At 40.9% G+C, this 70,687-nt stretch overlaps 3 protein-coding genes and 1 long non-coding RNA gene across 6 annotated transcripts in view; 3 read left to right on the top strand and 1 right to left on the bottom strand.

Moving 5' to 3' along the window:
* BMPR1A (bone morphogenetic protein receptor type 1A) overlaps positions 1-22,139 on the top strand; it is a 38,329-nt gene extending 16,190 nt beyond the window's left edge. Inside the window, exons 3-12 of the mRNA XM_057371406.1 lie at positions 7,887-8,049; positions 9,374-9,476; positions 9,963-10,062; positions 10,891-10,990; positions 11,808-11,952; positions 13,033-13,225; positions 13,598-13,895; positions 14,372-14,547; positions 15,040-15,170; positions 16,261-22,139. Of these exons, the coding sequence (XP_057227389.1) occupies positions 7,887-8,049; positions 9,374-9,476; positions 9,963-10,062; positions 10,891-10,990; positions 11,808-11,952; positions 13,033-13,225; positions 13,598-13,895; positions 14,372-14,547; positions 15,040-15,170; positions 16,261-16,386 (1,535 nt within the window). The 3' untranslated portion in view covers positions 16,387-22,139. The remainder of the gene's footprint in view (positions 1-7,886; positions 8,050-9,373; positions 9,477-9,962; positions 10,063-10,890; positions 10,991-11,807; positions 11,953-13,032; positions 13,226-13,597; positions 13,896-14,371; positions 14,548-15,039; positions 15,171-16,260) is intronic.
* Positions 22,140-24,519: 2,380 nt separating this feature from the next.
* MMRN2 (multimerin 2) lies at positions 24,520-42,821 on the bottom strand. Of its 2 annotated transcripts, XM_057371404.1 has the most exons (7): positions 42,210-42,821; positions 32,597-32,719; positions 32,215-32,321; positions 31,263-31,328; positions 29,995-30,168; positions 27,057-28,952; positions 24,520-26,092 (listed from the first exon to the last, which is right to left on the bottom strand). In XM_057371404.1, exons 1-7 carry the CDS (start codon positions 42,494-42,496, stop codon positions 25,704-25,706), a joined length of 3,042 nt encoding a protein of 1,013 aa, XP_057227387.1. In that variant the 5' UTR covers positions 42,497-42,821; the 3' UTR covers positions 24,520-25,703. The 2 variants fall into 2 exon arrangements, with proteins under 2 accessions (XP_057227387.1, XP_057227388.1); XM_057371405.1 differs by lacking the exon at positions 29,995-30,168.
* Positions 32,667-36,362, top strand: LOC130576615 (uncharacterized). Its single transcript, XR_008965679.1, has 3 exons — positions 32,667-32,753; positions 35,543-35,639; positions 36,112-36,362. It is a non-coding gene; the product is annotated as an uncharacterized LOC130576615 (long non-coding RNA).
* Positions 38,865-66,071, top strand: SNCG (synuclein gamma). 2 transcript variants are annotated; one of them, XM_057371407.1, is made up of 8 exons: positions 38,865-39,079; positions 40,290-40,396; positions 47,972-48,165; positions 48,976-50,091; positions 54,936-54,977; positions 55,851-55,978; positions 64,240-64,317; positions 65,470-66,071. In XM_057371407.1, exons 4-8 carry the CDS (start codon positions 49,971-49,973, stop codon positions 65,497-65,499), a joined length of 399 nt encoding a protein of 132 aa, XP_057227390.1. In that variant the 5' UTR covers positions 38,865-39,079; positions 40,290-40,396; positions 47,972-48,165; positions 48,976-49,970; the 3' UTR covers positions 65,500-66,071. The 2 variants fall into 2 exon arrangements, with proteins under 2 accessions (XP_057227390.1, XP_057227391.1); XM_057371408.1 differs by lacking the exons at positions 38,865-39,079; positions 40,290-40,396 and adding an exon at positions 42,821-43,050 and having other exon boundaries at positions 47,972-50,091.
* The last annotated feature ends 4,616 nt before the right edge of the window (positions 66,072-70,687 follow it).

Here is a 70,687-nt window from a genome sequence, read left to right as displayed (position 1 = left end):
CACAGAGTTTTCCAGGTATTTTCAGGATAATAGAGAAAACGAATTTGGTCCTGACATCTGAACACTTGAGTATAAAAGGTTTTATATTCTCATTCTGTATTTAGATCAGTTACTGCTTATACTTCAATTTGAGATATTATATGAGATACTTTCAAGAGTAACAATTCAGTGAACCTGTTAAAAATGGGGAGAGGAGGAAGCCTGGTAAGTACTCAAATGCCAGTCTTTTTGTTCTGTTTCTGGTGTCAATCTGCAAATTAGATTGAAGAATGTAGCAGAGCTGTCTCTTTCAAGACTGTGCTTGRTACAACTATTTGGACAGAAATAGCCCAGTTTTGGGTATAGTTGAGGTTTGTAGTACAGATTTACAAATATTTGCATATTGCTGCAAGGTGCTTAGATTGGTAGTGAGCATAAAATAAAGGAAATTTTGCTGAGAAATTAGGAAAGAAATTTTCACTGAATGTRGTTAAGTATTAGAACAGGCTGYCTGGGGAGGTTGTGCAAGATACATCCTTAGCAGATAGTCAGAACTTTGCTGCACAACCTGGTGTAATGTGAACTTGGTCCTGCTTTTACCAGGTGGTGATAACTTCCAGATCAATACTGAGGGAGTTCTGAAAGCCATGGAAAAGCTGAGCTTATTGAAATGTTGTTAGTTCTTTGCAAATTACTTAGGGGCTTTTCTTCAAACATACAAAATATGTTTGGTTCCAGGGACGGTGAGGAAAAAAACAGTCACGTCTCTGCTTTTCCCTAGATTTGTGGGGGAGGAATGAATTAAGTTGATWGTCATAAAACATTTGAAATTTTTATAGGAAAGGGACAATTTAAAGTGAGAAGTTTAAACAATTGAAAAAGTAGTTTCAACAGATGTTACAAAACTGCATCATAAAGCAGTCAAGAGAGGTGAAGAAGATTCTTTATAAAGAATTGAAAAGAATTTGTGTGATTTACAGAAAGTAGGGGGAAAAAAGTAGAGAAAGTAGAAACCAGTGTGTGTACTTTCAGTGTGTGGTATCCAGCTTAATGGTTCGCTTTCTGCGTTGTTGTTTTTTTTTTTTTTTGGAGGCTTCTTCAGCATGTTAGGAATTTCAGAGCTTACCAAGAGCTGAGAGAATGATAAAAGCAAGTGTATCTGTGTTCCTGCGTGTATATATACATACCAGATTCCTTAACAGCTAACTTGAAAAAGCAAGTGGCTGCATGTGTTGATTAATGTGAAAATATTCTTACAATAACAACAGAAACCATAGGCAGTTCCATGACGTTTCTGGTGAAAGGCATAAATTTCTCAGGTTGGTACTATGCAGCAGGGGGACTCAGTGGTTACTCTTTGGATTGTAACTTTATAGCTTATGGGACTTCTTCACGTTGAGAAATAGTCAAGAATAAGCCTGTGTTGCAGATGGACAGATTTAATAGCAACCTCTTCAAAATGTTTTTGTATTTCCTTTCTTGGCAATAGAAGTCTTTTACAGTCTTTCAAGGCCTTTGCAATACCTTTAAACCTCAGACTTGCTCTGCATCTTCATCCATCTCCTTTTCTGATTTAMGGTGAGAGGGTATTGGCTTCACCTGCAGTTGTGACTGCACTAAACAGGCTTTGTCTTCGCAGTAGTGCAGTGTTTTCCTTCAGAGAACCTGTTTTAATTCAGAGTGGAGTTCTTTCTTTCTTGTTACAGTGTATTGATGAGCACATCTGATCAATATATGTAACTGGGTAGCTTTTWAAACCCTTATASGGTTKTCTTGRTTTGAGACAATGTTTTCAGAGAGAAATGTTACAGGATAAATGTTTCCTCTGAAGTGAAAARGTTTGATAAWTTTTTCCCACCAATATGAAACGGGAGTTTGGGCCAATGTGAARAGAAAAATAGTTTATTAACAAAACAAGGTGCCCACAGGACGCTGATTTAAAAAAAAAACTGAGTAACTGTTGGATATTTGTGTTGCAATGCACGCGGCCCCCTCTCCTCCACAGCCGCTCGGCAGGTGGTGCAGAGAAAAGATGGCAGCTCCTGTCTCTGGGAAAAAGAAACAAAAGGAAAGGTCTRCATGGCCACTCAGGCAACAGTGGCAACCTGGTGGTAGTACTGTCCTCACTGTGCATGAAACAGAGGGCTCGGTGTGCTTTCCTCTGGCCACTTGGCTTCTCTGGAGTCCCTGCCGGCTCCYGGCTGTTCAGCGTTTGCCTCCTGGTTCTCGGACCGCAGCGCCGCCAATCTGTTCCAGAAAATCCCAGGAGTCACAGAAGGGGTGGCAGTCCAGGGAGAGCTGTTTGTCCAAGCTAACAAACCCGAGCTAGCTCAGCAGCAACAACGTAACTCCCCTGTACACAGGAAGCAGAACTCCCGCAGCAGTACTGAGCTGAGCTCCAAAAGCCCCCGGCAGCGTGGCAGCCCCGGCTTTTAACCACCCGCGCTGCCTTTCCAGCCACCCCTGGCCCTTCTTCTGGGTCACATTTAAAGGCACAGACACCTCTTGGGCATAAAAGCTGACGGAATTATAGGAATATAGGATTGGCACAAAATCAACCCAAGACAACAGTTTCTCAATTTCAGGTGAAATAGTTACTGAATTTGAATGTATAAACTAATCTGAAACAAAATTCTAAAAGCTATAGAAGGAACCTACCATTGTCCGTAGCTGATTAATTACTTGAAACACTAGTTGTGTTTACTGATGATTTCTCCAATTAYTCATTGTATCATACTTTAAAATGTGGGCAGCAAACATGTTCTTATGAATTTGATTAAAGTTCTTACAAGGGATTATTAAAAGTTGATCTATTTATGTATTAGAATTTTGCATTTAGGTTTAAGTAACTATTCTTTGAAAATCCATTTAATTTAAATTAGAATGCAGTGTGCGTTTTTAAAGTAAAATACACAATTTTCATGCCTCTGGCTTTTATATTTAGTACTTAGAGCAGAGTAGTTTCAGAAGTGACTTGGGAAAGGGAAGTGGGAGCAGAGGCTGAAGACTGCTGATTGGAAAGTAAAGGAGCAAGGGCTGCCTGTCTGTGTTGAACACTGGTGTAGGTCCTGGGAGAGCTGGAAGAGCAGGAGAGAGGTTTTAAACAGTAGTCTGGGAACATGCTATGATTTTTAGGAACCAGTTCTGCTAGATGGAGCTACCTCTAACGTGCCTGGTCTTTGGAGATCACAGCCTTGATACATAAGAAAGCACTATGGGGAGAATTATGGTTGGAATGCCAAACACAGAGTTCATAGAAGCATTTAAGATACTTTCTTTGTACTCATACAGATTTTCTGGTTCAAAAAAAATGTCTTTTTAGAGCAAGTGCTAGTATTGTATTCAAGCTGTGTCAGTTGTACCGAGGTTTAATTCACCTAACAGAACATGTTAAATCATTTTGAAAGTTTGTGATAGGCAGAAAGGTGAGWTGTGCTTACTGGAGTGGGTGATTTTGTAGTATCCTAAAGCAAGTAAAAGTCATTTAAAACCACCACATAAAAATGTCAAGGTATGTTTTTTCATAAGGAAGGCAAATGAAGAGCACTGGTGCAACTTTCATCTTGGACGAAAAGAGCCCGGTGCAAGTGAGCCCAGGACATCAGCGCCAGCAGAGAGGCAGGTGAAGGGGCACTTCTGACAAAGATTCTTTTTACTTAAATGTTGAATTTCTTGGAGTTTACAAGCATGGATCAGACTAGCTACAGAGAAATGCCTCTAGCATTGTAGTTCTGCTAGGACAAATCCCTTATAAGGATAATGTAGTCTGGAATAGAAATGTTTTTATGGGCAGCGTCTACATTACGAATTCAGAAAGTTATCAAATGACTGCTATAGGCYATAGTGGACCTTTATTTGTGGAGGAAGAGCGAATACAATTAAGTAAAAAAACTGTAGACATAATTTGGCTTTTGCATTTGTCTTCTTTCATTTACTGCTGTCTCTGCATTTCATAGAGCTGKTTTTTTATGGGTTGCAGAAATCTTTTCTTAGATCAGAAGACTTAATGAAATTATATCTGTATCCTGGCATTGAGTTGCAAGCAGGTTAACTCGGTTTTTAGTGATTCGTAACACTTCAGTGTCACGCACAGTACATTTTTAAGATTTATCCAYGTTAATATTCGTATTTGAAGCATGCTTTCAAGTAGACTTAGATTTCTAACCTAGTGRGATTTTTAATATCCTGTGCTTCTTTGAAATACATTTTACAGTCTTAAATTATTTTCTGTGATGGGAAGAAGTCGTGCTTTGAATAATTTATATTTTTGATCAARGGCTGGATATGAGATATTGGCAGGTGTTGTTCTGTTTTAACAAATTATTTTATASTAACTTCTGAAATTTTTATTTCATTAAAATAATGTTTAATTTAAAAAAATAATGCCATTTAAGTGTTGTCCTATCTGTAGCGATAGTTCACACTTCTGGAAATCTACAATGAATGTATGATGGGGCCAAGCAAATGACAAAATCAGAACTTGAAATTCTATCAGCTTTTTTGCCACCAGTATCTTACACTGTGTTTAAGTGAGAGGAATCTTCCCTCATGGCTCTGATATGTCATTGAATGCTGTAGCTTTGTAATGCAGTAAAATGCACATTACAGAGYAGTTTGTATGTTTAGAAGTCTATGATACTATTATTCTCAAGGCTGGATAAACAGGGCAGAAGTGATTCAGGATCTTGAACAAGTCCTCCATGTGTGATAGTTCATTTGTTGCTAATGTCTTTTTTTTTTTTTTTTTGCCCTGCCACCTCGGTGCAGTTTACAGGTGGAGGTTAGGAAAGATGGAAAGGAAGCTTTGCTGTGCCTGTAGTCTCTGGATGCTGCATTTCAGTGCACAGTACATGGCATTTACACCTCTGAAGGTTATGTGAGATTTGTGTATGTATGCTTCTTGGCTGTACTGCAGAGTCACAACTGCATATGTTGTGGAAGAGACTAATTACATCATTGGGTAGTGCAGTCCCTAAAACATGATCCTCCCTTTCACAGCTCTCARAGGGAAGATGCAGGAGTGTGAATATCTGAGAGCTGGAGCTCAGAGGGTAGGGGGATAAAGCTTGAAGCAAGATGGCAAGATGTTCTTTAGGCCTGTCCTTAATTCTCTCTTGTTCATTTACTCAGGAGCTATTAACCAGGAAAAACAGCACTGAAGCATCCTGTGAGTTCAGGACCTTCATCTGCCCTCTCACCATCTAAGGTGGATGGAAGCCAAGGCTTTCCACATTGCACTCCCATTCCCATACCTAGCAACTTCAAAATGGAAACTAAGCTGTCTTGAAGTGCTGAGGATGAATTGTAGTACTGCAGTAAAGGATACGGTTCTGGGTGATATCTGGGTGGAGGCAATCAAAAGCTATTTCCTGAAGTGATCCCAAGAATCCTGAAAATTTCCCTGTTCTCTTCCCTGTATGCTCAAACTCCTGTTTGAAAAGAGTTCTCTTTCCAGTCTTGGAAAGCAAAAATTCAAGAGTGAAGTGATTTTATTTTTTCCCCACTCTTTGTGCAGTTCAGGTATTATCTGCTTGAGGAAAGCAGCCTACTATGGAGTTTCACATTGCAAAAATAATGAAACTGTAGTGTGTTTCTGCTTTGAATAAAAATCTTTGCTATAGAAACCGTGCAAAAGGCAAAGATGCAGCTTCTTTGAGAATACAGTTGTCTGTTTTGGATTTTATTTGGTATGTGCTCTTCATAAATCTTGTAATGTTATGATCCATCATAATAAATGAAGAGGGAAAATGTAATTAATCTCACTTTTCATATAAAAAGTTGGTATACCTGTAGTGATGCTTCAGTGTTAGTTTGCAAAGAATTATACTGCTTTAAAAGATGCCAGACCTGCAAAAAAATGCTGTTCATTCTGTTCTGAGCTAGGAGAAGTCATGCTTGAAGGGTTCCTTGGATTTCTCATCTAATAAATTGAAAAAAATATTGCATTCAGTGGTCAAGGTAGGAAAATGGATGTAAGACACTGATCATTACAAGTCTGAATACTTGTAATGTGTGGAATGTTCCTGAAGATAAGGGGAGTTTTGTAACATTAATTGGGAAGGATACCTTAGTCATTCAGGAAAAATAGAAAGACAGACAATATTTGTACATATGCAGTGGATTTTCATCTGAATGTTAAGTAGAACTACCTGTTCTCTGAGCAGGTAAGGATCTCTTAAAAGTGAATACAGAATGTTGCATAATGTCTGTTGCACAGTATTAATTTTATCTTTCAGTTTATGCTGGGAAGAACTATATGGCAAGACACRGGGGGTGGATGGAGAAGCTGTTTCAGTTGTGCAGAATTCCTCTTGGTTTAGATCAGAAATACCTATAACCTACTGTTWTTCTAGCACTGGACCTTGTTTCTTGTTAACAGTCTGTACATATCAGGACTATTTAACTTGGGCATTACTGAAGTACCATTTGAAGACCACATGCTAAATAAAACACTGCTAAGTGATTTCAGTGTTTAGGAACATGGTGTATTTCTCAGGATATGCTCTCARTTGTATCCAAAAGAAGCACAGTTTCATTTGCTGCGTTGGACAGTGCACTGGGTGTGCTGTGTTAACCAGATGAGGAAACTGTAAATTTGCTATTTTCAGAGCAGGAGGATCAAATTTCACAAATACTTTGCTGGGCATTTGTCTGAATGACATAGTGGCTATTACAGTAGAGTGATAGAGACAGAGGGCTGTATCTGCACAGGGTTTTAATCGGTTTTTTCTGCACGAGTTTCAGGCAAGGTACAACAGGATGCTAATGTTGTCATCACTCCACAGCTCTTGTTTGCTAGGTTTGACAGGAAACCACAAGCATCTGTTCCAAGAGACCGTGAGTTTCCTGGTCAGGTTTCTTCTCCTTAAAAAAATWGAAATTTTTATTGTAACCTCCATTTTTTTTACTAATAACCGTATTTGTAAAAGCTTTTTCTGGTCCTGTCTGGCTCATCTTATCACACTGAGCCTCACACAATGCCTTGCTGTGATCTGTATCAGTGCAGGTGATAGTTTGTTCACAACTCTTCTGTCTCTATTTGGTTCATACCTTGAGGATTCAGAGCCAAAGTGGTGAACAGAAAGAGACTTCCTGTTGGTAAAATCGTGTCTGATAAAGCTGTAGGAGATGGGTAAAAATGTTCTCATCTCATGTAGTAATCACATAGCATATATTTTTTCTGGATGTTCTTCACAAAGAAGGAAACAGATGCGTGTTTTCTTCTGAATGCCTACATTCACARAAGCACTTTAATAATCTGAACAAGAACAAATTATGTTTAACTCTGCCACTGTTGAGAAACTGAGGGCTACTTGGAACATGATGTAGCCCTGTTTCTATTCTGTGAAAGATCGTTTGGATGGATGTTCATGTCATTTACCAAAATTTAATTTGCAAACAAGATTCACTTCAGCTGTGTTTTGAAGTACTAATGTATACAAAGATCAAAAAAACCAAGAGATTTTGGAGTTATTACTGCTCTTCCATGTGACTCTGAATCTATAAAAAATTACTTCAGAAAATTAGAAAATTGCATATTAAGTATGTTCAGTCATGCATAAAATTATTCTTGTTGTGGTTATCAAGCCATCAGCATTTTTTTTTTCTAAACCCATGAGTGAGAGAAGCTTTCTTCAGAAAATTCTGRCCAGTTACACCACTACTTTTCTGCCCCACCCCGAAAAGAGAAAATATCTTTCTGTTTACATTGATTATGGTCGAAGATCTGCTTTAAGGTACAAAATACTTCAGATAGGTATTTCTGGAATAAAAGTATCGACTCAGATTTCTACCTTAATCTTGGGAGAGGAGATTGCCTTGTTGTCGTGTTTTGCCTGTAAAACACTTGAACAATTATCGAAGAGATTAAAACATACTTTTTTTTTGTTGTTTTTTTTCATGTCCAGGTCAAAAGCTAGACAGCATGCTTCATGGTACGGGAGTGAAGACAAATTCTGACCAAAAGAAACAAGCGAATGGAGTCACACTTGCTCCAGAGGACACCTTACCTTTCCTTAAGTGCTACTGCTCAGGACATTGCCCAGATGATGCCATTAACAACACATGCATGTAAGTACTGCATTCSGGATGGAGAGGCTCTTTGAAGAGGATCATTTTGGCTCTTGAGAGAGCAGACTACCTCTAGAGGCTGAGCAAGGTTCTCTCAGGTGATCTGACCATAATCGATTAGACATTCACTGGTTCTGAGAGTGCTAAAACTCCTGGTCATCTCTGTGCAAACAGTGCTGTTCTCACCACACCTTAGAACCAACTGGTCATTTTAAGCCCAGCAACTGCTTTGAAGGAGGGAGGTTTTAAGTAACCCTGTGGTTTTTTATAACTGGTATTAAGTGACCCAAATCTAAGCCTTCTGACGCGACCACCTGTTTGCTTATTTCTTCACCTAGCAGTCAAAAAGGTAATGTAAAAAACAACATAGGCATTTACTGAGAATTCTTTCTGATGCGTGTGCAATAGTTACAGACTATGAAGGAAAGGCAGGGGAAAATGAAGAAAAGCCTGTGGACATGTAGAGACAGGAGGGGAGTTTTTTATCTTTTACAGGCAGAAGAATCCTAACAGATTCATGGCAAAGGTTATATATATATGTGCTTGCTTAAGGTGGTTTGTTTCATGTTCTGAAATGTCCTCGCTTTGCCTTTTTTTCTCTTCATTTGCAATTCTGTGTTCAAGGCCCTTCTGTTTTCTTCCTTCAGAATTAATATACACAATTGAAAACATATTACTTGTTTCTGTACTTCATGTCCTCACTTAAACATAGTATTCAGTCTCTCTAAAGGTGTCACTTGGCAGATAAGGCAGTTTTTATAGAACCCAAGGAGGTAGAATAAACACTGCTGTCTTTTTAAATGTAAATACAGGCAGTAACTTATAAACAGTTTTGAACTGAGAACACGTTCCAGTATTTTGTTTTTCAAGCCCTTTGGTATTTATTTATTGGCTTTTATTGCCCTCTAGTGTATGCAGTCAGTATAGGCCTTACTATTTGTCTGACCTAGTGACTGTAATAAGTTATTATGCTGATAATAAAGCTGTTAAAAACACACTGTGTCCATTTGCACGGTATTTTATGGCATTATGCTTTCTGAATTAATTTAAATAGATTTTTTGGTAAACAAAATTATTTCTAGGTTTGTTTTCTTTACTATCTGTGTTGAGAGAATGCATGAATATTTGTGAGAATATTATCCCCATTGTGTTCTATTTGAGAATACTGTGGGGGTCTCTTATTCTCACACTGGATGGTAACCACTGTGTTAARGAATTTTTCCAGAAGTTTTCATTCTACTTTCTTAATGGGTTCTTGGTCAGTTAATGCTGCATATTAAATGACAAACATGCTGGTAAAGCACACATGATATGTTTATTCCAGAACTAATGGGCATTGCTTTGCTATCATTGAGGAAGATGAACATGGAGAACCCACGCTTGCTTCTGGCTGCATGAAGTATGAAGGTTCAGACTTCCAGTGCAAGGTGAAAAAAAAAGAGATTTAAACAAGTGCCTTACTTTGTTTTATTTTCATGCCCCTCCCTCTTTTCTATGGCATTCTGAAGATGTTTTTAAAGCAAACTCTGCTGCTATGATGAATATAAGAGAACAACTTCTAAAGGGATTGTCTTTTTTGTGTTAAGAGCAGTATTTATTTAACATTTGGTTAACTAGTTTTGACAAAGGTCAAGACTTTTCCCATAGTTCCCATATTTCCCCAAGAAATAGCAACTTAAGTAGAAAACTATCTATTTCTGTGAAATACAAAAAAATGCAAGATCAAATGTAGGCACTCAGAGATGAGATGTCTGTCTGCCACGGCAGATTGGTCTCCTGCATCAAATGGTGTGGTTGAAGTGCCTTTTGAATGAAATAGCTTATGCTTTTSTCTGTGCTGTGTTGTAGCTGTCACATCCCCGTCCCCATTTTAGATTCAAAATTGCAATGTTTGTTCAATTCTTCTTCAACAGGATTCGCCTAAAGCACAGCTACGTCGAACGATTGAGTGCTGTCGTACTGATTTCTGCAATCAGGATTTACAGCCAACRTTACCACCTCTTGACAGTACAGGTAAACAACTCCTGTATGTTCATGCTGCTGCTAAGAAATGCTCTGTAGGTTCTGTTCTTCCTGATCAATAGTAGAAATAAGGAGAAAATGTAAATATAATATTGCACAGATCTAGTTTTTTCCTCACTAAGTAATTTCTATATGAAGCTCTGTACTACACTTCATTTTCTGTTTTCAGTTTTCCTTTTTTGCCACTCTCAAGTTAATCTTTTCCTCTRTCAGTCACTCATGGTATTTTTATTCTTGTTCTTAGTGTGCTCATATCTTGATCTGCATGTGATCTTTTYGTCTGTTTTTATTCTGTTTCCACAGTCTGATTCTTTTAAAAATGTTTTTCTTATATTTTACCATTATGAATGCCATCATAAAAAAAGTATTCTGACCTTGTTAACACCTATTTATTGCAAATTCATTCCCTTCTTTCTGACATTCCCAGTGAAAATAGTTTGTTTTCATGTGCTTACTCATTCATTGCTAGGCAAGTCGTACTGGTTTAATTGTTGCTTTATACCTTCTCAGAATCTTACTGCTCTAAATCTTYCATTTCTATTTCTAACAAACTAGCAAGAGTCAAACAAAACCAGCAACTCCAAAATCTCAAGCTAAATCTTTCTTTCTTTTTCTTTTTTTCATTTTTCTTTTTTTTATTTTTTTGGTTGTCATCAAAATGAAATTACCCTTGCTTTTCTGGTAAATATTTACTTCAATACACAGTATATGAAAACATACCTAAATAAACTGTTTACAGTATTTGTTTAATTAATAGACTTTGGAAACTTTCTCTTTTTTTTTTCTTTCTACTTTTTTCTTTCTTTTTTTGTCAAATAGATGGACTTTTTGATGGCAGCATTCGTTGGATGGCACTGTTGATTTCTATGGCAGTCTGCATAATTGTCATGGTCATCTTACTTAGCTGCTTTTGTTACAAGTAAGAAAGCACTTTATTGGCAACATTTTTTATTTTGCATATCGATATAAACAGARCAGTTAGTTTGCAAATGTGCTCAGTTAATCATGTGTAGATTGGGAACAGTTGTAGTTTAATTTCACATTTCTGTGGGTAGCAGTTTCTATCACTATGTAAAATGAAACATTCATGGCAGAGAATTAAGGTGAATTTGATCTTTTCTTCTGGCTATAAAGTRCACTTTTGTGAGCTACACATAAGTGATGCTATAGCAAATGGTAAACAGGAACATGTTCATCTTTTATATGTTTTGGGGTCTTCAGTCACTTGCAATAGTTAAATTTCATCTACTTCTAAGATTTTCCTTTTTCTGCTGTGTTTCCAAAGTAAATAATTGTCCAGCTGAGCTATGGCAATCCATTCAGGTCCTTCTGTCAGCCCCACCCCTGTGCTGGAGGTGGTCACTGTTCTAGCAGTTTCCAAGGAAAGGTGCTTGTGTCAGCCTCAGCTGTCGTAGTTCAAGGTTCTGTCTGCTCATTTAAACCWAAWTCAGCATTGTTGTGCTGGTAAAACYTGCTGAGAGCTGAGTATTTAAAAGTGTTGGGTTTCCACCTGACTGATCATCAGCTGACACACCTGTACATTCATTACAGCAACTTCTTAGCATTATAAAGCTATGGAATTTACCTTTCAGGAAAAGAAAAAAGAAACAGTAAAATCTGATACTCTATTTTTATTTTTGAGGAATTTTCTGTATTTAAATAGCTCTTTTCCTAGATCAATTTGTTGCACTTTGGAAGTGTTTTGGAGCTCAGTTTAACTTACGTTACTTTTGCAGGCATTACTGTAAGTCGATGGCAAAGAGGCACTGTTATAATCGGGACCTGGAACAAGATGAAGCATTTATTCCAGCTGGGGAGTCATTAAAAGACCTTATTGACCAGTCACAGAGTTCTGGGAGTGGATCAGGRCTACCATTATTGGTAAATCATAAACTAAGATTTTTCTTCACTGCATTTCTCTCCATCACATACAAAGTTTGGTTTGTATCTAACACCTTGAACAAAGCAGTTYGTTCATAGAAAATGCTAAGTATTTTATATGCCATTGATATAAAATGATGAAGTATGAAAATAYAAGTTTAAAGTACATGTTTAAAGCCCATCTTCCCATAATTAAAATGAAGTGCAAAATTAGATATGCTGCAAAAAATCTGTTGCCATTAGCAAAATTCAAGAAAACTTAGAGCCTACAGCCATCAAGACAAAAGTGCAAGAAATTACATGTGATCACAAGTATCAAATTGAGTGAACTAAGAGATTCTATGTTCTTAGTATCCAYTGACCATTAAAATAGATTTGCTTTTTTATTAAAAGAGAAGTATTCAGGGAGACTTTMGGGCAACCTTCCAGTACCTAAAGRGGCCTACAAGAAGGYCAGAGAGGGACTTTTTACAARGRCGTGTAGMTATAGTATGAGGGGAAATGGCTTTAAACTGAAAGAGAGARGGTTTAGATGGGATATTATTMGGAAGAAATTCTTTACTGAGGATGGCAAGGCACTGGARCAGGTTTCCTAGAGAAGGTCTGTATGCCCTGTGCCTGGAGGTGTTCAAGAACAGTCTAGATGGGGCTTTRAGCAGCCTGTTCTATTGGAAGGTGTCCCTACCCATGGCAGAGGGGTTGGAAGTGGATGATCTTTAAGGTTCTTTCCAACTCATTTTGTGATAGTTGGTCATCATTTTTTTCATTCACTGTCCTATATAATACTTGAATGAAAATTAGCCAGTAAGACAGATGACTTATAAAATAGAAATAGAATACAAGAGAGTATACCCAAATTCAATCAGAAGTTGAGATTGGAGGTAATAGTAATGAGTCCCAAATTGGAATAGTGAAAAATTTCATGGAACAAATTTTACAATGGGATCAAAATTTAAAGCAGTCCAAGCTTGACAGGCAGCCTGGCCAGGTACTTTTGGTTAACRACTGTTTCYCTYCTCCACATTACAGTTTSTTCTTCCTTTCCTTTCTTTTTAATTTTGGGGCTTTTGTCTTTCTTAGGTTCAGCGCACTATTGCCAAACAAATTCAGATGGTGAGGCAAGTTGGAAAAGGACGATATGGTGAAGTGTGGATGGGCAAATGGAGGGGTGAAAAAGTTGCAGTCAAAGTGTTTTTCACCACAGAAGAAGCCAGCTGGTTCCGAGAAACAGAGATTTACCAAACTGTTCTCATGCGCCACGAAAACATCCTCGGTAAGGCAGCAGAACATTGCTTGGCTGCTGGAGGGCAGGTGTGAGGGTGGAGGAGCTCTCAGTGGGTGGCTTGAGGGATCTAAGKCTGCTTCTGTGGAATAACCAGATGGATTTCCCTTAATGTGTGCTATTAAAATGTAATTGAAAGGGCATAATCTTGTTTGGAAACRTGTCTGCGGTCTCTTTGCTGGAAGACTGGACTGGTATCTCACGTGCAGATGGAATCAGAGCTTCTGCGTGATTAGTTTTCATAAGGGGAACATGTATCTTCTGATTCAGTTCAGAAAACACAGCTTTAGGAATTACCACTGAATCTACTACATAAAAAATGGATGTACAAATAAATAATTACTTGCTTTATGTATTCCATAGGTTTCATAGCAGCAGATATTAAAGGCACTGGCTCGTGGACACAGCTTTACCTGATCACAGATTATCATGAAAACGGATCCTTGTATGATTTTCTGAAGTGCACTACGCTGGACAACAGGGCTCTGCTCAAATTGGCCTATTCTGCTGCGTGTGGCCTGTGCCACCTACACACAGAGATCTACGGGACACAGGGCAAGCCTGCCATTGCACACAGGGACCTGAAGAGTAAAAACATCTTGATAAAGAAAAACGGAACCTGCTGCATCGCAGACTTGGGACTTGCAGTCAAGTTTAACAGGTAGAAGGAMAAATCCTCTGTAATGGGAAGGCTTTCATGTGATTTTTTTATTTAATGCATTAGATACCTAGTTTAAAAGGAAGACAGAATCACTTGGTTGCATGATTGCTCTTTTTTTTTTTCAGTTTTGAGAGTAAAATGTTGTTCTTGAATGCAGGTAGACGTCATGGTGAAAATAATTTGTTAAGAAACCATGAAAATACTCTTCTTATGGAAAATAGAAGTTTTGTAGAGGAAATGAAGAGGGGACTTTTTTTCATTCAAATCTAGCCTTTCATAGTAATTGAAATCACGTAAATTCTTTCATAGAGAAATTGAACAGTGTATAGATGTGATGCTATAGCAGTATTATTAAATACTTTTATTATTTCAGATTTTATGAAGACAGAGAATTGTCTTTTTAGTGATTGTGTCTTACAGGATTTCACACCTTGTAACAGTGTATAATTCACTAACTTTTTAATGTTTTCATGTAGTGACACAAATGAAGTTGATGTTCCCTTGAACACTAGAGTGGGGACAAAACGTTACATGGCTCCAGAAGTCCTGGATGAAAGTCTGAATAAAAACCATTTCCAGCCATACATCATGGCTGACATCTACAGTTTCGGGCTGATCATTTGGGAAATGGCTCGGCGCTGTGTCACAGGAGGTAAACTTAAATATTCTCTATAAAATCTGCCAAGCCCTTCCCTCACTTTAGCAATGCTTCACCTGGAAATAATATAATTAACTTGCTGTATCATGAGGCTTGTTTTCTTTTAAAGAAAACACATRTTTTTGTGTCCTGGCTTTGCTTTTGCTCTTCTTTTGTATCTTTATAGGTCCTCRACCTGTATTCTTCTTCCATCTTACATTTCTCTGTGCTTCTTTGTAGAATGTAGTGGATTAGAAAAAGCCAAATTCAGCATTTGGTATCAAAATCAAAGGCACTACAAGGAATTAGTAACTACTAAAGCCAATAGTCATAATATTTGAGCTTTTATGGTAAATGATTGTTGTAGTGAAATTTTCAGGTTTTTACCATAGTAAAACAGCGTGGCACAAAATKGAGTTAATTTTTGCTCCTGACTAAGGAAATCCAAGAGTAGACATATAGATTTATTCATTTGAATTGATCTTAATGTTTYGCAATTCTCTCCAGGTATTGTTGAAGAATATCAGTTGCCATATTATGACATGGTGCCAAATGATCCATCCTATGAGGACATGAGAGAAGTGGTGTGTGTCAAACGCCTGCGCCCAGTGGTGTCGAACAGGTGGAACAGCGATGAAGTGAGTGTGCTGAGAGGAAAAGCTTCTCCAGTTTGTTCATTAATATGGGAGGGTGTTTTAGTTTAATAAATATTAAAATGTTGTAAAACAGGGACTGCCTTCAGATATTCTGATACTTTGAAAACCTCATAGCAATAGTAGGAGAACAATTCAAAATATTGTATTTTTAATGCATCTATTCAGTGATCCAATGGGAATAAACCCTAACCAGCATCCAAGTGCTTTAATACTGCTCTACTTGAGATAATCTGTTTTAGATAGTGGAATATATTTGGAGTTTTAATTGAAGCTAAAACTCCAGATGAATTTTTAATTGATTTTATTTTATAATATAATAACCAATATAACTTATTAGTTTGTGGCATAAGATATTTCATCAAAGATGAACTAGTTCCTTTGTGGATTTCCTCTTTTTTTTTTTTTCCTTTTTTACTGTTACATCACAGGACAGGCTGTGGTATAATTCAAATAGTTTAATTTAGACATGTTTTTAAAGGGCCACGGCTTGAACACAGTAAATAAGACATAATAATGTAATGATAAGACATAATAATAAGTAATTATTTCACATTGTAAGTCAGATATGCTGTATCTATTCCTCCCCAAGTCCTYGTCTTCTGTGAATTCCCAATTTTCTCTCATTTTGTATTTTGACTGCTAAAAGAACTGTTGTCACATCTTCATTTTCCATGAACAAATTCTCTGTGGTTTTCCAGCCACATATGTGGAGATTTTTCTGCTTGCTGCTGCCATATTTGTAGCACTGTTCTTGAGTTGTACCAAGAAGTTCTGATAATGCACCATGGGGAGGCTAAATCAACGCTTGAGTTAGTTCCAGCTGCTGTAATACTAGGCAGTGAGGGAGAGGGAAAAGAAGGATTGGCATGGGGATTTGGGGTTTGTGGTGGTTTGAGTTTTTGCCCTCAGTAGATCGCTTTGTAATTGTTTTCTGCCAATAATTCTGCAGAAAATATGGAAGTTGCACATTTGGACTTGAAAGTTCTGTGATTTGAGCTTGACAATAAACCAGAATTAGACACCTCAGATGTAGCAGTTGTTGCAACAGCGTTCTTTGTTTTTCCTTTTGCAGTGTTTAAGAGCAATATTGAAGTTGATGTCTGAGTGCTGGGCCCATAATCCTGCCTCAAGGCTCACTGCTTTGAGGATCAAGAAGACACTTGCCAAGATGGTGGAATCACAAGAYGTAAAGATTTGACATAGGAAACTGACTTTGGAGAGCAAAGCTGGACTCCCTAGATCTTCTCACTCCGACGTGGGTGAGGAAGATAGAAATAGGAAAGAGGAAATAACTGAGATTCAGTATATTTTCTCAGCACACTTCTACAGGCTGCTAAYGAAATCTTCCAGTACTTCACAGACCGTGGTGCTGAGAGCTCTGTACACTACATGCCATGGATACGGACAGCCTTGAGAAAATACACGTTTTGTTTTGGTTTGAGCTGCATTGAGACTTCAGTCATACTTAGTGAGTCTCCAGTGAAACTCTGGGTACTGAATTGAATGTTCAGATTACAGTGCTTTCTGTGAAAGCCTAACAAGCTATATGGATACAACAGAGATGGAGAATATAAGCTTTTTTTTTTTTTTTTTGCCTTCTACCTGATAAAACCTAGTCAATCCATACCAAGTTTTTGTGAAACAGCCTGTAGGTTATCAATCTGTTTGTGATACTGCTCAGTTTAACAGTTCTTTATGCCTTTATGTGTGTGCCAGGATTATTTTGCTGTCATTTGGAATATATAAGAAACCATTTAAATGAACAAAGTTTTATGGTCAGGGTTCCATGCGTTTTGTGGTTCCACAATTAGAGATTTGCTACAGAATCTTTTGCCATTAAGTTATCTTCAGAAATCTCAGTTTTAGTCTTGTTTCTGTTTTTGTTTCTGTCACAAGGAGATCTGCAGAAACGTATACCATTAATCAGTTAAGGAATGCCTACCTAAATCTGTAAGGAGCTTGAAACAATCTCTTCTCGAGGTGTAGGCTGTCCTGGTCATCTCACAGTYTGAGAGCTCCATAACTGCATGTCTGAAATTTGTCATATTTTTTCACAGTGCCACATGCAACCAGCATTTTTGCCATAGAATGCTTTACATCTTAGCAGAAACACCGATGGTGATGTGTTTTGCCTTCCTGCTGTATTGGGATTCATTGATAGGTGCCTGTCATGCTCTGGACTACTCCCCACAAAGGAGGGGCTTTGTCATCTGTAGCAGGATGCTCTTTTGTCATTTGACAAAACCAGGCAGAGGGTGAGTTTTGAAAGGCTTGAGAGCAAGTGTGATTCACAGACACAGAAGAGGGAAGGCAGGGAGCTCTGGGTGCTCTGAAGATTAGAAAATGCAGCAAAGGTCAAGACCAGGAGAGCTGAGTRTGTGAACTGTCGAAGATCAGATCCACAGCATGCAGAAGATTTGGGGTGCCCTGCTGTAGACACAGGAGGCCACATCTGTGAGCCACTTAGTGGAAGTGAAGATTTGAGACAAGGTAAATCAGTGGATGTTTTAAGTTCTAGTTAAGCACGTTTGGGAGGAATGGCATTGAAATTAATTCKTGAAGATACAGTGCGTTAGTGCAATTGCAAAACTTGGTTTTGTTGTGCCAACTGTTTGACCTGCACAAGAAACTGAAGTTCCKCCATTTTCACCACTGACCCACACAAGCTGGTTGGAAGCCAGAACCCTCCATGAGGTTACTGTAAGGCAGAAATATGGATTTATAACTCCTTTGGCACTTGTACTTGAAAGTTAGAAAATAGTACCATAACTCAAGCTGAAGCTTCAAAGCATGAATCATCTGAAGAATGATCGCGCAGTATTGGATCCATCGAATCTATCTGATAATTTAAGTGCCTATAACTTTGTACTGTAAATCTTGTTCTAGATAACTTTAAAAAGGGAAGTTATTTATACAGTGTGTTTTGTGCTTTAGTAGGAAAAAAACCCAAGAAAAACCAAGATATACCTAATCCTAAGTACATGTGTACAATTACATATATGCACACACACACATGCCAGATTWAAACTTCAGATTGATCTATGCCAGATTATTTGTTATCTTAAAATATATACATGGGTATTATTTTCATGTGTTTAAATTTCCCTTGAAAATACAACTGATAGAAAGCAATGTAACACAGAACTAATGTGATTTGTGAACCAATACAGCCTTCTAGCATGTTACTTTTTTGTTTTCATCCTATAGTTCCCATAATGTAAATGGTCAGGCAAAAGATTGCAGTATTTTTATTTTCTATTGTGATGTACAGACTTTATTTAACAGTTCTACATATTTTATAGAAAACTAGCTATTTCGAGGGACTTTTTTTTAATAAAGTCATTACTTTTGTTTAGTAATGCCTTTAAGTATTAATATGTATTCTGGCTGAAAAGTTCATAGGTGTGTCAACTTTAACTTATTTGAAAACAGCAAGAGATATACAATATTGTGCCACAATCCTCATGATAAAGGGCTTTTTAAAAAAAAAGTTTCTCCGTCCATTGACAAGAAATATGTGATGATTTTGAAATTGTTAATCATGTCTTCGCACATAATTTTTGCACAGGTAGTTGGAAAATTTTTGGTATAAGCCAAAAAAATGTAAGGGATAAGCTTTTTTATTTCCTTCTCTAGAATTTTTTATCAATAAGAAGGAAAAAATGTTTATGTAGGTACCCTGCTAGCTTAAACTTTCAAAGCATGGAGGTCTGTTTAAATTAACCCCGTCCTATTTAGGATGAATCTGTCATTTGTTTTAGAAGTTGCCACATCGTTACGAGCTGTAAACACGTTTTGAGGATTTTTTTTTTTTTAGTTCATTTTCCCAAGTCTTTAGGACACCCTGCTGAAAGTATAAATTTTAATAGTTTGTTATTTTTCACTTATTTCCTTTTCCATTGTTTAGGTATATGCAAGGCAATAGGATGGTTAGACCCCTTAGGACCTAATTTAATTTACACTTTTACTTTAGCATAGAGTGAACTGACTGCTGCTGCTGATTTTTTGAGAGAAAAAACCATCTTTTTTGCCTTAAATGTAATTTTTCAGCTTTTCAGTTAGTCTGTTCATACTCAAATGTATCATGCATGTGCTGAACAGGAGCTTCCTTGATTCTGATACTCCATGAAATGTTAAGACTAAAGGATGTCTATACTGATACTTTATTTGTATCAGTACAGTAATTGATAACAATTATTTGGGGAAAAGAATGTGTTTAAAGTCAGCCTCCTAATTTTTACATAATTAAACATAATTAATGCAGACTCCAAAGGTAAGTTGTTACTTTATGTGATCCTGTAGAGTTCAGAAACCCTTAAGGACAGGGAGGGTTATAGATTTCTTCTGTTGGACTGTGATTAATCTCATTTTGCTGGTGAAAATTTTAAGCATTTGTCATCCAAAAAAATTTCCTCCAAAACTGCAAATGTATTTTCATTCTTTTTTGTTTGTCTAATACAAAAATCAACTGTGTGAWAAATATCTTGGGGAGTATCAAGACCGCCTTGGAAGTTCTTAAACACTCATAAGGATGGATTTTTTTGTATTTAACCTGTTCCTGAGATTTTAGTTAGATGGAAATAATTGGAGTCACTTGATTCTTATTGTTACGACAACTAAAATGAAAGTTTTTGTGTTCCTGGTTAACTTGTAAATTCCACCAGAAATGTGTTAGTCCTACAGAAAAAAATTGGCTTACATTCTGAGTTTTACTTAATGTATTTTTTCCTCAACAAACAGACAGTTTTCCCAATATCCAACACTTTTTCCCATTTATTTTCTTAATTAGTCTTTTTTGAGGTCTTGAATGAAATGTAAAATTAATATTTTAAGTTACCTCCATAGTAGTCTAGAATCGAATTTCAGATCTTGATCTAAAATGACCATTTGAATGTGTTTATAAAACAAATCATTCGGATACATTTCATCTACTCTCTCTTAACAGACTGTATTTTAATGGTCTAAAGTGTTTGAAGAGCAGAGATATAAAGTTAAAAAAAAACATTCTTTTGCTATTGCAGATATTTTTAAAGGGAAGTTACATGCACATCTTCTGTGAAATATTAAGATGATTAAGCCTTTCCTCATTCTCCTGACAGTGCCTCTGAGTCCRAGTGTTTATCCTGTGCCCACAATCTTTATTCCCAGTAGGGGTGATGTCTAAGAACAGCTGGCAGTGTTGTACAGTACGGTGCTTTATGGAACCATGGCAATCAGCTGTGGTTGTACAGCAGAAGTAGAGGGCACATTACTTCTGATATTTGACAAATCTAATGTAATTGTTGCTTTGTAATATTTTACTGTTTAATGCAATTATAGAAGCCCACATCATGTAGTGACATTTGTGCTCTGACATGACATGCCCAAAATGAAATGTACTATATTGTATACAAGAAGAATAAATAACATTGTAGTTAACCTAGAGAAGATGTAAATAAAATATGAAAGAAGAATGGAACAAGACAAATGGTCACACTCTTGTGTGTTATATGCCAGAAGTGTAGAATACTACTTTAAAAATGTAACACACTAATGTATTTTGTACAGCATCTGCTTTAGAAGGTGCCTTATTGAGTTTACCATTAATTGCTTGTTCTGTACACAGATTATGTCCAATGTATCATTTTTAAGTAAATAACCTTATTTTAGTACACATTAGTAATGTGTTTTGTTACTATAAGATTTTGCCTTAAAAGTGTAATGACTTGGAAATCATAATACTGTAACTAAATAATTCCCTACTTTTTCATACTTCATTTATGGTTTCCCCCTCAGTCTCTGAATAAGTTGTCAGTTATTGCTTTCATTGGTCAGTGGTGTTGAGAATTATTTGGTGCTCTGTAAGTTCAGGCTTTCTTCTTTGCACTAAACTTGTGTGCAACGGTAAAAAACAGTGTTTCCTTCTCCTGATTTTTATCCCTGTGTTGCAGCAAAGCCAGAAGCAAGTCAAAATCAAATAATGCTTCTATTTGAACATATGCAAGCTCCCTACATGTTGGTTTTATCCATATAAATTTGCCTCAAACTTATCAAGTAAAAAGAGAAAAAAATAAAGGGATGGGGAATTTTGTAATTGYTTTTTGTTCCCTCTGTGTACAATGTTCTTTTTGTGTAATGTATCCAAATTAAGAGATTTTAGTTTAATATGAATACGTACTGTTTGCTGGAAGAATATGCAGGTGCCTCTCTGTGTCCTGCTAAATTCACTCTGGTTTTTATGATTCGACCAAATGAAGATCAGCCAAGGGGATATCTCGCTTGTGAGTGCACAATTATATAAATGTCAGAATTTGTTTTCTAATTGCAGAAATGCATTGGCTTCTATTCTTCATAGAGTTCACCTTTCATTTGTAAGGAGGAAGAAGTAAGATCAGTTTCTGTTCTGTTTTGGCCTTTAATCAGGTATAATCTTAGATTTAAATATTTTTTTTTTTTACAGCAGCTAGAAAGGTTTGGTATCTGAACATCATACAAACTGTTACTCGTAAATTACTAAGACAATTATAAACCTTTATTTGTTTCCCCTATACAATCAAGTGTTAAATTCTTGCAGTAGAGTTCTGGAAAGTGCAGTGGAAATATTAGATGATGTAATTTCAAACTTTTCTTTCCTTAATACATAACATCAGGAAATTGGACTACACAAAGTTTTGGTCTCCTTGAATTAGTATCTTGGCAAAGTAAACCTTTTTCCTATGGCTGTGGCCACGATGTTGTTTGTGGGATGTCCTCACTGATTGCAGCGGTCGTGGTTGGATTTAAAAGTGGGATTTCATGTCGGCGTTGCAGGAGGACATAATGAAAACTGGGTAAATGTTTGTGCCCAGCCGTGTGTAATGAGCAGGTTCCTCCCGGTGGTGTTTGGCGAAACGGCCACAGGGTGCTGCTGTATCCTAAAGGAAGAGCTTTCGGCAAAAAACTGGGGAGTTCTGAGAAGTGAAACGCAGTTCAGCTGTTTGCTAATAATAAATATCAAAATGTTCTCCTTTATATRTCACAATGTTCTCCTTGTATATTTGCATACGTTTGACACGTATGTAAAATACGTTACGGATGAGCTTCCATCAGTATTTAAGAACTGAAACAGCTGGATCCAGTGGAATTTGTAAACACAGCTGTGCTAGGATATTTTGGGGGCATCCCAAAAAGCAAATCGACTAGGCAGCAAATTGAATCACAAGCTTTTCAATAGGTAGCAGAAGTATCACTAAATTCAGAAAGGAGCAGATTTAATTCCATTCATTTCCTTAATGCTTTCTGCAGCTTTATCTTCGCCKTTCCCCAAAATACCACTTTGGTCTTTCTCACGGATGTTAATGCAGTRAGTCAGGATCAGCTGTGAATCCAAGCTGTGAGAGCACCATTACTGTGGGCTCACCACCTCCTGAGTCTGCTTCATGAGGATACTCACGGGCTTCAGACTTTGGTTTGATGTGGATATTATCTGCAAAATTCAGGCATTGCTGGATCTATAGAAAGTGAAATTGTTTCTGTACGGTACAATCAGTACTTGGAGTAAGGTAAGGAGATAGTCTTTCTAATGGAAAAGAAAAAAAAACTTTAGGAGACTATCATTTTAAAACATACTATAAAATAATGACATTCATAAAGCAGCAGAAGTTCCAGTAACAAAATAATTCCATGAAGGCACTAAGATGTACAGCTTTCTAATTTGTTATAAAGCTTGGTGGTTTGATCTGGAAATACTTGAAGCATTGACAATGTTTTCTGGGAGGTTTGTAGGAACTACTGGAAGCAGTTGGAAATTTTTATTGTTAAATATGAGTCTCAGATTGACAGTACATGTGTCTATGTCCTGGAGTGAGCACACATTTCTGTGCCTGTTGGTGCCTGGTATTAGTCCAGTCATTCTGCTGTGAGGGAAGCTGAAACTCTTACAGACATCTCTTCCCAGTTCCTATGGTGCGCTTCAGGTGGATTTTCATGTTTGGAAATTCTCCTAAATCCACTGAGTCAACCAATAGCTGTATTTTAAATTATCTCCATTAAATTGATTCCTCTAGTTTGCCTAAAAATGCGGGKCATGGTGATGTGGCTGCATTAATCTCATAAGAAAGTCCAAACAACCATCCCACCAAAAAAATGCAGGAGTGGTTTAGATGGAGGCTTATAAAAAGCTGGTTTATTGCTTTGAACAAACACAACCACAGCCCAGTAGATTAATCATCTTTCTCTTATTGCTTGAGAAGGTTGTCAGTCTTCCTGGTTTATGCTGTCAGTAGAGTGTTTTACCCATTGTCTTTCATTAATTTTTTGCTTCCTAATCTAAAAATGAGTTTTCCAGTCAAGTGTGTCTCCTTTGTATATGCAGGTGGCTAACTTAAGCATGTATTTGAAGACTTCGAATTATGGAAACATCTTTAACGTTTTAATGTTTTTTTCACTCTGGAGTCAATGTTCTCTGAACTCGCTTGGTATATTTTTTGGTRAAAGTAAACTCTGGTAAGCACAAGGAAAGACAGAAAACCTGTAAAGTCCTGAGTGGCTGAACTGCAATGCTCTCCGCTACCTCCCATGGCATTTTCCAAGAGGCTGTATGGTTTTCATTCCAGTTGAAGCTTCTGTCAAAGCTTTAAAAACAACGTGGTTTTAAATATGTATGCATATCATATTCCCCATATGTAGCATATACATATCCCCCTGCAATATTTGTGGAACTTGGCTGGCAGCTGCAGAATTGGTGGGCACTGAACATGGGATGTTCCTTGAACCACCCTGACCTGGGCAGTTTTTGGCTTGGCTCTGCAGAATTCTGCCACCACAGAAGTCAGAGATTGGAGGAACACTGATAAAAAACCATCTGAGTCACCTCAGGATGGTAGCTTTGTACTGAAAGAACTTAATCTTACAATTGGAAGGTTTTCTTCATTTCACCTCTTCCATTTTATTCTTCTCCTCCTTCCCTCAGATATTTGAGCAGTCTGTGGGACAGAAGATGACACTGAGCTTGCAGGCACTTCGGGCTGCTGTAGCAGAGCAGTGTGAGTCTCCATGCTAGAAAAACAGAGACCTGTCCTGGTCAACCCCTGTGGAAATTAGTGTTGGCCAGGAGGAGATAAGGAGCATTTGTAGTTAGTTTTCTTGGATTTTGTAGGATGGAGAAAATCTTCTCAGCAAGTCAGTAGCTGAAACTGCTTTGTGCCTTTATTTCAAAAGATACATGTTTTTTGCTTGTCAAACTGTTGCTTTAAGTGCAGTGTGTGTTGGTACCGATGTGTTGGGGAGTTTTAGCAATAGCTGTTTAATGTTGCTTACAATACAGGTAGGTGGGGAGAGAATTCCTTAACAGCAGAACAGTTAAAAACTGTTAAAAACTGCTTCCTTAAAAGGGTGAAATTTACAAAATAAGGATTTGCATCTTAATCAAAAATATTTCAAAGTGCATTTCATTTTGGCAAATTTGATTGTTATAATACTGCTTTGTAAGATATTAAGGTAGACAAAAATACCACAATACTTTAATTTCTTTAAAGTAGAAATCTTCGGGAAGTTTTATTTGACAGAAGAAAAGTTTAAGACATGACCAGACAAGGTCACCTTGAGGTTTTGGAAATTAAAAAAAAAAAAAAAAAAATCCCTCCACATTTCAAAAGTTGTTCTCTTTGGTTTATTCTAATTACAAATTTATATTCAGCAGTGACAACAGACCAACAAACTTGCTTTTTGGTGTTGGTTTTGTTTGCTTGGATTTAAAACATTTACTAAATAATGAACTCTGGGCTGAATTAGTGGTAATCTTCAGGATTAACTTTAGAAATAAACTTCATTTTCGCTTATACTTTAAAAATATTGTTGACATTTTCCTAACTGTGTCTAACTGTAAATGTAATTAATCTTAACAATGTTTTAAACTTTTGCAGTAGTTGAAATACAACACAGGCCCAGAAACAGACTGTGCCATTTACAAGATCCTTACTTGCCAATACTGGCAGTAGAGTGAATTTTACTGGATTTGACCAATCCTAGTGTTCCTGTTATGCACTGACGGAAACACTGGAGTGAGCTGRAGAAGTTTCCAAGATAGTCTGTGGTCCACAGCGAGGTAAAAGGTAAAATTGCTGTGGCTTCTGGGTTTTAAGGTGCCATTCACATAATATGAGAGTTGCTATACGCAGTCCTTCCTAAAATCTTTTCCTTGCCACTGGTGGGAGTATGTGCCATAGGAGTATATTTAGGGGAAAGGACAAATTTGTGTTCTAAGTGAAGAAGATCCYACAAAATATGTGCAGTTCTCACCTTGGAAGGATTTGGGAATGTGTGTGCTGATGCATTTGGAATTCAAAYGCTTAGTTTTTCACTTGAAAGAAAATCCCATTGCTGCTCACAAGCAACTAATCAAAAGCCAAACAYTCCCAGAAAAGAAGCATGAAGACAAACCTAGGGAATGCTATGTTTAAACACATGYAGTAGCATTGAATACATCACAGATGAAGCAATAGTGAATGCATCCTTTGCATCTATGGAGAGAGATTAATAAAACATAAATATCACGATTCAAGTTTTAGATATTAGGAATCCACCCATAGTTGTCCCAGGTGGGCTTCGTTTCACTACAGAGCCGTGCAGCAATTCAAAGCACACTGTCTCCCCCTTCTCCATTTCTGCTATAGCRAAAGTTGTCATGGTGTTTCCATGGGGTGTTTTCCTCTGACTGCTCGAGAGAGTTCTTTTGTACCCACGGCTGAAGGAGAGTTGTCCCAGTGCTGGTCCTGAGCTGAACTCCACCGAGATGACAAACAGGTAGACACCTTTGTGTGGTGCTTTAAAGTGGCCGTGTTCAGAGAAATAGCTGTTTCCATAATTGAGGTATGTTTCATTAAACCTCACAGTTTTTCCTTTATCCTTTCTTTCTGAGAATCCCACGTGGAATGCCACCAATGAGTCTGAAAAAGAAAGAGGAACAGGATTTTAGCAGTGAGCGAGCGCTCTTCTCTCCCCAGGATCATCAGGATGGAAGATAAGGTGCATCCCTATCAGGCCTGATTTTTGTATGCTTCTTTGCAGAGCTAGAATGTGCACTGGAGTAAATCAAATGATTCCCTGGAGCTCCTGGAAAAGTGTAACACTGAGATCACCCAGGGGAAAAAAATACAGCTTTTGCTGTCCTAAAAAGAAATTAGTTAAGAATATATTCTTGGCTTAGACAGTTTGAACTACAGTTTTGCAGCACAGATGCCCAAAGGGGCTGATTTTTGTTCTGTGTTATTTGTCCATGACAAGGGCTGCAATCATAAAAGCCAATGCTAAAGCTGTGGTGGTTGTAATTACCAGGTGCTTATGGTCACATGTTTACAGGGAAAGGGAGCTGGCCAGTACCAGTGAAGTGTAAGCTGAAAACTTGTCTCTGAAACTGTTTTGAGAGAGTGTGTGCTCTCTGGTCAGTCCTGCCAATTCCATTTGTGCAAATTATAGCGGTTCATTTAATCCATCTCTCTGCCTTGAGAGGGATTTGGTGCTTTGAGTATGCCCCTTCCAGATTCAAGTAAAGTAACAGGGAAAAAGAAGCATTCCACTTCAGCTTCCAACGAGAAAACTGCTTTTGTATTAACATGAGCATCTACAGACAAAATTAGTCTTCTAAACACCTGAGGTTGAATTAGTTCAAGGCCAATTTCCTAGCAGCTATAATGGGTGTAATAAAATTACAGAATACAGCAGCATATCAACTTGGTTCTCACTTTTTTTGGTGTGCAGGGAGGATGTAAGTAATGTCATAATTTCTCCTTCCAGCACACCACAAAGTGTCTGACCAATCTCATAACTAATATGGTCTGTGTGTGGAACTTGCAGCAGGGCCTAGAAAGAAGCTAGACTTGAACATGAGCAAGTGAAAGAAAAAAATCACACCTTTTTCCACAAGTTCTGTCTGAGCTGTATTTCTTCCACTAATCGTTTGTGTATTTTCTCTGTGCTTCTCAGGCCTTTTCTTGTCTCTTTGCTTGTCCTGACCTTTGTGTTGCCTTCTCCCTTTTCTGTTCAGCATTGACTGAATCTTTGTAACATCCAGACTCGTATTTGAGGCAACTAATTCTTCATTACTCCCAAACAGCTTTTTAAAAGTTAGGAGATGTCCCTCCAGATTCCGCTTGATGGTTGCTAAATCTGCAGAGAGAGTTTCTACAGAAATGTTGAGCGGCTCAATTGCATTTGTTATTGTTTGATTGCAGCAGAGATTCACGTCACTTCTGGATTCATGCCTCTGGATTGCCAGGCTCAGGTGTTTGATATCATTCTTCAGAGTCATGATATCATTATAAGCTGAGCTATCCAAGGAGTCATCTTTGGCAGCCTCATAGTTAGGTTCCATGTGTTCTATGATGCTGCGTTGACTGCTGACCTCATGTAGAGTAGAGGATGTTTGTGTTTCCTCCTTGGGGTGCTTAGGAGCGTCGTGCTTGTTCTGTTGGCCTCTCTCCAAGGGATGAAATCTCCTTGTAAGGGATGATAAAGTCATGTTTTGTTCTTGCAGTTGATCTGAGATGTGTTTGAGAGATTCTTGCAGCTCAAATACTGATGGTACTAGGCTACTAAAATCATCTTCATAAAAGAGATCCAGAAGTTTGTGTCTCAGTAAAGCCTCCAGTGCTTCTTCGTGTCGCATTGCATCTTTCAAAAGAGAGCTGAAAGAACTGTTGAGATACTTGATGTGTCGATGAATGTCTTCATCCTTCTTCTTCAACAAGCCTATGTCTTCTGAAAAAGCTGTAACCTGGGACTGAAGCTGTCTGTTCTCTGCTTGACGGAGGCTAAGAGACAGATGGATGGAWGGAATAGCTGAGGAGAGCTCTTCAATTTCACTCTTGAAGAGATCTCTGAGAACTGACTCTAAGTGCTTCATATCCTTGGACTGGGTGTTTTCAAGGGAATAAGTGCTATTCCTTGTGTCTTCCTCCAGTCCATCAGTGTCAGAAGATACTCTTTGGCAATTACATTCCTCCATGTACCTCAGCAGATCTGAGTAGTTTTCACGAAGGTTTGAGAGAGTGTAGTTGACCTCTGCTATCTGCCTTTCCATTGCTGCGTTGTTTTCTTCCATGATAATTGATTTCTCAGCTAAAGTTATTGTAAGATCTTCTGGCCTGAATTTTGAGATGTTTTGCTTTAATTCCTTAAACCACCTCTCTAAAACTACAATATTCTGGAAGGCCACATCTGAYTCCATGTAAAGTTCTTTAAGCTGCTTTGCATGGCCTGACAGAATTTCATTTATTTGTAGGATGGTTAATTGGCTGTTTTCATCTTTGGGACCACGATGTGAAGAGAGTTGTGTTAAATTTCTTTTCAAAGCCTCCAACTTATTTTCAAGAAGGTTTTGTTCATGTTTCATGTTTGCTACGCTGTTGTTCAAAGTTGAGAAATGGGATTGCTGTATCTTTTGAAGCTTCTTGAGTTTTGTGTCGGTATCTGCCTTGATCATGCTGAGATTATAGTGAATATTAGCCTGCTGCATGTGCACWTGGTTCTCTATATCTCTTTTCACCTGATCAACTTTYGCTGTGTTTTCTTGGAYTTTTGATTCAAATTTAGTACCCAGCTCCTGGAATTCCTTCTTGGGCACAGTGCTCTCTTGGAATCTTTCTATGCTTTTTTTGTTGGCTTCCACATCATGTGACAGGTTTCTTACAATGTTGGAGAGGTTCTGTAAGCTTCTGTTGAAGCTTGCCCACACTGGGTTAAAATGTTTCCTTAGAAAATTCTCCACATGAGGGAACAAAACTTGCTGCAGAAGCCTTTCCTGAGGATCTGTTAAGACAGTTGAAAAAAAAGATAATTAAATTTAAATTCTGCTTTTGGAACACAGTCTAGCCAGGATAACTCAAGTATGCATTTTCCTAGTTGCCATCTTACTCCCCGGAATCTGACCTTGTGATAAATTTTGATAATTGCAATAGCCTAGTTTTAAATCAAKGTTACTATAAAGCAYAYGGTGTCTATGAGTTTGCWGACMATAAGGTAGGTATGTATGGACTTCKCCATTTATGTCTTTAAAATGGTGCTTTATGAARCCCCTGGACAGGCAGTTTTGCCAGTGGCCATAACTGTCCATTTTCCCAACAAATCTTAGTTGATGGGCTCTTCCTTTTTTTGGCTTATGTTCTTTTTTCTCATGTTTTCAACTCCACAAAGTTATACAGCATCTTAACGGTTGAATATTCCAGGTCAGGAGGAAATAACTTGAAAAATCTGTGAAGTATCTGTACTATATGGGAATTATACTAAGGCTCAGTTTCTAACTTTAAAGTTCAAGTTTGAGTGCCTTGAAGTTTACTGAGTACCATAGTCTGTATCCTTAGAAGATGTTTCTGCARGCCAGTGATTCACAATGGTAGGTCAAATTCCACAGCTTTTTTTCCCCCTCTCCTGTACRTGGCAGAAATAATGCTCTAGAGATGGGTCAAACATTTCCTTTTTTCACTAACACCAGGCTGCTATTCCACACCTCAGAGTACATTGCAGGAGTATGGAAAAAGAACAAATCTAAATCTGCATCCCTACAGAAGAGAAGAAGCCACAGAAGAAAAATAGTAAGTTTAATAAATTTTAAATGAAAGCAACCTCTTTATTCTGTGGTTAAGGCATTTTCTGAACTCTGCCTTTCCTCTTGTTTCCCATTTCAGGTTACTTTTTATTTATTTGCATTGGGATTGTGCCCTTTTTTTCTCTCTTTAGAAGCAACCAGCAGACCAAGTAATATCAGGATATTTTTGCTTTCACATTTTCTTTTTAATCTGTGTGGTTTCACAAGGCCTATCACAGGCTGATAATTCTGCATCAGACCTCTCACCTGAATTGCTCTGGTTCACTTCTAACACCATGCTTGTACCGTTGTTCTCAAATAGTCTCTGAAAGTCACCTAAGGTGCTGGCTGCTTGATGAATATCACTTTGAAGATCATCCAGTAAAGCCTCATGATTCTGAATGACTTCGAACATTTCTCTTGAATCCACTGATGTTGACACTAGTCACAAGATTAGAAAAACAAAGTCATGCAACAGAGTGCAGCGACCAAGTGACAGGTATTCATGCAAGACCTCTGAGAACACCTGTCTGGTTTTTTACTCTGAAAATTTTGCACTGACATTTAGGGGTCTGTTGATTTATAGCACCTTAAATTGCAATTTATTTGCAAGGAGTCTTTTYGACAGTGATGGAAACCTAATCTATTTAAATATTTGCAGAAAACTTTGTCTACAATAGCTGTGATGGCAATACAATGCTCTTAATTAGAATTCTTCCCATGCCATAAAAATATTTTGGAATACTAAGTCTTTTCAAGACAATGACTGAAAGGATGRCAAGGTTTAACAACCTAGAATAAAAGGAGAGGGTCAAAGAGGCARTTGAGGCATTCCACAAGGAATCAGGAGCACATTCTTTGTCAGAGCTGACTTAGGGATGGGCCCTTTAACTGATTTTTTTCTGAATAAATTCTTGTGAATTTGAGCTGTGGATTTCATAATGTGCAATTCTACCCTGGATTCATTGGATTTCATAATGTGCAATTCTACCCTGGAGCTAATTGCACAAAGACACCTAAAAGCACTGCAAGCCACCATTTCCCAGGAGGTAAGGGGAAGTCCTTCGTGGTACTTAGCTGGAAGGGTGGAGTGCCTGAGATAGAAAACTGTGGTTCCTCMTAACAGTAATCTCAAAGCCACTGGGGGCCTGTTCTAAAATAGCATTTTCAGTGAATTGTTTTTCTGGTAGATTTGTGAGCATGGTGTGCTTTCCTGTGAATCCACATTGCAGAGCAAGACATTAATGTCCTTGACACTGAAARGTGTAAGGCTCTGCACCAGCTGGCATTCACTGACGAGCAGAGAGCTTTGAAACTTTGGGATGCTTTGTAGTGAGCATTCACTTAGTGTTACAGCAAAAGCCCTCATTTATGTCAATAAATGTATCATTTCAGAGCTTTCCTAAAGAATGCTTTCACTAGAGAGATTCTCCATAGCTTAGCAGGTTAAAATTGCAGCTCAAAATACTTTCTTTTTTTCTGATCATTGAATGAGAGGTAAAAGGATGACAAGCAAAGTAACTCCAAGCACATACTGTGGTTTGAGAACTCTTCTTCTTGTCCTTCAGTTTCAGGTCCTGGCACCAGAATAAAATTAGGATCTGCAATTGAGATATAAAAGAGCTGTGAGAATGTTTTAGATGCATAAACTACTACAATTTAGCAAGGCCCCACAGAGGAGTTTCATATATCGTGTAACTGGTGTGCTGACAGGCTTCTTGGGTAAAGAAACACCTCTGGAGAATTTACCTTCCTTACAGTGGTAATTAAATATTGCATACATGGCAGTGCTATGCAGTAGCATGGGGATTTTTAACTCATACCAAGTTATTGCTAATAAGAAATTAGTCTGTTGTGAATAGATGAGGACTTTTTTTTTTCTTTTCCTGGAGGCTCCTTCTAAAGCTTTGCAAATTCCTCTTGCTTGTTCTACAGTTACCTGAACATTCTTGTGGCCAAAAGTGAATGATGCTGTACAAATGAGGTGATAATGATGGAGGAGCTGATTTTGGTCAATGACTGTAATAAAAGAGAGACTAAACTGGTTGCACTRCATTTGGTAATATCTTTCCAACATTGAGGAGTTCACCACCTAGAGATCAAGCTACAAATAAAAGCTATCTGTGAAGAAAAGCTAAACCTACAGAGATTTTTATCTGTGGAGTCTGTACATGAGTTAGACCTAGATTGTGCAAAAATTTTCACACGTTTGCCTTGTTTGTTATGGTTGCCTTAATTGCTAGAGGGAATTACCTTTTATCCATTTAAATTCCCTTAATTCCATTTAAATTCTTAAATCCATTTAAATTCTGCTTTTCAAGTATTTTCTGCTAAATCCTACCAAGGCCATTTTTAAATCACCATTCAGTTTTTAAACCAAGGCATCAATTCTGAAAAGAGGGAAAAAATATTAGGCAGACTTAATTTTTGCCTTTGTGCCTGGCATTTAGTCATTCATTCCTCTAGTTGTTCTCCAGCTTTGCTTACCACGCTGTTCACAGTCCTTGCCAATAAATCCAGGGCAGCATTTCCACTGCAAAGACTTCAGAAGCTTCTGTTTCACTTGGTAGACTGGCTTCAGAGCTGTCCTGTACCTAGGGAGGAAGGGTCTGGGTGTTAGATTTATTGTTACAGAGTCCTTMGCAATCAAGTTTGGTAAGATCTTGAACTTCTGTAGTATTCTGATGAGTTGTAGAGSGAGTTTTATTATTAAACAAATATTMAAAAATGTCACTGATACCAAGGAAGATACAAATTTATTTAGAACTCCCCTAGAAATAATGATGAGTCTTCAATACTGTTGAAAACATCATATAGATACTTCAGAGAAAATTCTGTTTTCTTCACTGGCTTTATTTAGAGCACTTACATGATCTTCTGGCATTCTGGGGCTCCATTTGGACAGGGCTGTTGGGAGTTGACAATGTACTTCTCCTTCATGCAGGCTTCTATGTATGTGACCAGCCGGGACTGCRTGAAGGAACACCAGTTCCTAGGGGAAGAAAGACGTGGGAAAAGAGCTTGAAGTAGGTATTTTTAAGTCTCTGGTTGTAACAGTGCCAAGAAAAAGTGAAATGCAGAAGGGCCTTTATTTTTTTTTTTTCCCAGCTGCATGATGAGGGAAGTGGAAAATGCTTCTTACCTTCTCCCTCCACTCCCAATTCATTTGTTTTCATTTGAGATGTTTATCTGAGTTTGTTACGAAAGGGGTGATTGTCTGAACTTTGATGCATTAGTACCATTTCCAGTCCTTTCATTTAGCAGGAGAAATTTCCAACCCATGATAACCTGCAGGTTAATGTCACTTTAAATGTCAAATTGCCTTTCTAGGCATATTGCCATTTCAGATGCCTGATGACTGACTCATCAGGTTGAGGCAGACTGCTTCTGAACACTTAATCTGACATAAACTCCATTAATAATAACTTCCTATGTATTACTTATTCAAGATAATATAGTAAGTGATTGAATTTTATTAAATAGGCTAGTTTCAAAATAATTTCTCCCATCACCTGCAGGATAATAATATTGGGGGGGAAAAAAGGTTGTTTTCTTGGATTTTAGTTCTATGCTTCTAGCAAGGACAAGTGAGTTTTAATAGTCTGATTAATGTTCCAAGTCAGAATCACATCAACAGCTATTAATCCCACAGTGTAGGTGAACCTCTTCCTTTTCAAGAGTTTAAAGTCAAGACTTGGCAGTGTATTGTTGGCTGAAGTTTGATGGTTAAAATCCAGACAAGGCAGGAAGTGACGAGKAATAACTCTAATGGAAACAGCTGAACTTTAGGCAGTGTATTTTTAAATGGGAATACAGGAACCAAATCTCTGACTCTCAGCATATATGGAAAAARTTTGCCCCTCTGAGGGAGTTGTGGAAACAATGGGGAACTGAGTCGTGCACGAAAGCAGAAGCTGGCACTGCAGCAGSCAGGAGAAGGGGAGGAAGCTGGAAACACCAGGATGAAAGGGCAGCAGATGGCCTGGCCTGGCTGGGAACAGCTCAACAGAATTACTGGGCCATGGCCTGTTCTGCTCCCCTGTTTCTTAAGGAAAATGAGATTGAGATTTCAGCGAGCACTCATGCAAGCAAAACACTTCATCTCTTAGAAGCAAGGGCAGGAATCTGGGAAAGCAGGACAGGAAAGGAGGGTGCTGCCTTTGTTGTGATTTCCAGCCAAAACAACTTGTTAAAGAGTTGTAGCACTGGGGCCTTTGCAAGTGACTGGGGGAAATTTTGGGCCTATGATCAATGGGAGTCTTGGTTCTTGTGGGACTGATCCAAAAGACAAATCCTCAGGTATTTATTGAAATATTACTGTTCCAGAGTCAAACACTCTGCTTGTRTCAGTAAAAGCCCTCAGTAAAAGCCAGCACGGCAGCATATGTGCTCTGGTGGCATTTGCCTCCCAGGTGTGCCTCAGTCTGCCAGGCCTTGTAAGGCCRGGTCACTTTTTGGTGATTGGTGTCAGCTAAATAATCTAAAACAGGGACCTGCAGCGGGCTTGGTTTTGGTCTGTCCTCTCTCATGTGCTTGGCAAGTTGGTGTAGCTGGGAGAGGATTTTCCCCCTCAAGCCCTCCCTTTWTTTTCCTGGGGAATAAAGTGCCTGTGCCCTGTTGGTGGAGCTCGCTGGTGTTGTTCCTTGGTGCAGAATCCCTCACTCTGTCACAGGATGCCTGCCAGATCCAGCCAGGAGTCTGCACTCAGTGTGGAAACCTCCTTTTCAAACAGGATTCTTTGGCTTTAGGGTTTTGTTCTTTCCTAATGAAAACAATCCACACCCAGTGAATCATCATCTGGGCTGATTTTTTTTTCCCACTATATGCAAGTTTTTCCCAAGAAGTCCTTGGAGTCGTGTCAGCCACATAGAGTGAAGCCAAATGTGCACATGCATCAACCTGTGTGGGCAAGAATGAGGCACCATGGGGCTGAGAATGCTTTTGCTGTGTTGCACACGTGGATGTGCACACACATGGAACAGAAAACAATTCMTTTTCAAAACACCTGGTGGTCTTCCCACCTCTAGAAAGGGGTTGTGTTGTATCAGCAATTCGATCAKTGGTTGATTCCAACTTGATGCCTGCCTTGGACAGTTACTAATATTATGCAGAATGAATAAGATGGAAAAAAAAATAAAGGGATAACACCATAGGCTCTCAATGAAAACTTTCTTTAATGCTGATCACAGCTTTTTATGTTCAATTTTCTTTACTATATATTTGCTAGTTCTCTCTCACTTGATATTAAAAGTTTATTTGTGGAGCTGAAGGGCTGCGTAATACCATGTTTTGGTTTTAAAAACAAAAACTTTCAGGGGTTTTGTGTTCCATAAAGCTTACCAAAGTTTATTCTTTCCTCAGATAAGTAGCTAAGGCCTGTAATGAGCTGCAAAATAGATGCATGTGCCCAAAGACAAAACTTCTATTGCAGTATTTTTAATACAACCTGTCAAATGCTTTCTTTAGGGAAACTTTGCTATCTGTAACTAAAAATACTCCTTAGCGGGATTAACCTTGAGGGAAAATACGTCATTCTTTAATGTTAAGTGTAACAATGTAAAAGACTGAGAAAGGCTTGATCTAAAGTTCAATGTGGCAAGCAGGACTTCTCTGGCACCAAAGGCTCTGAATCAGGCTATGAAGTTTCAAAGGGCTTCTCCTTCACAAATAGCACTTTCTTTCCTGAGCTGGTTTCTGGAACACAGCAGCTTTGTGTTCTGTTGCTGCATTTTTTCTCYTCTTTGTAACTGTGTTGCTTCATTCACTGAATATGGAACCAACTTAACACCCTCTGCTTTTATTCTCTTTATTTYAGTTTCCTTTTGGTGCAAGCTCCTGCTGCCAAGGAGAGAAAGAGGAACAGAGAGAAGCTGCTCATGTGAGGAGAGCAGAAAAGCCTTTTSTGTAATCTGGTGAGCAGTAAGGTTTATCATAATGCTGCAAGTTGGAGCAACACTTGAGGGAACCTGAGCAAATTCAGGGCTACGGATGTTTCATTTGTTCAGTGGTTTTTCCTGGTTTACATTCCAAGGAAATCAATCCCTTTTTTAAAAAAAAAATACTTTTAATATTAGTATTTTTCTTTATTTAAATTAATTCTAATTATGAATTTATCTTATTAAATAGAGTATTCACATTCATGTATCCACTTCTGCCTTATTTTGAGGCAAGTGTATTCTTATGTCTGAGGTTAAATATATTTGATGACAAAGCATTCTGTATTTAAATAAGATTCAGCAAATGTGGGTTAGCTCAAGCTGTTTTTACTTGAAGCTTTCAGGTGTTTAGAACCTGGTATTAAAATTTTATTTTTCTTAAATTGGATAATACTTGTGGTTTTAGTGAAACATAGCAAAATGCAGGCAGTTCTCTCTCTGATTCTAGGATTTGGCTGGGCCATCTTATATCACAGCAAATAAAGTGAAACCTACAGAAGCAGGAGAAAAGATTGGATGGCTGCTCTGCAGTACCTGACTCTCTGCTCAGATGAATATGGGGTAATCTTCACACAGACAGTGTGTGAGTGAGTGTGAGTAATGCTCCCCAGCTCAGCAAGGGACTGACATACTTTAGTTCTCTTTGCTACATGTTCTCTTGATTGGCACTGCAGTGCATCATTTTAGATGTTTCCTAGGTCAGTGGAATTTTTGCCTGAACAAAAGCTTCAGGAATTCAGGATGTAGGGGTTTTTTTTCATAATTTTGTCATTCCTTTGGCTCTACTAGTACAACTGAGTTGTCCTTCACACATCAGTTTCCGTAGATTTCTATTGCCAAGGCAGCAAGTGTCTATAATTACTTGGAAAACTCCTGTCCAGCCATTCCTGTGTCTACCACTGACAGTGTGCAAAACTTTTCAAGACCACAGCATTTTCCTACACAGCACAAAAGGCACCAGATAAGCAGTAATTCCTGTTTAAATGTGCTTTGGGAAGCTAGTAGAAGACTTAGTTAAACAAGAGATTTTCCATTGACTTCTACAGAGTGRCTCCTGATTTATACCAGTTATTTTTATTATTTATATTTATACCAGATGAATATGAGAATGAGGCTTTAGCTGTGGTTGGTTTTTCCCTTGGTGCAAATTTCTCACTGGCAAGAAAAAGCAGCCTCACACAAACAGGTTAAGTACCACATTTAAATTAATCTAAACTAAGACTGTGCATGTCAGTATTGAGACAGACATATCCTTTTATTTTTTATGGAATACAGGAAGTGTTCAGCTGTTGGGGAAGGTTCTGGCTCTCCAAAGCAGCACAGTGTRCCACTGGGTTTTTAATTAGCAGGCAGCAAGTGATGTTTGGTGGTCTGTCAGTGGATTCTCCCGCTCTTCCCAGGCAGCCAGCAGCCCTATATTAGAATCAGACAGCAGAAACACTCATTTTTCTCCATCTTCCCCTCAGAATGAGTAAAACACCCTTTCAAGCAAGGTCTGGGATCTTCCCATGTCTCATCCCATGATACCCTTGTTTTCACTGGAGTGAGAGCAAACTGATTGATTTGCAGTTCCCCTTAACAAACTGGACTGAAAAGAGTGACAGTGRTAGTTTYAAACATAYRGATTTACACAGTGCTGGAAATCTTCCAAAACCCTGAGTAACGTAGGTTGACTGCATTGTGTATTCCAACAGGAGTGCCAGTTAGACTGTTATCAGTTGGGACAGTCTGTCCTGMAAAACATCCTATAAAACCTTTGTGCAGTGAAGACTTTCAGAGCAAATCCAGTCCTAGGCTTAGAACCTCACTGGGAGCAAGAGTTCAAGGAGCAGCAGGCTGGTCTGGGAGCTGGTTTTGAGCCAAATCCAGCTGTTGTACAAACTGCTTCAGAGAAGTAAGTGCAAGAGGCTTTTCCTCTTCAAGAGCATCCACAGCCATTAGCTCATTCCTATTATCCCACTGCAATGGAAGCTCTCCAGCCTGTTCAGAGGGATTTCATCCTTTGGTTCTTGCAGACTGAAGTTCATCCCTAGTACATCCCCTCCTTTGCCAGACCTCATCTGGAAGCAGGCATTGCAGCCAATGGCCACCCTCTAGCATACCTGTGCTGATGCCAGAGAGTCAAAAGTGGGAAGCCAGGCTTGCCACTGGCACATGCTCAGGGTGCACACAGCATGTGCCAAGGTTTGCCCTGTTTGGGGCATGAGATTTGGTCAGGGCTGGCCACTCATCACTCGTTCAAGGGATGCTGACCCACACGGGAAGGGTGGGTGATGGTGCTGATGGTGCTGATGGTGCTGATGGTGATTCTGTGGCTATGCTAAAACAAGAGATCCCTTGCTATGTGGTGAAATTAATTGCTGCAGCTTGCAGTAATGAGCTGTGAAACAAATCAGTCCCCTGGGCACAGAGGGTTTGATAACTCCTGCACTGTATGGAATGGAGCYGTGTCCTCTGCATCAAGCAGGGAGAGCTGAGGGGGAGCTATTCCACCTGCAGCAGCCATGGCAGCCAAATAYTGGAGAATTTCCTGAACTCCTGAAAGGAGCCAAGTGCCCGACTTTGATAGGAAACCATTGCTTCTGTTGATGCACTTGGCACTGCAAAAGCTATTGTTGAGCACTCARTGGCTGTTCCACTGCTTTGCAGGATGTCGGGGGCTGAAGATCACTTTTAGCTGCACTCCATCCAAACTGTTTTATTTTAAGCATATGTTCTGTGCCCCTTTGGTGGGAAATTTCAGTATCCCATAAGCTTCCTACAAAAGCCCCTGCTTTGTTTTGAAGAAATAGATGAGTCAGTGTGAAACTGATCTTAATTAAATTAATGGATTCTTCCTGTAAAAGCGGACAAAAAGTAATAAGCAATTAAGATTGAGCATTGTTATGACTTTCCTTAGAGTAAGACTGATTTGGGTTTTCTCTGCTTGTGTACACTTGGGAGGATAGTTACATATTTTACACACTGGGTAGTCACGAGAACAGGCCTGATTGTGTCTTGATGTGGAATTAGAGGAAAGGGTGAGTGTTCCAGTGAGATAACAACACMCCTGGCTGACTTGACAGAATTGTGTGTCCAAAACTCAAAGTATGTTAATGCAATTAAGAATTTACTTAAGCTGAAGATTTCTGCCTTTCCTATTTATAGATCAGGTGGTGAAATTTGGGGACTTTCATTTGGTTTTTCCATTTTTTCAAAATAAATCCCAGGAGATGTGTGTTTGTGGATTAAAGAGAAAGAAAGAAAAATGAACCAYCTACCCAGCTGCAGAGCAAATCCAAAACAGGACTCACTTGGCAATGATTGCACTTTTGGAAATACAGAAGTTCTGTGAGATTTGGGATAGATGGGGAAGCCAGCTGTAGTTGTTCTGCTCCTTCCCATTCCACCACCACCGTCCGTTTCTGCCTCACAGGGTGAGCAATTCACCTGGGGACTGGCTCCATCAGTGTGGTGACTGAGGRGCAGGGTAAAAATAACCTCTGCTTTTTCCTGAGATTATTTTTAACCTGGAATGCTTAAGTGATCTGGTTTACAGTGTTACTGGACAGACAGGTCAGGCTAACTGAGGGTTCAGGCAGCTTTGGGCTCTGCTGTTGGAGCTGCTGTACACCTTTTACATGCTTCATTTGTCTTGGTTTTTAATGAAATATGAACACTAAGTGCATAAAATCTGAGCTGTGAGCCTGTCCCTGATGTACAGGTCTCTTAATTTCCCTTTTTAAATCTGCTTGAAGTTTGGGTATGTGTGGATTCTTTTTCCTCAGCAATAGAATGAAATAGCTGAAGTCAAACCAATCAGCTCATATGAAACTCAGCTGGGGAGAAAAGCAGTATAAAAAGTGGAATTTTTCTTTTGAAAATTGGCCTCCTTTGATAGTTTTAATCTTGTACCCCTACAAACACTTGTCCACTTGGAACACACAAGGGCTTCTCCTGTTTGTTCMGATACAAGCAACAACTGAGATATCAAACTGTTACCTAGTTCTTCCTGTAAAAGCCAGTGAGTTCGTACTGATTTATATTTTAAAACTCTTACATGCCTAATCTTGTTATTCTTGGAGGAATTAGCAAAATGACATATCTGAGCATTAGACTGGGGTCTAATGAATCATTTCATCTCACATGTTGAAACAGAAACCAGAGGATTCTGACTAATTTCATGGACTACTCAGTCATGATGGTCTCAATTATTCAAATAACTGCAATATGAAAAATAATACTATACATTTCTTTAAAATATAATAATATTTTGTAACTACCACTGTTCCTGATACATAGGGAAAATAAGAAGCAGTTGAGCCAAACACATCTTGCTTTTATTTTTTGAAAATAATGAGAGTCAAAACTTTGTCACAAATACCAGGTTGCTATTGATTTTGTTTGTTTCCTAGTTCTGCAAAAAAAAAAAAAAAATTCTTTTCAAAAGCAAACTAATGTAAAACATCATTTTGGYAGAAAACTATTCACCACCATTCTGGGGTTTTTTTTTGCTTGGCTGTCACACTTTTTTATGGCTTGTCTTTCTCTGCCTTTATTACTCAATTCCTGTTTAACTCCTGATGCTTTTCTTTTTGTTCTCCCTTTGAGAGATATAAAGTTTGTCAATTTTTTTTTTTTTTCCAGGGAATGTGTCACTCTTGTAGGGAGGAAATACCGAGTTCATGACACCTTCTTTTCTGTGGATAGCAGCCACAGCAGCTGACAGCACTCAAGAACTTCATGCTCTGAAGGTGTGTTGCTTCAACTGTTTTAGAATTTTGAGAGTGGTTACAAGAAGAATTGTGTTGTCCCTTCTTATTCACACTCTCTGCCCTTACTTTTAGATATAATTCCTCTCAAAGTCTCGAATTTCTTTCCCAAGGCCTACCAKCTGCCTGGCCCTGTGTGTGCTGTGACAACTCTACAAAAGAACAAATACCTTAAAGCTACTGCCAGGCTCGATTTGGATTGCCTGGAGTCATCCACATACCTTTATAATTGGGAGGAATGTTATGATTTGACTCACTACGTAACTATCTCCATAAAAGAAGGAAGTATTTCTCTCCTTGGGAGGAAATTAGGATGAGTCATAGCTGGATTTGAACTGAATTATCATAACATTCCAAGCTGGWGCTGGGCAGAGCTACAGAGCAAAGGAAGAAATCCTGATTAGGGCAGTATATTACAGCATCTTGTTGACCTGTGGTGCTGACCTTTTTAAACCGGTGAATTTTCATAGCACTGGGAGTTTTCAGAAAGCTTTCAGCATTTCAGCCACCAATCAAATGATTACCACCTTGCAGTGTAACTTGGAAGCCCAGAATGCCACTTAGGCCTCGCTTCCTTCCTTTGACCGTGTCTGAAATTCATTAATCAGGAGTTGGTTAATTACCAGAGCACATCATTATTGAACACTACCCATCAGGAAACTGGAAGTGAAGGCTTGCAGGCTTTAGAAAGTGACTTGGAGCTATTAGRGGGAGATGCAGGTTCGTGGGAAGATGTAGTGTGAAGGACAGCAGGGTTTTCATACACTCACCATTCACATGCAGAAAGGAAGCCCTATTTTACACGTAGATGACATTAGAAACAAGACTGCCTACTTCAGTTTGCATGAAAGGAAAGATAACATGAGCAAGGTTTTATAGTCTCTTTCCATCTCACTYTTTTCCTTTCCTCAAGAGCATTTAAAGGGAAAAATACCAGGGCATCCTAAAGCACTGAGCTGTGAACAGCACTCAGCGTGCTGCTGTTTCAGCTCTCCTGAACAGGGCTCTGCTGTACCCATCCATCAGGGCTATAAAAGATTCATTCACTGTCCTGCTTGGTTTTCATCTATTTTAAACATTTAGAGACCTACTTACATGCCCTGTAAAACTTACACAAATCATAGGGTTTGGGAATATTTCTAGTGAAGTACATACCTTTTCCACTCAGAATGGCTACTCTTCTGCTACAGATGACCAGGAAAAGCATGTTTCTGGCATGAAAACCTTTTGAATGGGATGGAGGTGTGAAATTTTGTAGTCATTTTCATGCTTATTCCTTATTCCTTAGTTTGTTATATTTAGTCCTCATGATTTTTATTTTGCTAACATCCTGCCATTCTCTTTCCCTCTCCATTTCCAAGGCCCAAGGTCTGCAGRCAGGCACATTCTGCTAATAGGCAAAGCTTGCCATGCTCAGCAGAAATAATCAGCATTGGTTTATGATAAGAAAACATCAGTAAATYAGCTTCCTCTAGTTCTGCTTTGCCAGAGATAGTTTTGGTTTGTGGCAGAACTGAGACGCTTCACCTCTGCCAGATGTGTGCAGACCCCTAACCTTGTTCTGCTGTCTCAGASCAAGCAAAGAGCTGGTCCCATTGTGGTTTCTTCCTCCACAGGCAATTCAGGCAATTTCTGTTTGTGAAGTTAAAGCATTTAAACCACTCTAGTTTGGATATAGATTGGCCCCTGAAATCTAATGTATTTTAATGAGAAACTTCTACTGAAAGCAGTCCTGTATCAATAGAACATAAAAGGATCAGAGAGGATTGCCCTCTCATTATGTTGGGGTACTCACCCATTCCGGGACTGTGGGCTCACAGCTTCAAAATCCCCTCTCTCTTCCTGATGTGAGGAGATCACACTGGAAGGGTAATCTGGAGTATCCTCCCTGAGGCCTTCTGCCTCCCAGTAACCTTCTTCTTGGCGTGCCAGAGGAGTTCTCTGGGGGTGTGCAGAGGTCTCATGAACCCGTGGCWTTAGGCTGTGCCCAGAAACATCAGCGTGTCCATGATGGGCTGTGTGTTCCACCAGCTTTGCCAGTCCTCCTGTGCTACAGACCAGCAAAAGCAGCTTCACCAGCATCCTGGGCTCCTTCCCACCCAGTTACACCTGTCTCTTGTTCTTTTCTCTAAAGCTCAGCCTGAATYACTTCAGAAATTCCCCGGCAATAGTCTTTAACTGGAAAGTTGGAAGAAGGAAGGAAAAAATAAAAAAAATATTTGTAACAAAGAGCGGAAAGAGCTTTCGGCCCTCCCAGCTACTGTGGAAACGTCCGTGGCTATTGAACAATGTGAGCCTGGTTCCTGTGTGAGGCTCAGACGTTTCTGACAGGGGGGGAAAAAAGGTGGTAGGAATACAGCTTATTCAAGGAACTTGTGAGCTGCACTGCCTTCTAAACTTATCTGTGAACAGGAACTCGGCTTTTATCAACTRCCCTCTCCCTCAGGCACAGGAAAAGGATGTTAGCTTAAAGGAAAGGAAGAGAAAAGAAAGGAAAGAAAATACTGAGTGCTGTAACAGACTCTCATTACCGTGCCAGAAAATGTCACAGACCTGCTTGGTCCGGTGCTGCACATGGAGGTTTTTCTGCAGTTTAAAGGCTGAAATACCTTGGCWTTAGCATCAGAATATTTGTGGTATGTACAACAATTGCGGGCATTGAGGGACTCAGAGCAGATGCACAGTAGAAAGGAGCCTACAAACATCTATTCTTATGTGGTGTTTGCAAAGTTAACTCTGTGAATCATTGTCTGTTCCATCAAAAGAGAAGATTTTCATGACATTGTCCTTCAGTGAGGTCAGGATAATTGAGCACTTTTAATAATTTCTTTTTGGATTGTCATCTCTGGATCTTAGGCCTAATTTTTTTTTCATTTTTAATTACTGTTAAAAATACCCCACTAGCTAAAAGCTGCTGTCAAGRGCTACCTCTGTCACCACATCCTAATAATAATTTTTTTTTAAAGGCTGTGGAGGCTGGATGTAGCTTTCTTACTAGTTTTGATTTACTTGATGCTGCTTTTAGTTTTGTTGCTTTCATAAACTGTGTTTCTTTTTTCACCCCCTTGTAGTGAAATGTGCTCTGGCATTTTAAAGAATAAAATGGAGGAGAATGATGTTCCRCTGATAACACRAGTGGGAATGCAGGACTGCTAGATYGTCTCATGSTTTGAATGATGARATGAGCAGCCCAAAGTTCAGTGTGTCCTGCAGAGCATTAAATGTAAAGCTTTTAATGGATTCATTCCAATTCTGGCTGAAAATAGAGGATAAAATCTCTCCAGGATTTTTGAAGGCCTTGTTATTAAAGGTTATGAATTTGCATCTCCTTATCACTGGCTGGATTTTCACCCCTCTCCTGATTGCCCCAATTTTATGCTTAATGGAAGAACCCAGAGACACATGGAAGTTCCCTTCCTGCCCTGTGGAAGACACAGCTGCCTAAGAGCAGTGGCAGCAGCAAATGGGGATAGGCAGGGAGAGATTTTGTTAATTCTGAGGGAAAACCTGCTCTTGCTGTAGCCATCACTTCTCCAGGGAGAWGAAATCACAAGGTCTGGACTGAAGACTGAAAAAAATTAGCTACTTGCCTCTGTTCCTTCCTGCTGCTTTTATTTCAGAATGGTGTGCATCCTGCTGTAACACATGTCAATGTGTGAATATTTCATGTGCCGTGTTTCACATAGAAATGTGCCTTTCTCACAAGTAACTGGATGTGACCTAAGCATTATATTTATTTACATGTTAAGACCATTATCAGGAAGGAACTGAAGCAAACATAAGGCAAAACAAGTATCAGGCTTATAACCTGACCTGCAGTGAGATCCTGGCTTGCAGAGAATGACTTTGGRCTGCAGATACTGAAGTCATTCTTCATGGGTGTGATCCCTCCCAAATGGTGGGGCAGTGTTTCTCTGCCATCCTCCTGGCTCAGAACATCTGCTGCTCCTCCAGGTGCAAGAACCTGTTCTCTGTGCTGTTGGGATGGTGCTGCCCTATGGATAGAGCAGGCACAAGTTTGTAGGTTAATAATTTAACATGACTATTTTTTTGGTAGCCGTTACGAAAGATGCTAAATATGGAGCAAGCCGGGAATGACRTCCCTTTCCTTGTGGTAGGCATAGCATAGGATGCTGCCATGAGCTCAKGAAAGGCATTAATTATTCTAGGGGACTTCCTTACTGAACACTAGTTGAAGTTTTTGTCTAACAGCTCTTATGATTTGGGATATCTGAATAACGTGTTGTGGTTTTACCATTGGTTCAAAACATGTGGGGAGAGTGGGCTGTAAGTTTTCTTTTACATCTGTAGAGGAGCAGGTCTGAGGAGTGTACCTACTCACGAATTACATACACCATCCTTGCACCAACCAACACCAGCACACATCTTGTCTCTCTTCAGTTGCCTGGTCTAGTGTTGGTGTACCTTGCAGAGCAACCCTTTCAGTAAGTGATGTGATAATAGTAGTGGGGTGGAGACGTTTGAACCTGCCCTGGCAGTTCTTAGAACAGCCAAAGGACATTGTCCCTTCACTCTTGGTCCCCAGTCACTAGTGACTTCTGTTTTCCCCCAAGCCCTTATTCATGAAAATACTCTTCCTCCAAGTATTTCTGGGGAGTGCTTCCTCGAAGTGTTCAAACTATTCTTCAAACTGCAAGCCAGTCTTCAAGGAGTTGGTATTGCCAGTTACACCAGATCCATCGCTTATGCCCTGGGATCTTGCCAGTGAGTGTCAGGTCTGCTCCTGCCTGGTCTGGTAATTCTAACCACTTCCATTAAACACAGCTCTGAATCCCCTCTGATGCTGCCTCCCCCAATAATTCACTGTCCTGTTTGCAATTCCATCATCAAATGCCAGCACCATTTCCTGGATAATCTGCTTAAGGTGCAAAATCTCATCTTGGCCCCTTTCCTTTGGTTTARGGTCAGAGCCCTGCAGCTACAGCTGGACAGGAGGTGGGCAAACACAAAGTAAACAGTGCCAAACAATGCATTTGATTTATGGCTTGTCCGATAAATGGCTTGGATGTACTTGGGAAGCAAATACTCTGGCTGTTCCAGTCAGCATGTCTCTGGAGGAAGAGCCCTTAGAAATTCAGTTTTCACTTAATAGATTCTGATGATTTTTCTTGTTTCGTTTGTRTCTTCCCAGATTCACTGCCTGCTCTGTAATGCTCTTAATTATAGATTTAAATTCTGAATCTGTGTATTTAAAAGGAAAAAAAAAAGAAAAAAAAATGTTTAAAAAGCCAAGAAAAGATGAAAAGCAAGTGTTGCTTTAGATTCATATATCCCAGCTCCAAATCTCTGAAGCAGACTGAATAACTGAAAGGATTTTATGTCTGAGAAGGCAGTTTTGTTGATAGCTGCACAGCAAGGGATAACTTCTCATTAGGCAGTGGGATTTAGATGTGGAAAATGCTGTCTCATTCCTTGCCCGCTGCCGATGCGCGCTCATGCGTGTGCAGCTGCTCTGGGGGAAGAGAGCACAAGGAGAAGAGTGTCAGGGGGGCTGCAGGGCTAGGGAGCAATTCCTTTCACTGCCCTTTCCCTCTGAGGAAGAAGATGAATTCTTATTGCATTTATTTTTAATGGTTTGCTCAAGAGCTATCAGCGGTGTTCGACAGCAGACATCAGTCACAGAAGATCGCTGTACTGGCAGCACTCTGTGCACTGCATGTGGCTCATCCCTGTGTGTGTTCCTGAAAAATGGCTCGTCCCTGGGTTATTCATTCCCTGGCTAAGGAAATTAGCTCATTACCTGTGCAAACGTACATGCAGGGGGTCAAGTCCTAAACTGTTTACCAAGAGGATGTCAGACAACTGCTTGTTTTCATTAGGGCATGGAAATTACATATCTGTGGCAGTTCTCCTTTCTGCATTTTGAAGTTATCATAAGTGAAGAGAGAGAGGAAGGATTTCTGTTTATATATAGCAAGGTTTGGTCCTGTTTATGTTAATATTATTCTTCATGCAAAAACTTCCTGAACAAAGGATATTTACCAGCCACAAAAGCAGTCTGTCTTTCCTTTCCTCACCTGTCTTTCAAACTAGATCATATACCATTTAAATACTTCAGTAGAATATGACCAAATCACACTTCTTTCATCAAGCAAAAGGACTTTGTCAGCTGTTAGTCTCCTGCAGAAGTTCATTGTTAAAGGACAAGGTTAAGGTTTTGTGGGCAGAGTAGCTTGCAACTGGAAAAATTCAAGAAGGAAGAGTCTTCAATTAAGTAAAATCCTGTTTAATCTGTCACAGACAAAAAGAAAAAAAWACAGTAGGGGACAGGGAATTTTGATTTCTGCTTTGCAATCTTGTCTTTGCCTTGCATCAGTGCTTTGGGAATAGGTGGACTTGAGTTAGAATTCTCTTGCCCATATTCTGGAATTGCTGGCAGACATTGAACAGAGCTGCTTCCAGTGTCAGCCACCAGCACKCAGGGAGAGGTGGAGACACATGAGAAGTGAGGAGCTGCTCCTTTCAGGGGAAGTTTGAACAAACTGGGCTGTTACAGAGCAAGAGGCTCAATGGCCAAGCCTGAGCAGCCAGAATTCAGASTTTAAATGAAGAGCAAGGGGATGGTTTGTCATTGCACAAGTCAAGGCAAGGGGCTCTCTTTCAATATTAAGAACATCAGCCAAATGTTTTTGAGAYACAGATTTGTTTACAGTGATATGAGTGATATTCAATAGGGAAAAAAAAAGCTTAATGTGTAGCTTAGCTGGCTTCTCCCAATGCTGCAAGGCAGAAAACACAGAAAAAGGGTTTGCTGCCAGGTGAGGTAAAACTTGTGGTCTCTGAATTGCCTGCTGGAGCCCTTTCTCTTTAGCTGCTGATTAKTTTATCTGATGCAAGGGGGGAAAACTAACCAGGCAGAAAGTTAAGTCCCTAGCAAAATCTTAAAGCCAAGGTAGTTTGTGTTAACTCTTGCTGTTAGTTTTGTCTGAGCCRGGGTTGGCAACAATCTGGGACTGAATCCTCTGCTTGGAGTTGAAGCAGGGTCCTACAGTCCCCTGGAGGTGGCAAATATTGAGGAGCACTCATGGATGCTTGCCCTGTATAGATTGTCTATGATTTTGTCTTGAGTCCAGAGCTTTCCTAAAAAGGTTTCAAGGTAAAACAATGTCTGCTGCCTTGGGAGGGATCCAACAGCACTGAAATAGATCTTGTGAGCCCTTTCTCAAGGTCATCAGGACAGGAGAAGGCCGGAAAGGAGTGTCCCGCTTGAGTATGGGCTAATTCAATGTGGTGATGATTCATGTTTCACATCCCAGGATGGCTTGATATTTCATGTATTTGTTACCTTTTATAGCAGTGCAAAGTATGTAGAATTTAATTGTCAGAATCACAGTGACAACAATAGCTGAACTGAGTTAAAATATACTTCTCACTCAGCCTTATCAGCCCTGGCATTCTCCTGAAAATACCAGTAAAACCCATAACCCTGGGAAGATCTATGCTCTGCTTTAATGGTCTTTGAAAATCTGGTGAAAAATTAAATGGGCCCTGGAACAATTCTCAAAGATGATAAATTCATTTTTTTAACAAATGCAGTTAAAACAATGCTCCTGCCCTACGCCTGATGACATCAATGGTGGTTTTGTGACTGGCTCCAGGAGCAACGAGGCTAAAGCACTGGTTGTATGGCAAGTAAGGTGAGGATATCTTCAGTCTGAGAGCGCCTTGGGTTGAGGAATGAGCACCAGCCATAGCATCAACCATCAGCCTAGGGGGAGTTTTGACAGATGGTAAGAAAAACCTCTTTCACTTCTTGCTGCAACAATGTGGAACAATGTGAGCTCCTACAATAATCGGTGTGTTGTGCTGGCCTTTGTCTGAATCTTGCACTTTTTTAAATTAACAATTGATAAATTCATTAGTCTGACAGAAATTTGGCTCCTTTACTTTTGGATGGAAATTTCTTCTTCATTTATAAGTAAGGAGAGTTATTTGTGAGGAAAGGATTAAGAACTCTATATGTTATTTACCAGATCAACTGCTTTTTAATGATTTCAGTATGGGGTAAAAAAAATATTCCAAAAACTGTTCTTAGCTCCACAGTAAGAATTATATTTGTATACATGTCTGCATGCATGTACAGATAGGGCATTTTTTGTTCAGACTTTTTTCTGTGTAGTCATTCCCCATCTGACACTTCCAGGCTGATAACTGGTGGCAGCAGTGGCTTGCAGAACACTGCACTTCGTGACATTGTGGAGTTCTACCTTCCCATAATAGAGCTCAGCCTCTGAATTTTGTATTCTCTTTGCCTGGTGAGGAAAAGCAGCCAAAGGCTATCACGGTTTGGGCTCAGCAGCTGGTGGCTTCCATAGTTTCACATCTGGCACTGTTAAAAAAAAATTAAAAATGGCTTTGCTGCACCAGCAATTGCTTTCACAGGTGCTGGCACTGAATTTCAGTTTGTTGGTGGTACAACAGCTGATTTGGGCCACTCAGGATCTACTTCACAAAACACTTCAACTTGAAGTTTACTGCAAGCACATTAAGATATCCAACTGTTATTAATGATCATAATACTGTTTGGTATTTTTTCCTAGGCAGGCCTTGAGGCTTGATGGATCCTCCCTGCAAACTGTAAGCTTTGCCCAGTCAGTTCTCTGCTGGCTGTTCTCACCCCGCTGTGCTCTGCAGTACCRGCTCTGACGTGAGGGATGGTGTTTGGTGTGAGATGTTGTCTCACTCTGCAGTGGTGGAGCAGGGCTCTGTCTACAGCAACTCAGAGAACCAAATAGGAAACAGGATTTCCCCCAACAGGCGTCAGAGTTTTCAGACATGAACCGTTGTAATGGGATATACAGCTGAGCAAACCCCACAATTTATACTGAATGACTTCAGACTTGACAAACACAGCAGGTGGGACCTYGAGCTCCCTTCACCTGAGCACCACGCTATAGCTGTTTTCTCTCAGGATTTACTAGAAGTAATGTTCTTGTTAATGTTTTATGCAGGGTGGGTTCTGATAAATGCCAGCCCAAGCAGCCTTGACCCTGTTTGTTTGGTACAAACTCTGCCAGTGTTACGTGCTCTGCACCCTCTGGGGCCCAGCAGAGCTGGTGTTTGGCTCCTGCTGCAGCCTCAGGAAAATGCCCTTTCAGGACCTCAGCTCTTCTGCTAAAGTCTCCCTCTTCACTGAGACCATCCTTGAGTGAGAACGTTGCAGCATATTTTAAAAGCTCTAACTGCCTGGAAATGGTCCAGACAGCCCCTTACCTATTGCCATCGTTGTGCTGCTCTCCCCCTCCCTCCGTAACGCTTCCCAAGCAGATCCGTATCATTAATATTTCAGGATCAGCTCTAGACGGGCATTGGCTACACTGCAGCACACTTCATCAATAAGAGCCAGGCAGGGCTGTGAGCTGTGCCACACTGCCTTCATCCAGCACAGGAGGAAGAGCAGAGGCAGCGCCTGCACACGAACCGACTATCTGCCGAGAGTAAGGCTGCATCTCACAGTCCCAGCCTTGAGGTGCTTTTTGCTGCTTTTGCTCCCTCATTCAGCTCATCCCAGACAATACCCTAACAAGCAACAAGGATGGATGTCTTTAAGAAAGGTTTCTCCATTGCTAAAGAAGGTGTGGTGGCTGCTGCAGAAAAGACCAAGCAGGGAGTGACAGAGGCTGCAGAGAAGACCAAAGAAGGGGTAATGTATGTAGGTAAGAGAGAACTGGTTTTGATCTACTTTTGAGCATGAACAGCTGCATAAATTGTTATTGTGGCTGAAGCTTGGGAGTGACTAACAGGATAGTCTGGGTAAGAGCCTCAGCTCTACAGAGTTTCTGTGTAAACCTGGGCTGCCACAGCCGCCCTGTGCCTCAGTTTCCCCAGCTGCAAGTTAGACATRGAAACCACGGGGGAGGCAGCACGATGTCAAGGAGCAGGTGCTCAGGCRTGAGGTTTGACAATTCACTGATTGTTTGCAGGGGGAGTCAGACACTCTCCAGGCATCGGAGCACTGCCGGTCTCTGCYTCACCTCCACACGGGGAGAGACTCACTGAGGAGATCCCTGAGAGGAGCCAGCGGTGTCAGTGAGGGGGGATTGCAGGATGCATCTGTTTCCCCACAAACAAACGGGTTTATCCTGAAATCCTTCTCCTGCTCACTGACCCATTTCGTTGCCTGTGCACACATTAATCTTKCTTTACAAGAGATGCCCAAATTCCCTTTGCCCAAAGAATGGGATCTGGAAAACAGCAATGCCTGATGTCCAGTCTAGAGACCTCTTTCACAGTTAATGGGCTGAAACCTCCCCTTTCAAGGTTACCCTCAAAACGCACTATCTCCACTTATCTAGCACATGCAATTATATGGCTGGATGGTCAGATATTACAGATAATGCAAACTCTTTAGAGTTTTAGGCTCCCAAGACTGATTCTCTCGCTGCTGATTACTGCATTTCACAGAGCTTTTTATTTCTGCTGGATGTGGGAGTGTTTCTTTCTGTAGGAAAGTTTACATGCAGGCTCTTCCTGCTATCATACTGCAACATCCACAGCTGTACTTAGCTACTTAAAACAGCTYTGTTGGCAGTAGCTACAGATATGCATTTGTACATTACAAATTAATTATAAAATGTGTATGTAGCAGGTCTGGTAATGCCTTCYTCTTAAATTTTAAATACTTAATTATTGACATGGTGGAAATGAATGGATGTGACAGTACACATTTCAATTTGAAGCTGAACCACAAGAAAAAAGGTAAGCAGCATCTCTGTAAACAACTAAACTAACTGAAACACTAGTCTGCAAAATGTCACATGTGGGTGTCAGGTTGKGGCATCATTATTGCTCCACCTGCTTCCAGATTTGAGTTGTGTTGGGGTTATTCAGAATTTTTGTACATAATTCCYCACAGCTCTGTTCAGTCACGTTGTGCACCTCCATACTGTGACCTGGTTTTCATTGTTGCACAGCCAAGAGGTCTCTTTATGGGATTCTAACCTATTCAATAAAGTTTTATACAAGCCTGAAACTAAAAATTCTTGAAACCTTAATCTCTGAATGAGGATGAAATAAGGATCAAGATGAGGTTTAAGTGCCTTCTCCTTTTTTGGTTTGGTTTRTTGCTATACTGCCAGTTCCTGCCCTGTCATTCACAGGTCAGYGCTTTGCCTTGGCCTCACTCAGTTCCTGTTGGGACCTGGAGGAAGCTGAGCCCTTTGGGGAAAATTCAGGCTTTCACAGGCAGGAAAAGTAAAGGCCAGATGCTGATTAGCTCAGAAAATAGGGGTTTGTTTTAATAACCAGAGAAGGTGGAGGTGTGGTATGTTGGTCAAAACTGGAATGATTARTGTGTTGTTCATGCTGCCTTTTAACACTCTGTGCCACATAAAGAGTAAATCAAAGACCTGAACTGTTCTTTCATTGCTCCTTCCCTTGCAGAGCATTGCTCCTTCCCAGCAGCTCCATCGAGAGCATTAGGTGATGAAACTTGAATTTTTGGATGCTAGGAGAGAATAATACTGTGTAGAACCTTGAGGGTCTTTTTTTGAGAAGGTCAGGAAAGGGAGCAGAATCCCCAGGGCCTAGGATGGATGAAGCAGATTCCTGACTTTCATTTAGATATTTGTGTTAACTCATTGCTGACTCTCTAAGGAGGAATCCAAATGTCTGGGCACATCCACCATGTCTGGTGAGTCACTGCTGCTGCCTGGGAGAAGAAAAAAATGCTCACTCAGAGGCATCAGTSAGGAGTGAATAGTGTCACTGGGACACTGTGGCCACCTCGTTCCCCTCTGCTCCCTGCAGATTCAGCTCCCACAGCCCATGTCAGGGCAGCAGATGCCTCCCTCCTGTGTSCCTCCTGTGCTGCCCCTGCAGTGCGGTGCTCCTGCCCCACCACCGGCCCTGCTGAGCGGGTGGGGGAGAGCAGAGGGTGCACAAAAAGAGCACCCTTGGGGAAATCACAGACTGCTCTCCAAATCCTAACAGCCTCTGATTGCACCCAAGTGGTAAAGGATCCCTGCACACTTAGTGTGGATCCAGCATTTGGTTCAATGGGCTGTCTTTTTAAAATTGGTTTAAAAAGGGGTATAAGTGATGCTAAAGTTAATTAATGTAATGCAAAGCTGCATCAGAGTATTGAGTCATGAGTACTGTTCAATGCTATAGCTCAGGAAACCTCAAAACAGTGCACTACTGGCTTTGCAGAATGATTTTTGACCATGTGTGTCACCRAAAGCCCCAACTCACCGAGTTATGCGTAAACTAAGGGACTCCTGCAGAACTTAAAGCACATCAAAACACCCCTTTTTATCTAGGCCTTGTCCCAGTGCAAAGCACTCGGTCCCACCCTGGCGGTCCCAAGGCACTCACAGATGACTCACAGCACTCAGGAGGCATGAACTTCTAATTCTGTGTGCAAAGCCGCAGGCAAGGACTAATGAGTGAAATGAGATTGAGCATCAGGTGATTGCTTTCTGATTCAACAGATGCGGGTTGCTGGCAGCAGCGAGCGCCGGAAGGTCGGGTTTCGTGCGGTGCATAATGGATGGGAGCCTGAGTCATCGGGCGTGGCTCGGCTGGGAGGATGGGGCCAGCTCTGCCCAGGCTGCAGCAGTGACTCTTCCCAATGACATTGCTTCTGTCGCCAAATGGATTCGGATGCTTTTCTTCTCTTTGCATCCTTTCTGGAGTTATTTTCCATCAGTAAATAGAGCACCTACCGCTCCCCTCCCCCTGTAAAAGAATTGAACCCAGGTAGTCACCTGAAAAGTCTGGTAAAAAACATACAGAAGTAYACTCTTGTCTCACTAAGCGTGTTTACCACAAAACTGAAAGGCATGAAAGGCTGGTAGAGCAAATCATGTGCCTTACTTAACTATCAATTGTTCTTTGACCAAAAACCAGCAAAGGGCTAAGCTTGAGCATCTGTGTCTGATACAAGACAAGTTTGTATGTCAAATCAATATTGTGCCAGTCTTTTATTGGAATGGTATTGGGAGGGAAAACAAAGCAGGATGCAGTCTGAATTGAACTGGGTGTSTTTGGCCCATTCAGGGGCTCACATTCATGGTTTGGGACCTGCACCTGCTCTGCTCAAGGCTATGCTTCTGGACAGATTTGTGTATCGTGGGAACGGCAGTTCGCAGCAGTAACAAATAAAAGGTACAAAGATTTCATCTCTGGAGTTCTAACACAGKTTGGGAGGGTGGAGCGAAATGTTGAGGGCATATTTTAGTAGAACAGTTTTGTTCTGCCCCAGGCAAACATTGCAACCCCCAAAATAAATCAACAATCGAGAATTACATTCAATAATACGTAGCATGTATCAGGCAGAGCAGAGCTGGGCTGGACCTCTTGTTATCAGGGCACTGCACGTGTTTTGCTTTTCAGGCTGTTAATGCGAATTAGCTGTGGTTTGTAGCTGGTTTCTCYCACCACACCCACGGATGCTCCATTACCATGGGGGTCAAAAATCTGCCCGATTGTCCATTTTTATCCTTTTGACAGTTGGCCATAGCAATCCTTTTGTTGTATCAGTATGGGAAACTTAAAGAGAACTTGTATAGGTACMGATGATTTACAATACACAGTAAAGTGGGACTAGTGGAATATTTTGGCACATGTTTATTTAACTTCCAACAGAGATAAATTTGATCCTTTATTTTTTCTAATGTGTAAAGCACCTAGTTACAATGGGGGCTGCCCGTCTGCTATATGATTTAACTTATCTGCTGCAGTACCAAGTAGAAGGGATATATAGCTGGTCACTTCAAATGTGGAGTAAAATCACAGAGATTAATTATTCCTTAGGGCTATTTGTGTTGCAAACTGGATGCCTTCACATCCTGTTAGCTTTTCTGCACTGAGAACAGACAGATGAACTACAATGCAAGCATACATGTGGTGTACATTCATAATTTGATATAAACCCATCTGCTTTCTGTGTATTGTTGTGAGCATTTACAGCCTAGACTGAGGCACTGAGGGGGGAATCTAGTAAGCAGGTGTGTAGTAGGTGGCTGGTGGTTCTGCAAATTCAGTCTCAGGTTTCTCCAGAGTCTTTAAGTAATACAGAACGAGACTTTAAATGACCACTGCAGCCAGGTATCGTGCTGAAAGGCAGGGGAGAACCATGGATGCAACTCCATATCTTGCAAGACTGAGGTTGGTGAGATACTGCCAGGTGATTTTATTTACAGTCATTTTTACAATTAGCTGGAAGTTGATTTACCACYGCTTGACTGCTCATTTGGGAAATATTCCAGGGACAATTTTTCATATTCAGCATGGTATAATCAAGATTTTTTCAGGTCTAGGCATCTCCAGAGAATTTGCTGTTGAAGCTCTCCARCTCTCAGCACAAAGGTACTCATTGGCTTTATTGGGGAGGGAAGCTAGTCTCTTTTCTGGCTCTACAAACTATTTGTGTCTGAGCAGGAGGTACCAGCAGCCCCCCAGTCCACACTGCCCTTCCTAGGAGCAGGAAGCCATCTGTGTCCAGAAATCAGGGTSTTCTTTGCCAGGCAGCACTGATGGATTGTGTTTCCTTTCACAGGCACCAAAACCAAGGAGGGCGTAGTGCAAAGCGTGACCTCAGGTAAGAGCCCTGAGAGAGATGTGAAAATCTGCTTTTTTTAATTTGTTAGAGCTCTTGGGAAGGACATCACCCTGCCAAGTGGCAGATCTCTGTGAAACACCACCAATCTACCTGACTTTCCAGCTGATGAATGGWGGGTGCTTGCCAGGAGCGATGGTTCGGGGTCTGGCATTTGCAGTGGACACGGATGGGAGAAAATATTGAATCAGTAGAGCAGGCCAAAAAATTTAACAAAGGTTACTTGGCAGACTGGAATGATTCACAGCAATTTAGACATTTCACAATGTCAAGTGCACAGCCCAGCAGACAGAGAGGATTTACTTGCATCAGATACTGTCTGGCCAAGACCGTGGTCTTTGGGAGACTTCTGTCAGGCAGTCACAGAGTCAGGGACCAAAAGGGTTCCTTCTAGGATATCCCAGACTCCAAGATCCAAGGCAGAGCAGCCATATGGRCCACCCTGCAGGAAGATGAATGCATCCTTTCCCCAAAGAATTTCGTAACTRTTTCTTCRTTCTGCCAAGGGGCATTGAACCAAACAGAAGGTACCCAGGGAGAGGCCATGGACAGTTTGCAAYGCAAAATACCTTATTTACACTGTTKTCTCTTAGTATCTGACTGAATTTTTCATTCTCCWGTTGCCCACAAAGACTGACAGGCTGCAGTACTGCTCTCTGAGCAGCATTTTGTGTCAGACAAAAGTCATCACGTACATGATCTAAATTCAGACGTGATCTCATCGAAAAAATCCAGACAAGGACTGCACCAGGACTGATTTCTTCTTTTACACCAATAATTTTTTCATCCCAGGGAATTTGACAGCCTTCTGGTAGTGTCTAGCTTGCTGATTTTCTGCTTTTGTTGAAAATGCAGTTGCTGAGAAGACCAAAGAGCAGGCCAATGTGGTGGGAGAAGCTGTAGTAGCCAGCGTGAACACAGTGGCAAACAAGACTGTGGAAGGAGCAGAGACAATTGTGGCCACTACAGGAGTGGTAAAAAAGGTATGTTTATTTCTCCATGATGTACGAGACAGAAGAGCCTTTGCATTACACTTAAAGTACCTGCAAACATTTACAGTTGATGGTTTTACTTGTTTCATGAGAGGTTTTCAGCAGTATCTGCTTTTGTATAACAATAATATCATACAATGCCTAATATAGTCACAGAATCAATTAGTTTGGAAGGGACCTCTTGAGATCATCTAGTCCAACCCCCTTATGGCCAGAGAGAGAGGACTGTGTCCCACTGGCTTTTTGAATCTCCGCAGAAAGAGACTCCACAGTATCCCTGGGAAACCTGTGCTAGTGTTTGACCACCCTCAAAGGGAAAAAAGAGAATTGTTTTCTTCTGTTCAGATGGACACGTTAATCCCTTGATGCCTGTTTGTCTCTTGTCCCATCAGTGGGCGCTGCTGGCCAGAGMCTGGCTCTCCATTTTCTTATGACTGTAGAAAAGCATTCTTGCCAGGTGTTGAGCAGAGATGTGTCTGGGCTGCAGTGAGCATCTGGCCCGAGTGGGAGCTCTGGGATGTGCGGGTGGGAAGGCACAGGAGCCAGCCCTTGCCCTCACCCCTGTGCCGTGCTGGTGGGATGCACGGGCTCTCCCCGGCTGCTCCGGAGGCAGCAGAGGGCAGCAGCAATTCAGGCACAGCCCAGCTCCAACTTTGGAGCTGTGTTTTTTTCCTGCTGCTCTGCTTTGGGCTGGTTTGACAACAACCGAGTGCTTATTGATAAAGGCCGTGTGACCCGAATTGTGTACGGGTTAAGCCACATTCAGACAAGGCATCTTCTGTCCTCCAGCCTAATTTGACAAACGGGGCTGCTTCAAGGGAGAGGATTACGGGGCATGTGAAGGAGCAGAACAGCTCCTTAGCTGAAGGCAGTGTTGATCATTAGAGAAGATGCTTTGGTAACAAACAGCACTCATTTGTACAGCCCATGAGGCCAATCCTTGGCAGCTCTCTGGTAAACCCAGCTCTTTCCCCTCTTYAGAGAGTGTGATCAGTGCTGTTGACAGCCACATGAGCTTGATGAGTCACAACAGACCCAAACCCAGAATCAAAGCAAAGCCAGGCTGGCCGAAATTGTTTTAATTGTTCAGATAGTCGGCTGATTAATTTCCTGACCTGCACATAAACACATTGTGATGTGAAACAAAACTTCTACACAGCATATAAATCCTGAGAGAATAGCCTAACAAAAGAGGAGAACAGCAGCTACAAGTGACGCAAAATGTCCTCCTGAAAGCATGTGAAAAGGGCAGATACAYGAGTTCTGCTAAACCCTTGGGATAAATTTAATCTCTATTCCCACAGGGAGCAGCAGTTAGGCTGCAGGAGTGCAAACAGTGATTCCTAGTTCCATGGGGCCCCTCCTGCCTTTTGACTGWCCGTGGGGTGATTGACCCAGGAGAGTGAGGAATTTGCTGATGGTAGGAATCCCTGCTGCAGATATCGAACTGTCTCCCCTCCAGCAAGGACTGGGCGGCAGCAATCTTCTTCACCTTTCCTCCTAAGTGAGAGCCCTACCTCAAAAACTGACAGTTTACAGCTAATTTTAGAGCTTAAACCAGTGCAAGTTTTCCAGAGAGGTAAATCATTGAGCATCTGAACTGTCATTCTTCCATTGATGAACAACTGCTTAGAGTTAAAATGGAGATTGATTAAGAAATAAAAAATGAGGATGTGTCACATGCTAAAGGGCAGACTGAATGGAGCCAGGAAATTGCCTTGGGTAGAGCATCATGGTGTCATGCCAAACAGCAGAGGTGGGCAGCAGACTGCAAACACAAGGAGAAAAACAAGACAAATCACAGGAGAAAAGAAAATTCAGGAAAAATGTTTGTTTCTGTGAAAGTAGGTTTGTCTCTTCTACTGGTTTAGTTCAGTTTTGGAGTGAAAATCTTTTATTCACCCTCACCATAMTGTAGCATCTGGCTAGACACCTTTTGGATCCAGCTAGACACGGAAGATTGAGCTCCACATGCACACCGGGTGCATCCCCATTGCTAATGGATAACTGTCATGGAGCCAAAGCTGCTCCAGAGGGAGGGCCCTGGAAGGAGTACAAGGAGTTGTGCTGGGATCTCAGCACTGGCCGTTTTTTCTCCAGAATTGCTGCTATCATGTTGCACAATTTGCTAATGGAAATATATCCAGAGTTTGCCAATAGCAGCACCAGGCACCGTTAATGCATGTGGGAGACCCACTGGAGGTACTCTAAGAGTGATAAGGAATAGCTTTTAAATGTTTAAACAGAATACCCACTGCCATTATCTTGCAATCCTGGAATCATCACAAACATTTCAGCCCCTGAAGTCTGAGAGAGTTATTGCATCCAGTCCTGAGACTTGTTTGTGCTCCATACCATCCTCCTTTCTRATTGCAAAGAGTACTTGCCAACATCATATTTGGGTTTTCAGCAATCTCCGGTGTTGTTCCCTACTGACTTTATAGAGGGGCTGTTCAAGAGCCAGGGATCTGTGCTGCAGGTGACTCGGGGCTGGGACATGTCCCARCTGACCATGCCCAATGTTAATATCAGTTACAGAGAGCTTGTTGACATTTAATCTGTGTTTGACAGCTGTGGCAGGCACACACTAGGAAGGAGAAGGGAACTCTAAGGGTTTTGGGTTAAGTTTTGCTCGGGATAGCCGTGGGGTACTTGAGCTCTGCAGGTGGATCTGATAGTGACTTGGGCCATGGGAAAGAATTCAGCCCTTCGTTGCATCATGGCACTGAAATGTGGGCACTCTGGAACCCTGCTGCTCCTTACTATCCTTGGGGGCAGCACTCAGAGCCATGCAGAAGGAAACAGGGCTGAAGTAACTCTACACCTATGGAGGGGTGCCAAGCACCAGATGAGAGCAACCTTGACTAGTGCTGGCACTGCCTGATAGGGCTTTGGCACTGACCTGGTCACTGCTGAGTGCAAGAAAATATTGACTGATTTGTGGGAGTTTTAAAGTATTAACTAAAAAATCTATAAATTAAGATATTATAAACTCTCAGTGGTTTTTCTGATACAGAAAGGAATGAAACCCATCAGTAGTGTATTCTGTCTGTGGCTTTGCACCCATCCCCATCTCTGGGGTGGACACKAAGAGATTCCAGTTAGATAACCACCCACTAAATATCCCTGTCTTAGAAGAGAATTAATTCTTTGTCTGTATGACACAGCAGAGAGCTTGCTGCAATGCAGACACCACATGGCTGGGAACAAGCCCTGTACATGCACACGCTCTCAAAATGTCCCTCAGGGTTTGGAAYCATTTCCTCAGTAACTGATGCTTCCCCACACCCTCCACCTGGATCTTGCCTTTAGATCTATTTGTCCTGTCAGTGTTTATGATTTAGTTGTCAGCTCATGACTCTGTCACTTTGAATTGGGTCTGATCTTTTTTTTACTTCGCTCCATTAATTAAATGAGCAGTTGTCAGTTATGTGCAACCGCTGGGCGCGTTCTCTGCATCACAGCRTTTCTGTGCACCCAATCTGGCACACGTGGGCCTCACCCACACTGTGGCTCATCTCTTTCATAACAACTGCACATCTTGAATGTGGAAGGCTGATGTTCATGGCCTTATTTCCCTTCACTTACACCCTGTGATGCTGCYGACACGAAGGCAGTCTCACCAAAGGAATTAGAAGCAGAAACTGAGCGACCTCCCTGTTCAAGTCAAACTGGGATGGGCAAGTGCCACTAGGAGAGAGCAACCAAGGGTATCTGAGAAGCCACCAAGGGCAGAGCTGCTAAGCAGGAGGAGCAGGGAAATCAACAGCCAGACTACCTAACAATTAAGTGGAATAAGTAGTTGAAACTTCTCCCCCTTTGTATTCAAGCTTCATTGTGCTTAGTTGATGCAGTGATGCATGCCAGTGGTATCCTTCATGGAGCAGGGGAGACTGCAAAAGCAACGTGCAGTGGGGCACTCTGCCTACAGGCACTTTTTCTGTGCATCACTCTGTCTCATTAGTGCATCCAGGCAAACATTTTCCCATGCAAAATATCTGAGTTAGTGGCACTGGTGAAGCCTCAAAGCCTGCAAGACCATGGATGGGCTTCATGGCTCAAGACTGTTCCCCAGCAATCCTGTAGCACACGTTAAGTGTGTTGTTTGTATAAGCAGTCTTACGAAAATCTCAGAGAGTCTGGCTGTGAGCTGGATAAAAACCAAGCCACTCCAAAAGTCTACCTGGATTTGTAGGGTAAGACAGGAATCCTGCACGCCCATCTGTCTGTCCTGTTGGTGGGTCCTCTCACTTTAATCAAGGATTGATCCCTCAGTCAGAGCTGTCAGCATCGCTCTGAGCACACTCAGCCTGAAACCTCTCWAGAACAGCTCGTCCACAGGACCTGTCAGGCTGCCTCAGGGTTTCCAAGGGAGTGGTTTGGGGATCCTGCCAAGCTGCATCATGTTTGCTCCAAYACCCAAGGTCAAGAGCACTACAGGAGGCTGAACCTCTCCACCTTATGCAATTGATGTCCCATTGAGGGCTCTTAAATTTGTAGCAGATGAGGCTGCCAGTGAATTGGCTTTACAGCCTTAAAATGATGATAATAATGATAATAACAAAGAAATCCTGCTTGCCACTCAATTGGTTGAGTGTTGATAAATATATTCCAGCATTCCGATATTTGAACTGCTTTCTCTGTTATATAAGGAAAATAATAAGATTATATCCAAATATTTGGAGACAGCAACAAAACTCCTACTGCTCTATAAGGTAATATAGACAAAAAATCATAAATTCCACTTCATATATGGACTCAGCAGAACATACAACTCATTTGCTGAGGAGCTAAAAAAGGGAATTCCATAGAACTTGTGAAAATGAGAAATCAGAGGAATTAAATAGTATTTTTTTCAGTATTTCTGGGCTTTTAAAATCAGTTTTTAAAAAACTTATTAAAATATCTGAACCCAGAAGCCTATATACAGTCTATTTAAGATCTCTTAGCATTGTACAGGAATATTTTTATAAATGGCAGGTCTTAATTTGTTGAGTTTTTCATTAGTGATAGCTGAGCATGTACCTATGTTTTATAACCTCAACAAAGTACTGTATTTCATATATATAGATAATCTGTTGTGTATATATTCTACATAAAAATGTATTTTTAAACACACAGAATATTTTAAAAACTTGCATAGTATTTCTGGAAGGAATTTTAAGGTCTTATTTTTCACTTAACTAGCATGTTCAAGTACTTCAATTTTCTTTCCTCACTAGCAAAAAAAAAGATTCAAAATTTGTCCTCCCAAAAATAGAGGAAAATAGCCCATAGCAAACTAATTTTTTTTTCCATTTAAAATACTTTTTTCAAAGAAAATGTGTAATTTCTGAGGGGAAAAATTCAGCTCACCCTTTAAGAGCAGAAGGGTCATTACTAATTGCTCCGTGGTTTCAACATGTCTTTCCCTTAAAAACGTTATCCCTTTTAATGAGAAGATGAGCATTGACAGGAATGACAAAACTCTTGCTGTCCCCCAAGGAAGCTGGGTTTTCATCCCTTCTTTCTTGCCCAGCATTGTTCTGTGAGTCAGTGTTAGAGCTGGAATTGGTGCCCAGGAATTTCTGGCTCTTCACYCAAAGTGAAGACCCCTCCTCCACATGGTCCTCCCCTATAGATGGTCTTGCTGAGCAGTCACTGAAATCCCCAGCCAGCTAACACCCAGCTGAAGAATGCAGCCCTTCCTCATCTCCTGCTCCCTATTCTGGGCAGGGTGGAAGCACGTGAGAAAAAGGCTGTGAGGTGACATCCCTAACACGGCCTGACACCTCTTCATCCTGCTATTGTGCTGGTTCCTCCTATAGAGTTTAGAAACACCCTCCAGAAACTCAGTTGCTTCCCTTTCCAAAAATAGATGGTTGATTTTTAGCCTTCTGGAGCAGAGTCTTGGCAGAGAGCACAATCTAAGGGATCTCACAACAGCAYAATAGCTGAACAGGGATTCTCCAGCTCAGCCATTGCTCTTGGATACCATGTCCTCAGGGTGGTCCTGAGAAAGGTGTCCCTCTCCCAGGACTCTTTCTGCACCTACCAGAGCCCAGGAGCAACAGGTGGTCATACTCTGTGGAGTGCACTGCCCTGGTCCTTGTGTTCCTGTGAGCTGTTTCCCGATTTTCCCAATGCTGCTCAGCACTTCAGGCAGTTCCCTTTTACTGACCTTCACAATTTCACAGTAGCTGGTAAGTCCACCTGCAAAACATTATGAAACACCTGCTGCTGCAGCTATTGTCAGTGGTTTGCATTGGAGGTTTCTTTCCTTTCCACCTAACAGTCAAAAATCTGTGTGTAAAGCAATTTGAGTCTCTTTACCTGCTTTGGCCTAATGTGTGCTGTTGAGCTATAAGGTGTAGTCATTTTCACACAGCCCTATATGCAAAGTGTAGTGTAAATGCCAATGTAAAGTGCTTTAAAGCCAAATTTATGGATGAGCCTCCATAAATTGGGAGTAGTGAGCTGTTTGCTGGCAGCAGGAGAGCTGACTCATTTCAGAAAGGCTGTGCCCGAGCGGCTCCATCAGAGCATGGCCTCTCCTGGAGAGCTGCAGGYCTCCCTGCAGGATAAACTGGCTGCCATGACGTGCATTTGATGTCCTTTGKTTACCTGGGCTTGCTTACCACAGCTCAGGCTGGTACCAATGAGACTCACTCAGCCAACAGTGCAGTGCAAATTAAGAGTACGTTCCTAGGGAAAGGCAATCACACTGTGCTTCTCATCTGGAGACACCACCAGAGCATGGTGCTCTCCATAAACAGACTGATCTGGTCTCAGCAGGGAGATGAAGGGAATGCCTGCAGCTGTGACAGACATCACAACAGGGCTGCAGCTCGTACTTTGGCTATTTTCTGTCTTTGGTGGATTGATCTTATGGGAGTTTGCACGGAAAGCAAGAAGCCCGTACGTAGGACAAGCAGGTTGCAGTACTTCTACCTCCTGGCAAGCAGGTTGCAGTACTTCTACCTTCTGGCTCCCTTTGTTGCCACAAATGGATCTGAAGTTCAATATCCAGCTTAAATTTTCATGGGCTCTACCTTCTATCTTACGTAACTCCATCTACTTTTTCCTTTTTACTTCACATCACTTTTCTTCCTTCATTCAGTCCAAAAAGCAGCAGGGATCTTCTCCTACTGATGACAACAGCTGTTGCTGTACAGAAAAGAAAGGACATKTAAAAATGAAGAGTGGAGTTCCCCAAACCAACTGAGCATGAAGTTCTGTTTACAATCAGTTTGGCAGGGATATTTGATTMGCATTGCATCAACATCAGCACCAGACAAAGTGGTGGCCTTCTGTTTCCAGTATGTTGCAATTGATAACTCTGCCTTCCGATAATAATTATCTTCTGAAAGTTCTGCAGAATTTACTTTCCCTTTTCATAATACATGTGTGTCCAGTTCCCTCTGTGGTGTCCCTGAGTTCATGTGGAAAGAGAGTCATCCAGAAAAACTGCTGGGCATGTGTGCTCAAAGGGAACAGAGAACTTTGTCATTTCAGTTTAATTTCCTGGTGATTTGGGGCTGGGCTACAGAGGTCCTGCTATTTCTGCTTCCCCTACTCTCACTGACTGATTCCACAGAGGTGCATTTCTGCTTTCTGTCCATCCCCTATGCACATCCAGGATGGTCAGGATTTTGTCTTCTCTTCTCATGTAGCTAAATTGTGTTTAACACAATTGCCTGGTATTGCAACCTTTTCTTCTGTGAATAGGAAGGTAGCTGAAAGATACAGGCAAGTAGCTAAAAAAGCCCAAAATACTTAAGTAAATGCTTGGACTCAAACAAAAAGAAAAGCTTATCCTTTGATAATGATATTTTATCAGAAGTTTTAACACCATGGCAGTACTGCTGTATCTTTGATYAGCTTTWGTCACTGCARTTAKTACTTAGGKTAAGTAAGATAATGCAGGGAARGGGTTGRTATAGKCTTACTAYAGGCAAATTTATTTGTTYCTCCTAAATTTCTTCACACTGAAGSAGTCAAAATTCTGGTCTCAATGACAGAAAAATAATTGATTTTCTGTATGAAAAAGACCCTAAACCAGGCTCTAAGAAATTGAATTGGCATTTTCATAAATATCTGCTCTAACCAGCTGCGCAACAAAAACTGATTTCAAGGAGTATCTGCCATCYATTAAAGCTTCTATTTTGCTTGCGTGTGTAATGCTCGAGCCCATCTCGCAGAGTCTGGCTAAGATTAGGGCGATGACTCTGCATGTGGCAGCAAGGACAAACATCTTGCTTGTGACTTGGCAGGAGGACCTGGCAGCGCCGCAGCCGCCCGAGCAGCCCAGGCTGGAGGGAGAGGGAGCCCCGGCGAGCACCGGCGGAGAGGTGAGTGGTGCCATGGCCTGGCTGCCCCGGGCTCTCTGTGCCACACCTTGGCTCTTTCTGGGTTACTGCCTTCCCCCTGAGACAATCTCCCCTTTGCCTCCTGTGGTTGTAGCACTGCCATGCACTGTTCCTGTTTTCCAGATTACTGGACAAAATCCTGAGCTCATCAGTTCTTGCTTTTGTCACTTCCTTATCTCGGGAATTTTCCATGAACAACAAATGGGCAGATTGCAAACCACCGCCTGATTTGGGTTGATTTTGGGGTGTTAATGCTGCAAATGGACAGATTGCAAACCGCTGCCTGATTTGGGTTGATTTTGGGGTGTTAATGCTGTCCTAGGGTTCCATCAGCACATGGAATAGCTTCTTCCTGGTTGCAGTCGTGCTTTAGAAGAGATTCAGATAACAAGTTAGGTTTTTCTATAGATTTTTCCGTATTTAAATTAGTTAATTTAATTTTTGAATTGTTCTAGCTGCAATGTTCTTTTGAAGCCCAGGGTCAAGCATCAGTCTCTGGGCCAATTTCAGCTCTTGAACAAGGCTGATTTTTTTGTCCAACATGGACAATCGGGGCAAACACTTCTTACATGGTATTTCCTTTACAATTTCAGTGTTAAGGCCTTTGTCTGCCCCTTCCACAAGTATTGCATGTACCCAAACCCCACAGTATTCAGCCTTTCTGAAGCTCAGACAATTTTCATGGTCCCCAAAGCTCTCAAAAGTCTCACTTTGCACCTGCTACCCTCCACCAACCATCTTCCCCACTGCCCATCCCAGAAATGGGCCTCATAATCCCACTGGCTCCATCAGCAGTGCTGACGGCTGGCTGGGCCAGGGCAGGAGCAGACCTGGGGTCACAAAGCAGGACACTCCTGCCTGTGGCAGTCCTGCCTCACATTAGCTCGACTTCCACCACCTGTGAATTCACACCATCATTTCCCCCAGAGATCTGAGTTACAGCAGGAGTGTGGCTGGTTTCCAAAAGGAGTAGAGAATTCATTTATTTTTTGCACCACCTATGGTCCTCATTGCTTTGTAGCTGTTTATGGGKTTTTTTGTGGTGACTATCAGCATTGATTTTTCTCCTAGTTTTGTGTATATGTGTTTTCTACTGGGAATATTTACTTGTTTCTTATCTCTCTTCTCTCACAGGGTGAAATTGAAGGTGATTCATCAAGTTAGGCAATTCTACCTCAAAAGAGACCATTCCAAGAGCATACGTGGAATTATTAGCTGACACCACACCAAGAAAACCCCACTGTCCATAGACTAACTCCATTCAGCTCTGTAGTCTTTCACTTACCCATAAACCATACAATGTATGTGAGCCAGACTCCTCTAACTGTAAGTACAGTGCAGGTGTGTACTGGGCTGTGTGTCTTTCCCAGCCTCCCTCCTGGCCTCCCAGTTGCTTTGTATATTTTGGTTGGACTCACTAATCTGTGTCTCTCATCCATATGCACTAGCACTTGGGATCTCTAGGCATTGTRGAAATTTTTTTTTAACTAATAAAAGGTGTTTGAACACGTTTTTTGTTTTGTCAGTTTTGTTTGCGCATTTTAGGTGTGGATCCTTCCAAACTGATGCATTCTTCCCGTGAAAGTGTGGTATTAGGATACAGGGAACTCAAAACTGTAAGGGCCTTCAATCATATTTTAAGATATGAAGAGTTCTGAATAATTGYATTTCTGAAGTCAGTACTGTAGGTAGGTTGGCTTTCTGTCCTTCAGGGCGGAAAACCAAATATTTCACTTTTTAAATACTTGCCATGTTTAAGAGAGAATGTACATGGGAGCAGGGGGGATACTGGATGAAACAAGGCTTTTGAAAGGAGTGTTCAAGTGATGCTGAGCTCAGTTTWTTCTGTTTGCACCAGAGCCTGAAAGCTGTCCTGACATCCGGGTGTAACAAGCTGCTGGAAGGTAATTAAAGAAATGTTATGGGCACCAACTGACCTGATCAGAACTGCAGGGATGAGCAGAAATGCATGAGTGTGAGGGTAGGGGTGAAAAAAGAATCTCCTGGTGCACCATGAGCACGGGGCTGGTATCGGTTACAGCACTCGGTCAGGCTGCAGATCAGCTGCTGAGTGAGAGCAGAGACCTTCCACATTACATTCACCAGCACAGAGAGCAGGAACATGTTGCTCACTGCTGTAAGTAATGGGCTAAGTTTAAAGCACATCAATAGGTATGGGTACAAAAACGGGTTTTTTTATCTACCTGCAGGCAGAGCTCCCATGAATCCAGGAGATGCCAGTGTAAACTGTTGAGATTTAAACCGCTTCATAATCAGACCATTAATCTTCATTAAGTTGCTTAATGATGATGACTATGGCAGGTGTTACAGAAGAGACTTGCTGTGGCATGGAAGCGTCTAGCAAGTGTGCAGGCAGCCTCTCTCAGGCATAACAATTTGTGTAAAGCATTGCCTTGCATAGACCACAGGATTTTCATCCCGGTGGGTCTTTGATCTCAACACAGAAAGGGAGAAAAAGAGCCCTAGCAGAGGTAACAAAGCCCTTTGGAAGAAAATGTATCTGGTATGTGCATACTCTTTTCTGATGTCCTACAAAACATGTACCAATTAAACAGAGCAACTAAATTGGAAAAGGTAAGAGGGTATAAAGACATACTCATGCCCAGCAGCAGGAGGCTGGAGTCTATTCTCAGTGCTCGCTAGAGAGAGACAGAAAAACCTTTCGCTCAAAAGCTTTGCTTTATGGGGATACAAACAAAAGTGTTTTGCAAAAAAAAGTGTTTTGCCAAAAAGGGAGGTGAATGCCTTCACTATGTAGGGCATGTGTGGGAGGCAGGAGCAGGCTGTAACTCAGARGAGGAGTAAGCTGTTCCCCAAATGCCCATCTCTCAAGCAGGCTTTGCCCCTGGTTCCAAGGGCTCAAACCAGGAGAGAATGATAATTACTGAGCTAAGAGTGCTGGGATACATCTSTGCTACACTGAGCTATGTGGCTGCTTGGGAGAGAGGCATGCAGTGCTCTGTTTCCTGCCYTGTGGGAAGAAAAGTGTTTCACCAGTTTACATACCTGTATCTGGAGCTGTGAGACTGAAAACACTGCTCAGCTACTGCCCAACATATGGGCATCAAAAGTGTCCAGACATTTCCTAAAGCTCTGCCTCTGCACTTGCCTGCTTCTCCCATGGGAGAGCCCTGCTCTGGGCCCAGGCTGGACGGGCATTCAGCCCTTTCCTGATGCAGTCCCTGCACAGGTCTGGTCCAGTCTCATGGCAGTCAGAGCTCAGAGAGTGTTTGTGCATCTTGCACTGGCAATCACAAGTCTTGGAGACAAACACCAGGACATGCAGTTTCCTGCCACGAGTACCCTGTGTCAGTGAGTGGGAACAGGGTAGTGCTGTGCCCATGCAATGGCTCAGTGAACCTCTATTTCCTCCCTGTCCCTTCTTCAGACTGGCTGTCACCCAGCTGTGGGGAGCAGAAGCCAGAGGCCTGAACCACCTTTGTCAGAGGTAAAAAAGGTGAACACTTGTTTCTTCTGAAGTAGACAGGTCTTTCATAAAAGAGACAAAATATTGTCTGTTAATTACTCAACTAAACTTCATTGTACATCTGTTTGGTTYGCTGCATGGAAAAGAAGTCTGTGCTTTCAGTGAATATTTGGACAAGTGTAATGAGAGTGAATGGAAGTGGAGTGATGGAGGAGATGCATCAGAAACATCCCACAGGGGAAGTGCTGGCACCCCCCTGCCCCAGGTGGATGCTGAGGGAAGCAAACACTAACAAAATCATTTTTTCCTGACAGATCAAGAGTGATCAAGAATTGCTTTTACTCATCTCATCCTGTGAATTATTGAAGTGGACTTTGTACATGTGATACCTCACACAAGCTGTTAACTGAATCTCACTGTGGTGAGACAGTGCCCAGTGCCAGCACAGTGTGGCCACTGCCTGTCCCCAGTGACAACTCTGGGCACTCACACTCTGACCTCTGARGGGATCCTGTGAACCAGGAGCAGCTGCTGCCAAGTGTTGCATCAACCTTGCCATACAAGTGACTGACAAAGGGCTGAAAAATACTTTTTTCCTCATTGTAACAGCAAAACTTCCTTGCCTTGTAAAACGGCAGTTATGCTTTATGAAGTGATTTGTTCTGATAGAGCTCATAGCCTTTGAGAGCTCCCCCCAATTACATYCTAGCCAATGGCTGAAGGGCATGCAGGGCCTGATTTTTCAAAGATGTCTGTCTGGGATGAAGAAGAGRAAACTGGCTCTCTACAGAATATCCCAAACAGCATTCCACTAATTTAAATGCAAATCAGGTAATAATACACTGAAAATCCCACTTCATTTGAAAGTCYTATTTTCCTGTCTGCATAATGCATGTCCTAAAACTGAACTCACAGAGCACACAATTAAAAACTGAAGGGCTATTTTTTTTAATACTATTCTCTATACAACCACATCCTCACCTCTTTGACACWGGCTTCACTGTTTCATAAATGCATTGAAAATCTACCAAATCACGAGAATATGCTTCATACTGTTAATAGCATAGCAGAAAGAGCTCCAATTAAAACTGGGCTTTCTGAGTATCAGGCAAAATTCCCCTGCCCACACGAGTCTGCAGTACCACACAGTTCCTCTGTCAAGTTTTGGCACGGCTTTTTGTGTGGCTCCCAGCATGTGAGGCAGGTCTGCATCTCCAYCTTTCCTCTCCCACTAAGCCCACATGGGGTGGGCAGCATAGCAGAAGGGCAGAGCCATAGCACTCCTTCCTCTCAAGGTGCCTGGAAATCTACACAGCTCTCCTGTAGACTTTGCATCACAGCTTACATCCCCAGCTTTCCCAGCCAGCCACTCCTGGRATAGGACCAGTTATTTATATCCCCAGTCCCATGCCCGATCTTAAGGTGGGAGTCAAGCCTTTCTTATCTTCCTACCCTTTCTAAGTTAAAGACCAGACAACTTTTTTTGTCTTTTCTAGTCCTGAACCTGCAGGATACTGTGAGGCTCCCCGGCAATATTTAAACATGGTTTCAGGTGCTCCAGAAGATGGTAGAAACATGACACTTCACCTGGATGTTACCTCAAGATTGAGAAAGCAGAAGGTAAAGAAYTCCATTTGCACTGGCCTTACRTTGCTCTCATGCTTTGAGASAGAGCTGGCTGAAGATTCCTGGAGTATGTTACCACSTGTGTAAAGGAAGAATCACTTAGACCTACTTTTCTCCTAGAACTGTATATCAATATTTGAACTGAACAGCTGATTTTGTTTAATCACAGCAACTTTAGTTTGGTCTTCTAAATGACTAACATATGACTTACAATAGTTGTATCTTTCTGTGAGCAAACCATTCCAYTTCTTAAGACAATCATTTAATGACCAAACATCATATCCTTTCCACACTATTATCAGTCTCTTTTAGCAGCTGCAAATGCTGAACATTGCACACTGTGTAAACTTGTGGAGTGATCCATGTAAAACTTTTTAGCCCATCATTTTATTTGCCTTGCTGATGGAAACCATACCTATCTATAAATCCCAACCCTGGTAAAATTAAAATTTAAGAAAACCCAAATAAATTTTGATATTTCTCAATTAACCTCATTTTCCCATTTTCATGAGTAGAACATAAGCTCTAGCTCTGATCATGCCATGTTAATTTGGGCAAGGCTAATTAGCTCACTTTTGTTTCAGTGTGGAATTAGGATAATGTTATTAATGCTAAGGATAAACAGATCTTCTCTGGAGCTATGACAAGTTGCCTGGTTGATGCCAGAGAGTTTCTTTGTTCCTTTCACTCACATTCTGCATAAAGTTAATTGACCTGGCTAAAGGGCTGAGAACAGCTGAAATCCACCTGTTTGCTGTGGCTTTGCTGTGGCTTTGCTGTGGCTGTGTTCTCAGGTTTGGGCAAGAAAAATAAGTAGGTCTGTGTTAGTGATTTGGTACAAAAACTGCCAGACCCCCCAGTACTGGGTGTCTTTTTATCTGAGTTTTTGCAAATTCAAGTAAGAAAATCATTCCAGGAAGGAAATCAGCAAGGGATTRAAAAATATACCTGATGTGAATATATGATTAAAAGTCTAATTGAGCAATTGAGGGGGAAAGAGGATTGCTGCTTGAAATAACAAAGGAGTGGTGCAAAARCTGACAAGAGCTTTCTGAAATGACAGGCGGAATAGGAGCAGCAGAGGAATGCACGGAACCTTTTTTTCTGTGACTCTTCCTCACTTGGGTACTAATGAAGTCCTAACCTTATGAGAACTGTCAGTGCCCACCCTAGTTCATCTGTGGCATCTTGTTCTCATGCCTGCTTACCAACACCAATCTTTACTCAGGAAGACAAATATGGGTAGGAGTGTGGCCATCTGAACAGAGACGCATTGTA

Source organism: Malurus melanocephalus, unplaced genomic scaffold, assembly GCF_030028575.1.
Source record: "Malurus melanocephalus ecotype Western Australia unplaced genomic scaffold, MMel_1.1 scaffold_146, whole genome shotgun sequence".
Lineage (NCBI taxonomy): Eukaryota > Metazoa > Chordata > Aves > Passeriformes > Maluridae > Malurus > Malurus melanocephalus.
The sequence above is the reverse complement of the archived record's forward strand: the minus strand, read 5'-3'. Positions and strand labels throughout refer to the sequence as shown.

What these genes read in the sequence shown, in the direction of transcription:
- SNCG (XM_057371407.1), top strand. Translation starts at nt 49,971, where the DNA reads ATGGATGTCTTTAAGAAAGGTTTCTCCATTGCTAAAGAAGGTGTGGTG. An exon ending in AGAAGGGGTAATGTATGTAG is followed by an intron (nt 50,092 to 54,935) that starts GTAAGAGAGAAC and finishes TTCCTTTCACAG; the next exon opens with GCACCAAAACCAAGGAGGGC. An exon ending in AGTGCAAAGCGTGACCTCAG is followed by an intron (nt 54,978 to 55,850) that starts GTAAGAGCCCTG and finishes TTGAAAATGCAG; the next exon opens with TTGCTGAGAAGACCAAAGAG.